Source organism: Parus major, chromosome 1 (assembly GCF_001522545.3).
Source record: "Parus major isolate Abel chromosome 1, Parus_major1.1, whole genome shotgun sequence".
NCBI classification, from domain to species: Eukaryota; Metazoa; Chordata; class Aves; order Passeriformes; family Paridae; genus Parus; species Parus major.
The window spans coordinates 93,583,974-93,655,099 of NC_031768.1; the positions used below are offsets into that span (position 1 = coordinate 93,583,974).

General features: G+C 42.4%; 4 protein-coding genes across 6 annotated transcripts in view; 1 reads left to right on the forward strand and 3 right to left on the reverse strand.

Moving 5' to 3' along the window:
- Positions 1 to 25,032: 25,032 nt before the first annotated feature.
- Positions 25,033 to 39,304, reverse strand: TBX19 (T-box transcription factor 19). The gene is made up of 8 exons (XM_015618020.2): positions 39,082 to 39,304; positions 33,235 to 33,499; positions 31,240 to 31,374; positions 30,419 to 30,480; positions 29,374 to 29,435; positions 28,537 to 28,653; positions 27,365 to 27,497; positions 25,033 to 26,518 (listed from the first exon to the last, which is right to left on the reverse strand). The coding sequence occupies exons 1-8, from the start codon at positions 39,276 to 39,278 to the stop codon at positions 26,284 to 26,286; spliced, it is 1,206 nt and encodes a 401-aa protein (XP_015473506.1). The 5' UTR covers positions 39,279 to 39,304; the 3' UTR covers positions 25,033 to 26,283.
- Positions 39,305 to 47,548: 8,244 nt separating this feature from the next.
- On the reverse strand, positions 47,549 to 57,236 carry SFT2D2 (SFT2 domain containing 2). Of its 2 annotated transcripts, XM_015639419.3 has the most exons (8): positions 57,102 to 57,236; positions 56,708 to 56,794; positions 56,305 to 56,390; positions 55,141 to 55,222; positions 53,013 to 53,048; positions 52,736 to 52,794; positions 51,968 to 51,997; positions 47,549 to 51,806 (listed from the first exon to the last, which is right to left on the reverse strand). In XM_015639419.3, the coding sequence occupies exons 1-8, from the start codon at positions 57,162 to 57,164 to the stop codon at positions 51,767 to 51,769; spliced, it is 483 nt and encodes a 160-aa protein (XP_015494905.1). In that variant the 5' UTR covers positions 57,165 to 57,236; the 3' UTR covers positions 47,549 to 51,766. The 2 variants fall into 2 exon arrangements, with proteins under 2 accessions (XP_015494905.1, XP_015494913.1); XM_015639427.3 differs by lacking the exon at positions 52,736 to 52,794.
- A 358-nt stretch (positions 57,237 to 57,594) lies between these two features.
- On the reverse strand, positions 57,595 to 67,514 carry TIPRL (TOR signaling pathway regulator). Its single transcript, XM_015639406.3, has 7 exons — positions 67,278 to 67,514; positions 64,661 to 64,840; positions 63,736 to 63,835; positions 62,502 to 62,633; positions 62,000 to 62,095; positions 61,210 to 61,272; positions 57,595 to 60,519 (listed from the first exon to the last, which is right to left on the reverse strand). Exons 1-7 carry the CDS (start codon positions 67,376 to 67,378, stop codon positions 60,370 to 60,372), a joined length of 822 nt encoding a protein of 273 aa, XP_015494892.1. The 5' UTR covers positions 67,379 to 67,514; the 3' UTR covers positions 57,595 to 60,369.
- Positions 67,515 to 69,532: 2,018 nt separating this feature from the next.
- Positions 69,533 to 71,126, forward strand: part of GPR161 (G protein-coupled receptor 161) — a 10,329-nt gene continuing 8,735 nt past the window's right edge. The window contains exons 1-2 of one of the 2 annotated variants that reach the window (XM_015647443.3): positions 69,533 to 69,633; positions 70,231 to 70,320. In XM_015647443.3, the coding sequence (XP_015502929.1) occupies positions 70,287 to 70,320 (34 nt within the window). In that variant the 5' untranslated portion in view covers positions 69,533 to 69,633; positions 70,231 to 70,286. The other variant, XM_015647433.2, reaches the window with a different exon arrangement.

Below are 71,126 nucleotides of genomic sequence, written 5' to 3' on the forward strand. Positions count from 1 at the left end.
TCACAATCATCCACAGGCCTGAGCAAGAATTAACCCTCTCACTACATAGATGAGACCTGCAGACCTTGATCCTCTCTCAAGGGAGAGAAAAGGACAGTGACAACACGCAGAAAGAAAACATGAAGACTTCATGGTCAATAAAGAACGAGTCAAGCCCCAGATGGAAGGAGAATGAGGCGATGCCTTAGTATTGAGGCTGAAAGTTCTTTTGGTAAGGCCATGGAGATGGACAATGATACACTGCAACATCCCCTTTAATTCATGAGAAAGTATGGGGGGATGGGGTACTCAAACTAGATGTGAGCAGAGGCATCCATTTATAAAGCGAAGCAGATGCAGCCAGTAGCTGTGATCCCATGAGAAGCTTGAACAGAGAGAGCAAGATGAGAGTGATGAAGACCCTTTGCCCCCTGGGAGAGAAGAAGAAAAGCCCTGTTCCCAGAGATTAAGATGATCACAGAGAAAGATGAAAAGAACCTTTGCCTTTGAACAGATCATCCTTAAAATAATACCCCATAAGTTGACATGGCCCATGAAGGCAGCTGTGGAAGGCTGTGAAAATGGGAGGAATTTCACGAGATGAAGAACTTTTCCCAGGCAGCTGCTATTCGTGGAAATGAAAAGCCACAAGAGAACTGTTTCTTGTGGTGAAGTCTCCACGGCATGGCAAGAGAAAACTCTCTCTACAAGAACTGATGGAAGACTACTGTAGAGTTGGTAACAGATTTAAAATCCCAGGTTTTCTCTCTATATTGTCAGTTGGGAAAGGAAAGAAGTCAGGCAGGGGGAGGAAAAGTGTTCTGAAAGTTTTATTCTGATGATTCTTGTTCTTTTAGTTCTGCTAGTAAAGTCTTCTTCAAACCTTTTAAGGCTTGAGCCTGTTTTGCCTTCCTCCTAATCCATATCTCACAGCAAGAAATGAGTAAGTGCACTGGTGATTTCAGCCAGCACTAAAATCCACCACATTATTTGGTGCTTTGGCCAGGAAACTCAAATTGGCAAATCTAAACCACTACACGAAATTGGTGTTTCTGCCCAGTTTCAAAGTGAAACTGCCACACCCTCCCTGTACATCACATGAAAAGCTGTAGCCTCAAAGTAAGATAGCCATGGGGAAAAACTGTTTTTCTTGCCCCATCAAAACCCTTGTAGCAGTCTTGGGTACAATCCTCTCAAGGATTCCTCAAGTTTTCTCAAGGAGGAAACTGTATGGACTTTTCTCCACTGCTGAGTACAGGTATGGAGCATTCTGCATCCAAGTACTATTCTTTAAGGCACTGACTTACACTTTACTCAACTACCCTGCAAAGGGCTCATTGAGCTCACCCATGCCCATGTCCTCAGTATGGTCACACCATTTTATTTTAGCAAGTGGAGAAATATTGCATAGTAAACTTTGTACATGATCTGCTATAATTACCACACATGTAGGAATAAAAAGATTATTCTCTAAACATAAACATAATTTTGCCATCCCTCAGCATGCAGAATAAGATTTAAATCCCATAGGTCATTCTCTGTGCTCAAGGAAGAAACCATCAAGTTTCCACTTTTGTGGTAACAGCATTGGTTAAATCCTGGCCAGCTCTGTTAAATGCATGTAAAGCTTGTATGCAAGAGCAGAAAGCTCTGGAAGCTGTGCAATGCTGGTTCTTCAAATAAGAGTGATTTCACCTTATTGTTTACTGACTTTTTTTATTATACTTAACAGACAACATGTCAGATAAAGGCATAAATTCTTATTGAAAAGAACTGCCACTCCAAAGTCATAACAGCAAAAGCCAAACAAACCCAGACCAAGAGTTACAAGTGCCATAGATAACAATCTCAAGAACATTTAGTAAAGCTGATGAACTGTATTGGTAAAGGATAAAGCAAGCTCATGCTTCATTATAGCAGTGCCTGTGTAGTGCTCTTACACTTCCAACAAGCTGAAGGACAGTGGCCTTCAGATAGCAAAATTATTATGTGCATAGGGAAGTTTCATCCCCAGTTACTCAGCAAGAGAGAAGCTCCTTTGTGGTCTGGCACTGCCCTCCCCACTCTGCCAAGGGCTGCAGAACTTGGAAAAAACCCAAGGTAAATAGGAATGCAGCCTCAGGCTGTGCTCCTCTAAACTGAAAACACTTCAAGGGCTGCTTTAATACCCTCTCTTCAGGACAACAAAGGCTCTCTAGCCTTCAGTTGACTTCCAAGTAAAATGGAAGCATTGAAGGATCTTGTAGGAGGACCATGTGGTATACTTCTACAACATAATTAGTTTCTACAGTAGTATCCTTTAAAATATTCATCCTTTTCATTAGGTGAGAGCTCCAAAATGTAAACATCTTTTGAAAGCTTATTTCTACTTTTTTTTTGCTCTCTTATAAAATAAAAGGGTTTAGATCTACTGTCTTCAAATGGCACATCATAGGGAAAAAAAGAAAAAAAAAAAAAGGAAAAAATAAGCAAAACCAGAAAATTGAATGCTGTAGGGGAAAATATTCTTTGTCTCTAGTGATGGCTCCCAGGAATTTCAAGGCAGTGGTTGTCAGTCCAGGAAATGTAAGTGCTGCTTAAAATAAAGAAGGTGTTATGGAGAACCTAATGCTAGCAAAAGGTACCAAATACTCTTGGCAGCAAAAGCTTCAGACAAATGAGTGACAGGGTATTGTTACACAATGTACAAGTGAGGAGACTGTATACACAGGTGACCTGTTAAAAAGGTTAGAAGAAAGGGCTGCTATTAAAATAACAGTGGTCTTCATGTAAGCTTTTTGCACTGACAGGTCATTCAGGTCACTTTGTGCTGTACTGGAGATGCACAGGAGAGCAAACTTAAGCGAACTTACCTGCAAAGCCAAAGGAGGCACTGACACAAATGCCACAGTAATGAAGACATGGGGGAAAAAAAGAAAATAAAAGCAGGGGTGGGGAAGAATCAGGAGACCCCCCAGTCTCTTCCTTGACTTGAAGCCTGTGCCTAGCAAACCACACAGTCACACTGGTGCTAGTTAAGCTTCAGAGGCAGCACACAGCTGCTGAGCAGAGCAAATTCTGCAGTACTCATGGGTGAAAACATATGAGGAGCCGGCACAGCAAGAAAGCTAAAGATAATTTTGCTCACTGTTAAAGACAACTGCATTCACCACTGATAGTTCTTATCTAGGTATAGCAGACTTGGCACAAACTTCAGAGACAGATTTGCAGAGAAATCTCACCACACCTTAGGGAAGGACACAAAAGATAGGAGATGGCACTCAATTCTGACTCAGTGCCCAGGAGTGGCATGTATATTTGGGACACACGGAGGAGAGATAAATAGAATTGACTATGAACACAGTATTTAAAAAAATAAATAAATAAGAGATATAATAAGCCAGAGCTCTGCTTAACTGAACTGCAACTGTTTCATGAAGCAAAGACAGGAGATTTCTACCCCATGAAAAGTACAGATAGCTCAGGGTCACTTCCCCCCCACAAAATTGAGACTAAATTTGAGTGCAATAACAGATTATGTAAAGCATTAGATTCTTCTTCCTTAATTACTTCAGAAACAGAATTTTGACTATAAACAGCTTCTTTTATGTCTCTTATACAGGAGATTCACTAGTAGACAGCTCCCATGCATCCCTAAACAAAGGAAATTCAGGTATGCATCTTTAAAGAAGCCCAAAGGATAAAAATCAATCCTATGAACCACAAGGAGCCCAGGAATGCTATAGGACTTTAATTTTCTCTGCCTTTGTCCAGTAATGCTGGACCCACCTTCTCACTCATCATCCTGGTACTAGAAGACATTGTGTGAATAGGGCATAGCTTCACAGCACTGTGAGGAGTCCTGGTGCTATTGAGAGGTGATGCAGCAGCCATATCCACTAGGATTTGCCATGCCAGACACTGTACACCACCTACTTGAGGCGATCTAGCACCTCTCCCAAAAATTCAGTAGCTGTGGCTTTTAAGGTTTAAGGTTTCAGAAAGTAGCATTTCTATTGCTTCCCCTGCAAACTTATCAAAGTAATACATCTTACTATCAGGAAATAATATGCAGGAAAATGAAGGCAAACAAATTGATAAATCTCATTAGTGGGATGACTGTGCTCTCTCTTGAGCAGCCTAGAATATTGCTTTCAAAAGACAATCATCCAAATGCCAAAAATGAATTAGCTATAAATGGCTTCTGATTGGGAATTTCCATACAGAGATGCCAAGCACCGACCAAGAGGAGAACCATGCTTTTCTCTCCCTTGTTGGTATATAAGGCATCATGAGGTATGATAAACCTGGCTTTTAAGTTTTCCCAGAGCCTCATATCCTAAAGACATAAGGTTCCTATTTTCTGTAAGCACTAACTTGGATCAGAGGGTTTTTAAAGAACACATTATTAGAAAAAGCAGTTTCAAAATCCAAATGAAAATATAAGCTCAGTTGTTTAGAACCTGGAATTTGGTTCATGCTGTTCCCAATGCTTGAATATTTCTTTCCTGTAAAGTAACATAAAGCCACAAGTCTTTTAAGATAAGCAAAAATAAAACCCATTTGTACAACACTTCCAGGGAGATAACTGGGCCTGGAGCTTTGTGAAGTCAGAGGCAACTACTGATTTTGCTACTCATTTCCCACAGAGGTGTGATGGCACCCCGTTGTTTTTGCAGAGCTGACTGGCTCAGTGGGATACCAGCAGTGGGATACCAGCTCAGCTCACAGCAATGATGGATGGTGCTCCTGCTCCAGCACCTCCAGCCTGCCAGCTGGCTCAGAAATCACATATACACATGTGGAATTCTACCATTCTGTGTGCCTCTGCTGAACAGACCTTCTTCACACCTCTCTTATTCAGCAGAGACTTCAACCACCTTGTTTTGAAAAGCTTGTTTTGACATGCAGGTTGGATCCTTTGCTTGCATGCAAGGCTAGATGCCTTACCTCGTCCATAGCATGGGACAGAGAAAAGAGATCTCAGAGATATGAGGTATCTTTGTCAGCTTTAGCAGTGTTTTCCTGTGTTTGATTGTGGTACAGCCCTAGGTGACTTTGAAAGGGAGATGGGTGCTACTTCCCCATAAGGCTCCCATAGTACAGGATATCCAGTAGATTTGGAAGAGTGTACCTCCAGTACAAAAGGCCTTCAGAAAGAAAATATCAAGGAGAGGAAAGATTTGAAATATGCAATTTTACATATTTTGAGAAGAAGCAAGGCTAATAGTGTATGATTTGTGCATCAGCTCCAACCATCCCATGGATGCCCTGATTATTAAAGGTTTTATCCAGTCACAATTATTAGTAATTATGTCTTCCAAGAACAAAAAGTTATCTGGAAATACATCATTACATTGTAAAGAAGTAAGGCTTCTATCAATTATTAAATCATTTCACAGGCCTAAGAGTCCTTGGGGACCTTCAGGGGGTACAGTGGCTTTAGCCAGCTTCTATCCAGAATGTGCCTCTGCAAACAAACTACCCAAGAAACCAGCATACAACTAATTACAGATGCTGTTATCTACAGTCAGCATAAGCAGATGCCATTCCATGAGATTTCAGACAACCTGCTGAAGTCTAACTAATCACAAAAGGCATTAGCAAGTCAATATAGCCTTACTAGTAGTGAATATAACAGCATTAAACACGCTTTTCCAAAAAGACAGGGAACCCACAAAATATATATGAGCTGAATACAATTGATGATTTCACATAAGGATTTTGCTAGAACTGCAGAGCTTTAGGTGCTAACTTAAAATACACTAATAGTACACATTATAATAAAACTAGCACATCTAGGTAGACCTGCACTAATTGCTGCTGAAATTGCAGATCTGACTAACTTATTACATGTCATGCTGCCCAGGTAGCAAATGCTCCCCATCTTGAGGGGTGAGATGAATCAAAAATCTCATCTTTGGCTTTCCATTTTTTTTGTATTTCCAAAAGAGTCTACTCCTGGAAAGGACATCTTTCAATAAATTCACCAGTGCATAGTATGATTAATTCTCAAGAAAGGATGTCAAGTGAAAGAATTAGTGTCCTAGACCAGATATTCTAACCTCAACAAGGTTGCAGTATTAGGCACTGGTCATAGAACAGATCTCCCCTCGGATATCTAAGTTCTGGCCATAGTTGAGAACAGCTGTGCACCATGAAAGAACTCAAGATCTCACAAGAACAAGAGGAGCCTCCACTGGTAATCTTTCAAACTGGTTTCCCCTGAAGAGCAGCCACAGCACACTTACTAAATACTTACACATCCCACCTACTAACAAGAGACAAAGACTCAAGACAATACATATTCATGTCATATGGGTACTTATTAGCAGATGACAACCACAAGAAACAAAAAACAAGCATCACAGACAGCTTTCATGCCCCACACCCTTGGTGGCTTTACATGGCTCTAACTTCAGCCAGCACCACATTGCAGAGCCTGTCAGCAATGCAGCAGCTTGGCTCACCTGCACACCGTGACAAATCTTTAGCGAGGACTTGCAAGCAGGAGGCTGCATTGTGGAAGAAGGAGTTGATGGCCTCACTTGATTCACCCACAGAAAGCCATCTGCCTTCCAGGGATTGCATGAGACAGCAGCTGGCAGCATCAGTACTTTTTGTCCCCTACACGAAGCAGGCACAGAGTTCTATTGCTATTTTTCCCTGTTTTCCCCATAAGCCCTTCCTTCTCCACATGCTGTAGAGCAGCTTTGTTTTTCCCACAGCTAGATGAACTCACTTCAACATTTCACCACCACACTGTGCTAATTGCTCCTCTGGCTCTAGGGGGGAATGTCTACCTTCTACATAAATAAGCTGAAGCTACATTTAATGTAGTTACACTTGGATTCTTCAGCATCCTATGGCAATCACAAAGAACTGCACATCACCACCAGGGCAGGTAAATAAGTACTAAGACATTCATAAAAGTGCCCCACCTGAGGCAAGGCCAGCATTACAATGCAGTCATTGGAGGAAAACCCCAAGGCAGGTAGCCCAAGTGACACAGAAGGCATTGCTCATTTTACTGCCCTTTTCCTGGGTAAGTCTCTTAACCTGCTCTATTTCATTATATGCAGACTGAAATTTGTGCACAAAAATTAGTAGGTCATAGAAATGAGAAGCTAATTCATGGAAATGCATGTGCTGAAAGCAGTTCACTTTTCTCTTTTTAGCACATTCTGTATGCAGCATAGGGACAGCCTCATTACTGAAAAGAAACAAGATGAACTGATTTAATATTTCGTAGCTGTAGTTACAGTAAACGTGATTTTAGTTGGGAGAAGGGAATTGAGTGCAGCCAATGACACACTGGGGTATTTTTACAGGCGGGCAGTTTGCAGTTCTATTTTTACCACCTTTGGGGGCTACAGTTCAATCGGTGGAGTAGCTCATCTCCACGGCCCAGACACGTCTCTGTGACGCCACCCTGGGTGAGCACCACAAAGGACTACTCTGATCACGTACGGCTGCAGGCTGCGTGGGTCTCTGAGCAAAGAAAGGCAGAGGAGGATTTCTGCCTGTCAGCAAGAGAGAAAAAGCTCTGAGAGCTGGATTAAGCATCTGGAAAATTACTGCAGCCTCACAGCTTTTGCTGCCTGCTACCCAGGGTGAGTCATCACTGGTTGCCACGGCAACGGCTGCTTTCCTCCTCCGGCTGCTGATCAATTTTGTCTGTGTGAAGGTCCCCTGAAAGCAGGGGCTGCGCAGATAATGCAACAAAGGCACAGAAACTCCTATCAAAGAGTATTTACATTTCGAATGTGCTAGTCCTGGGATTTACAGAAGGAGAAATAAGAGTCGGGACAGAAGGGCAGAAACAGCAAACGCTTGGTTTGATTCAACTTCCATACCGCTGCCAGATAGGCGTGGTTAACAAATTACCCCATTACCGTTTTCCACAAACCAATACCTATAAATAAAACAATATCCTCTCCCAGACATTAACCTGTGATGTTCATCATTGCTGTCAGAAGCTCCATAATTTAAACTCACGCTCTGAAGCGAGGGTTGGCACAGCCCAGCGCACAGAGGCAAGAGCCGGCCAAAGTGTTTAATTCTTCTCCGCCCAACCTCTCCCCTCCAGCCTTGACAAAATGACCCCAGGCAAGGCAGCTCACCTCGGAAATACCCTATTCACCACTTCCTAAGTGCAAAGACAGGGTTGCAGATGGCTTGAAACTTCGTAGCTAAATACTCAAGTCTCTAACACCTATCACTTAACCCTTCTCAAGCAAAATTCTGGGTTAAATGAGGTGGATGTTAGGTTACCTCTGCTGAAATAACAAAATCTGAGTATTTGTCAACTCTGTGGGTGTCAGAGCTAGCTTCCAATGAAGTTCATCTGATACCCTTTGTTTTCAAACCTTCTTTTTTAATTAATTTATTCCCTGAGGCAGTTTAAAATGGCTACTGGTAAGAGTCTGGTGCTGTTGTGTCAGTGTGATGAATGGCTCTGCCATCCACTTGTCTGAGATTATCTACAGGAATGTGAAAGCCACTGATAAAGCAAACCTCCTCATGAGACAAGAAAGGGAAAATCAGCCAGGGCATTTCTGCTGCAAGCAGAGACAAGGCTCGTGTTTGTCATGCTGATTTATGAAGTTGACCCTTGACTTGTGCTCTCAGACAGTGGACACACTTGAACCTTAGAACATCCGAACCTTAGAGCCTCCCATCCAGCTCTCATTTCTGTTATCTGTATCAGCCTGAGACGCTACTCTTCAGAGCCATTCAAGGACTGGATGGAGAACACAGATCTTGCGGTCCCTGTCTCTAGAAACTCTTCTGACTCAATTCCCAAGATGGGAAGAAGAGAAGTCATATAGGTGCATCAAGGTCTGAATGACTTAAAAATCACTTGCCTGCCAGGTTTTCTTCCAAGCATATAATTTGAAGAGAGGACTTGCATCTAAGTGCAAATTCTCTAAGACAGAAGTTTCTGCACTGGCAGGACAGGCTAACTTGGGGCACAGCAGCAATCTGATGGCAACTTGATGTTAAGACATTAAAGACTTTCTCTCCCTCTCACCACCTTTTTTTTTCTTTTTTTAAGTTTTTGAAGCAATCCAGTAGGCATACATGCCTTCTCAGCAGGAGGCAGTTTGCCTTAGTTTAACTTCCAGATTGGCTTTAAAATTCAGGCATCAGCTTAGGTACAATGTTTAGGCACTTGTTTGTGAGAGGATAGATGGATCGTTTTCTCCTGGGGGGGGGCAGTCAGATATTTTAATTTCTATTCTTTATGTGTAGATATCATATCACTATGTAAAGAACAAGACCATGACTCATTAATTTAAAATTGCTTTTGAAACTATGGCTTCTCTACACAAAACCAGTCTTTGCTATCATCCTCCAAAAAAGTTTGTTTTGACCATGCAGACTGTGACTTTTTTGCTGGTGACCTCTTAAGTGCTGCAGCTCTCACAGGAAAACATTCTGTTTCTTTCCTTCTCCAGCATCATGCAGTAATCAAATTACGAAAACAAGTCACACAGAGCAGCAAGACAAGGAACAGCAACAAGAAGGATTAAAATTTCTGCAATCCCACCAGGGAAAAGCTTTCAGCAAAGCATTCCAGCCCATCTTATACTTCAGCTCCGTGATAGTTTCAAAACAAAAAAGCAACCCATCTGCACTGCAGGCTCCCACCAGCAGAGCTTAAGGAATACACTGTTGGAAGTCAAGGAAAGCAGCTACTTTTATAAAGAGCCATGGCCCTACAGACTGAGCAGAGAAGCCACAAAAGTGCAAAATGTCCCCAAAGGCTTCTGTCAGACAGCACCTGCAAGTCTGGGATGATGAACTTGAGAGAAGATGTGATATGGGAAAGGCTGAGTATCCTTGAGCTAGAACAGTTGCTGTAGAGTGGGAATGGCAGCAGACCCTTCAGCCACTCAGTAAGGGGGTCAGAGCAAAAAGAAAGCAGAAGTGACTGTGAAAGCTTTGCAAAAAATGAAACATAGTTTGGTCTTTCATATCCAGCACTTTGGCATAAACAGCTGAAGAGACAAGAGCTTCTAAGATTTTTGGATCTCATATGAAAGCACTGGACTATTTTGCTGACAATGCAAAGCATAAACTTAGTGTGACCTGTCAGATCAAGCTCCAAAGTATGACAGCCTCCTTTATCAGGCTCCCCTACAAAAGAGAATTCTCCAGCAGGACTACACTGGTATGGTTTTAATATCATTGTGCACATAAACTTCATCTTCAGTACAGACACCTTTTTCTGGTGCTGTTTACATTGCTTTGAGCATCCACACAGGGAACCACAGGAAGACCAGCACAAATTCAAGCCCACCAACTGGAGTGCTGCTGTCCTGTTCTTTTTGAGTGCTGAGAGGAAGGAGGAATATGGGACTTTCCACTCACACTAGAACTAATTCCAGCTGTCAACACTAGTTTCTTATTTATTATAAGATATCAGAGAAGGACAAAGTGAAGGCTGGCTCCCTTCCTGAATTCATCAAGCATTTTGCAATTCACCCAAATTTCATTTCATGGTTTAAATTCCCTTAACATGTTGACAGATAATTCCAGGCCTGAGGGCAGAACTGAAGGAAGACTGCAAAGCTGAAGTCTCAAAGACTGAGCCTTGCACAGGGACATGGTTTCAGCAGTGAGAAGCTTTCCTTATCTTCATTACCTTACTGATTTCTAGAATGAAGCTGCATCATTTTGTCTCATATGAGAAAAGTGGGGAGAAATACTTTAGCTCCCTGTAGCATAGGTGAAAAAATATTATTAGTTCTTTCCACTCAGCTGATGCTCTACCTTTGAAGCAGCCAAAAGCAAATTAACACAGCAGGTTTTCTGACCTGATCAAAGTTCAAAGAACTGCCTGCAGAACAGGCAGGCTGCATCACACACTTATAGGAAAGTTAATTCACATTTGTTCCACTCATTCCAGAAGAACATTTGCCTTAAATATAGAGTGAATCAATTTAAGAACCAGGTTGTGACCAGATGCACCTCCAGAATGTATGCATTTGTCCATAAGGGTCACAGAGGAGCTCCACAGGCTTACACTGCCCATGTTGGCAAAGAAGCACCACTATCAGTTCTCAGACACCAAATCCCTGTGAGGCTGTTGAGTTATTGCAGTTATTTCCCACCAATGGCAAACAAAAATTTCCTGAATCACCTAAACCAGAGCACTGCTTTACTAGGGAAAATAAGAGATTAGGTTAAGTTTGAGATATGTATCATAAGCAGATCCAGGGGGGATTTAAAATTCTTCAAGAAAAATCTGCTGGTACCAAAAGCTCACGGAAGATTAACAGTTCATAAAAACAGAATAAGATCCCATGTCATACAGCAATTGCCACATCTGGAACTTCTGAAAGCCCTGTATCAAATCATCAGGCAAAACATGGTCTTTTAAGGTGCATTAATGTCACCCTGCATGCACAGTAGTATTCAGAGTAAATTAAGAGTAAGTATCTTAAGACACCCTCAAGATGTCCAGAAGAAATCATTGTGTTTCATATTAACTAAACACATTTTGTGTGAAAAAAGATGAAGTAGCATGAGAAGATAGGTTATTAAAAGACTTCCTTTTAAATCCAGTCTTATAACCCCTGAAATCCAAAGCTACTGCCAGAAAAAAGATACTTCATATAAACCAAAGCATATACAATTCAATTAATTCTGAAAATAGGAGCTATTTCAGAAAGAAATAGACCTCTCAAGCTCCAGAGCTGCTATATGATTAGAAATAGAATAGAAACATCGTTTCATATAAAAAGGTGGAAAAAAAAGGTAAAACAAACAAGAACACATCCAGAAAAAAAAAAGGACAAAATAAACCTTGCTTCATCCCAGGAAGATTATTTAGGGAGTAATAGTAGATAGAGTTAATACATACACACCAGAAAATAAAAGAGAATGTAAATACAATTAAATTTATCTCACTCAATTTGATTTGATAATGAAGACCAAACCACAAACAAACAGGCCATTTGAATAATGCATGCTGTTCTTCCACTCCAGAGAGAATATTAATATGTGTAAGATTAAAAATGTTATTTGTAGTTGGCCTCTAAAAATAGAACAAGTTGTTTTCAAGAAGCGTAACTGGGAGAAGAAATGAAGATGTTTAGATTCCTAAGCAATGCTTAAATTTATTCTTTCACTATCACTGGTCTTGTGCTAAGGCCATCCAAAGGTTTTGACAATTTGGCCTCCAATGTGGACAACACCTCTGTAGATTGCCAGCAGCATTTGCTTAGTGGTCATTGGCAAGGAAAGGAAGAGTTTGAACACATTTGAAGTGCACCATTTTCTCCTATCAGCCCTTGGACTTTCTGCTAAGACTGTCAATATGAAGGTAAGGAAAGCCTGGGGACTTATCCACTATTGCACATTTTCTGTCTGGATCACTAAAGAGCCCAGACCCACCAAAAACTATGTTATCCCCTCACCAACCTTCAGAGCCATCTAGGCAAGGACTGAATGTTTTTGCTTAACACACCTCAAGTGGTTAATCCCATTTTGCTGCTCTCTGCCTCCACCACCACCATTCCCAGTCCAGGTTAATAATTTTAAATGTTAGCACCTACCAGTGAAAACCCAGTGCAGGGACAGTGCTGATGTGTTACCACAGCAACAGTTATTTATGAACTTGCACCCTCTTGGCTGCCAAGGGCCATTTTGAGAGCTTCTGCTCCCCTTTAGCCCACCCAGTATGGGGACACATTCAGCTGCCTCAGAAGCTGATAAGATAAATTGACATCAGCAGTGTATAAAAAAAAAAACCCAGCCACACCCTTCAGAGAATTATTGTCTGCAGATGTGAGGTTGAGTCGGTTTCTACCAAGAACAGCATCTATGGACATCCAGAAAGGATGAAAGCAGTTAAGAGAAATTTCAAAAGTAACCAAGAGCTAAGCAGACCTAAGGAACTTTAATGCCCCAAGCACATTACACACTCAGCCAGGTCATCCACATCAGATCTGCAATGCAGAACTACACCTGTATCACATACCAAGGCAGTACCAGCATCCACAACATTCTCCTTCTAGTCAGCAAGGCCTTTGAGATGCATTAACCAGAAGCCTTTCCTTACACAGTTTTTTTTTTTACTGTCTTTCAGCAATCCATTGGAGGAAAGCAAATCTCCAGTTCCTCCAATGGAGGAAAGCAAAAGTGAAAACTCAGGACATGAGGTAAGATTGCAGCCCTCCCTCCTTTAAAGGATTCTGAAAACTGGCCAGGAATAACACAGTATAGGTAGGAGGGCTTCCTGGAGAGTGTTTTCCTCTTTGGGGCAGATAGGGGGGTTTCCCTCTGCAGGCAGGAATGGACACATGATTTCCAGCTAGCAAAGGGTTGGTCACGCTTAAGGATGACTCAGCTTCCTAGATCAGATATTGATAAGGCTCTCTTCATGGACAGTAGGTTGTAAATTGCTTTAGGCTGCTCCAAGATTAAATACCATAGTATAAATTATTCTAATTACTGGTTGTAGATTTATGCACTGCAGAACAGAAAACAGCCCCATCTGTCAGAGGAATAATTTATTAAAAAAAATTTAAAAAATCTTAGCAGAACCCAGCAGTCCTACAGTCTATTAAAAGACAAGTCATGCTACTCTACCTTCCTTCCATTTCTTGTGCCTCTACCCAGGACATTTGTATACCCCAGTGTGTGCTATTTTTAGTGACTGCTTGGGAACAAGTCTAACAAGTAGACTACATTATGCCACCGTTAAAAGCTGTCGCTTTATAAAAACAAATTTCCTGGGATTGTTTAAATTATTCCTTTGACTGGCATGTCAAGACTTTTGTGCTGATGATTTTGTGTCAGCCTGTTAACTGTTTGATATTAAGGTGAAGCTTTCCAGCATCCTTGGCCCAGCCCTAGGGCTCAGGCTGAAGGCTGCTTAAAAAGCAGCAGCAGATGCAGGCTGAGTTCTATAAGCAGCTGAGTCACAGGTTGCAGGAGATGCCTCTAGGCCTGCAGTAACAGACCTGTAGAGCCTCACCTCTAAAATCCATTATTTAAATATGCATCATCATCTCATGGGAAAGGAGGTTTGCAACCCCATTTCCAGTGGCCACTCAGTGTAACCACTGAACAGACCTACAATGACCCTCCAGGGATTGCCAGCAAACACTATGCTTGGCAGAAGACTAGAAAAGGAGCTTGCAGGCTGACCCCTCATCTTATATTGCCAGAACCTGCATTCATGCAGTCATGCTTCACAGCCAACAATGGATCTTTCTGAATCCTTTCTAGATACATTTATTTCTCCTAATTCCACAAAGACGAAAGAAAAATCAAGTGAAAACAGGCTCCACAATTTTCCTTATGCACTATAGGAACCAGTAGACTTAAACCCCAAATAAATGAAAAAAACCACATGAAGTTTCAGAGTGTTTTCTCCAATTACATGAATAAAGAGCAATAATCTTTCCCTGTTCATCTTTAGCATATCCCCATATTCCTTATTTATAACATTGCCCCATATCCTACCCCAGTCCCTTTGCTTCCGGGGTGAAGGGTCAAACTAGTTATGTGGTCTTTCACATTTTTTCTTGTTCTTCTAAAAACTTTTAAAGATAGTTGTTAGAACTGGCTGCAGTATTCAGGAGGTGGGTTACACCAATGACTTATGCAGCCAAAGAACAGATGTTTGATTACCTTTCTCTACAATTCTTAATTCTAACTGCTGTGTGCTCACCAGACAGTCTATGAAATATCCACAATACCTCCAAGATCTTTCCTAAATGGTAGCAAATTACAGCCCATCTGTACCTATAGCTATTCAGGCTGATTTTTTTTTTTCCCCTACCCAGAGGTACACAAATTTCTGACATCAGTTTCCTCGTGTAATATCACCAGTAACAGATCCAGGTCAGTGCAGAGAGACACTTGCTCTCTAGGAGTTTGATCAAGGCCCAGTGCATTCATCACCCCAGCTAACAGAAAGCAGTCAGAAACTGATGCTGTGTTTTAACCTGGCTGGATGGTGGACAACCTGCTGAGTTCACATCTTATTCATTCCACCTCACTTAACCCCTTTGTATGGGCTGTGGGATTTAGGAAATACTTCTGTCAAAGGAATGCACTGCAGAGAGCTTGTACCACTTCACTTTTCCATTTAAGGTGCATTCAAGGAAAGATCCAATTAAAAAAATAAATACCAAAATAATTTATACACCTCCCAACCCCAAGGTGCTCAATAAGGGCCATTAGCTATATTTATTTTGCTCCATTGCACTCAAGCAGACCTAAGTCTTTAGAAGGAAAATATGATAGATGTCATGGAAACCTCGATTTAAATCAAGTACTACAGCTCTGAAGCTCCCCACCCCCTAGTAGTAGTAAGCTGAAAGCATACACACAGATGCTTAAAACAGGAGCCTATCACAGCTTTCAGTTTCACTGAACATCCCTACAAAACTGTTCCTTGTTGCATCCCCCCAGCTCTATCACCAGGATCTTTCCATCCCATGCGAGTCATTAAATAGCCATCTAACACCATCTGCTGGATTTGGAAGAAAAAAATGATACCAGCAACTCACTGCCAGGCAGAAAAGGAAAAAAATACCACCCCAAACATTGAGGTGTCTGTGGCTCTGCTTTGAATGTCCTTCCCCCTCACCCACACCTTATTTTTGCTTGCTTTCTTCCTTCTGAAAGGCAAACCTGGGCTGCTGACACTAACAGGCAATCACAGACAAGAAGTCCCCTGCTCTGGAGGGGCAAATTTTACAGGGGGCTGTGCCATGCAATGACACTTCTGGATCACTGACCTGTGCATCAGCTTTACCCCTTCCTGATTAAAGGAAATAACATCAGGAAAAAGCCAACAGAAAACATACAGCTATCCTGTAAACAAGGCTACTGCAAAGTCAGGATAGAATTCTGCAGGAGTGTAAAAATGAGCTGGCTTTCTGCTGAAAATCTGGGACCTCAGTATGAGTCAGAAGCTGGGGATGCGGAGCCTATGCAGTGAGAGGAAGCAGCCATTACACATTCAGACATTATCTCAGACATCAGCCCTTGGTTTTTAGCATCCTGTACAAAGGCCAAAGTACCAGTTCTCACTGCCATGCAAACATGTACTCTTCAAAGACTGGCAGGCATATTTTTAACATCCAATTTGGCAGCTGCCACTGCTGTTGGATGCAAGATGATAGCTTTTAATTAGTTATTTAGGGCAGGAGAGTGCACCCCCTTTCTTGTTTATTCAGGTCAAATTGATTTCACACATCACCTGGCTCCTTACAACATGGGGTGCTTGGTTAAGCTTTTTGTTTCACCAAGGTGAATACTGGCTGAAATTTCATAGGGTATGAAGCATTCTGTGGAGGTTGAGTTTCCTACTTCCCACTGCTTTTCTTCCCCCTCTGTTTTCCTACTTCCATACTGAAATTAGGGATGAATCACATGTTCAACAGTCAGACATCAGATTTTATGTAAGGTCCCAATTAAGTCAGTCAGACACTGAGGGAAAGGACAAGCTCTCTATTGACTCCTATTGCACATCTATTAAGTCAGTGCAAGTGCTGCCAGGATTTCACCCTTTATCGGTAAAATGCATCTGCTTCCTTATTCAAGGTTTCCTTCTGCTCCAGCTTTTTTGGTAGCACCAATAATTTAGCAAAACCTCACAGCAATAAGCAGGCTGGTTCAGATAATACTGTAAAAGCTACAAGGAGTCCCGAATCATAGGTTCCTCTCAGCAGCAAGGGGAAATAAAGGTCATTCCTCATGCATCAGTGCTGCCCAAAATGGAAGCTTACCTTCTGTGAGAGAGGCAAATATGACCATAGGGTGACTCTGAAGTATTTCCAGAAGAAAAAGGGTAGTTTTTGTGGCACTGTACAAAACACTAATAAGAATGACTCTGAAATACTGCAGACAGCTCTGCTCACCAAGTTCAGGATGGATGAATTTCAACTGAGTCAGCACAGAAAAGAACACCAGGATGAACACAGAACAGAAAAACAAAATACTTCAGGAAGGGAGTGAAATAAAACTAAGCCTGTTCTTGTTTGGGCAGCAAAATTAATACTGGGATTGCAGTTATAAAACATTTCTAATCTGATCTGACAGCGGCTGGCCAGCAGAAAGGAACCCCACTTGCCCCAGTCCCACAACACCCAGGAATCAAGCAAGGAAGGTCACAAGTCCACACAGCTCACCCTGAGCCTGCAGCATGGAGTGGATGGACAAAGGGAGCAGCAGGAAGGTGCAGCTGAGGAAAAAACAAGCATCTCCTCCTTCAGCAGAAGGAAGACCAAATGAGATGTAAAACTGTATTCAGAAGGCAATTTGTGAAGTGCTGCCAAGCACAGCAGTTAAAAAAATAAAAAAGCAACCAAAAAACCTCAAACTACATTAAAAAAATGAAAGAGAAAATTAATAATTTCAGGAAAAGCACAGCACCAGTCCAAAGAACTAATGTTTTTGGATTAGCCATAAACAGGTTTAAGATAGAAATAAACTTTCTAAATGTCATCATTTTCTCCATGGCTTACTGGCTCCTAAGTCTCCAAGAAATTCCAAGAAATCTTGATAAGTTTATAAAATGAATTATGTTTTCCTTCCAATGGCAGGGGAATAAAGCATACTCCTAGAGCTCCCTGACCTTTCTACATTCCTATGTTGATTATCTATATCAACCTTCCTAACAGAGAAATTATTGAACACATCTGAAGGCTCCATAAACTAGATTTCTTGCAATAAGCAATATAAAACAAAACAAAGACAAACAAAAAAACTGCTCAAGGTGACTCAAACGAAAGATTTGACCAAATCTTGACGAAACATTTTATTGCAAGCTGACAGAATAGATAAAAAAAAGCAACACGTCCCTTTTGGACAGCAGACTTTTCAGGGCTGAATTAGAGCAATTGACCACCATATGTTACACAAATGGATTCTTTTGCCTGGGTATTTACTTGGGTAGAGAGAAGCTTCTATAGGAGGAGACAGCAAGGACCTGAGGACATTGAAACACATCAGCTAGAGATCATGTCCTGTTGCCTGTCTGCCAGCTACTGTTAGGGGAAGGGTTACACATACAGATTTTCCATAGGCACACATGCACACAGCTTGCCCTAGGGCTAAAATAGACTGGTCTGGAGACTAGAGTTTCAAAGGAAAATGCTCAGCTGGTGAAATCCTTTCTACTGCAGAGTGGAATTTCATAGTAACTGAAAGCCTGCCTCAGAACATCAGCTGGGTTGCCTGATCCTCACACCCAGTCAGCTCGGCCCTTCTGCCAAGTGACACAGTCACCCCAAACAGAGCTTCACACTCACACCTACCCTTGGGTAAACTGCCACACTTCTGCTCTGACAACACCTTAGTTCTCTGGGCAAGGGGCAGAGTCTGCACCTTCTGCATTTCATACTGCCCTTGGGAACAACTAATGAACAGAAGAGAGCATAAGACGTTCAGAGATGCAACATCTAAAGAGAAAAGTCATAACTGTCTCCAATGGCATATATAAACAAAAGAAAGGCAGGTTTTTTTCAAAAGTTTTTTGATTTGGATTTTTTTTGGCCTTGGTTTATTCTTTTTATGGTGGTTGGTCTTGATTTGTTGGGTTTTGGGGTTTTTCTGAACCAAAAGATTAGCCGTACAGAAAAAAAAAATTAATAATTTTTAAACTGTTTTCACTGACCTTGCTGGAAGAAAGAGGAAACTTCATGTATAAATACTTGCAGATATGTATATACACTTCAGTCTTTATTTCAAGTTAGCCCACCTATAGTTTCTAAGAGAGTTCTTCCAAAAACTCTTAAAATGCATGGATTTTTATCCTTCCTAATTAGAGTGTTCAGTTACTTGAAAAAATAACCAACTCTTCAGAAATACAATCCCACTTTATTCTTACCAGGTCATACAGTTCTGGCAAAACTAACATTTGATTCTGTCTTTCCTGCCCCAAAAGAATGACCTGGAAGACTCCATATACCAAATTGACAAAAAGACAAATCTAGGAAGAAATTTTGTCAAAGATCTCCATTTTAGGAGTTCAGTACACTCAAAATAAGTTTCTCTTGCTTAATTTTTTAAGCCCTAACAATTCTGAATTCTGAAGTGAAAGTCAGCTTAAACTGCAATAGTACAATTCAGCCTCCCTTCCAAACATTTTAAGCAATTTCAGCCTCTCCGAAACAATTACATTATATCCATGAAAATAGACCTTTTCCAAAAAGAAAGTTTTTATTTTGACAAAACCAGCACTTCACAGTAATAGCAACAACACTTACTGGCCACGAAAAATCTTCACCTCTTTGCATACACACCCAATTTGCCACATTATCGATAAATGCAATTTAAGACACTCCAGTTATTTATCGTTACATTTGTGGCTAAAAGTCCTACTGTTTCTCCCAAAAACCTCAAGATAATAAAGAAAAATACAAGGAGAGACTGTTCATTTTCAGAAGGGTTCAGAGCCTGAACAGGCAGCTCAAGCAAGCAGAGGCAACACAGAGATGTTAAACAGGTTTATACCTCTTTCCTCTGCTCCCCTAGAGATCTGGCTCTGAGAGCACTAACACTCCACAGGTGACACCTGTATAAGCAAGGAACAACTTCTTTACCAAGGAAATACAGATTTGAACAGTAAAACAGCACTTTCCTGCTGATGGCCCTCCCTTGGCATTTTAGCAGCATCTACAACAGAAGGCAACACCCCATGACCAGGGACACTTTAAGTATTTCACCCTCCTGCAGGTTCAAGTGCCATACCCATTATAGACACAAAGCCACACGCATTTGAAGTTGGTGAGGACACACTCAAGACTGCCCTGCTGAACTCCTCATTCACCAGCAGGGACTTCATAAAAGTGAGAGAGAAATTAAACACAAACCTGCTAGGGGCAGCAGAGCAGAGCGTGGGAAGCCAAGGGATGCTTCAATGCGGGCAGGGCTATCAGCAGCAGGGCACAAACCTACCACAGCTGAGCCCAGCAGGCAGCACAGGACTGGGATAGAAAACACATCCTACCAACAGCCCAGCAAGCATCACATCCAGGAAAGTCAAACACCAACTTGGGTCAGAGCACATACTGCTGAAAATAGCCCAAGTAGGCACAAGGCTGAGCTTAAATAAGGCTCCAGGAGGCTCCAGGTGAGGCTGGTCAGGGCAACTAAGGCTCATTAGTGAACCCAGGGATGTGACAAAAGTAAAGGTTACAGTGTATTTTTGTGTTATAAATTGGACACTTTGTAAATATCACCAGGAGTTATGATTTTTTATTTTACCACACCTTCTCTGAAAAGCAATCCAGTAGTAAAACCCAGTAAGTACAGCCTACAGCAGCCAGCAAGCACACTGTGTCCATGGAATTTGACTCTTCACTCCTTTTCTAGGAGCAATGTGCCAGTTACAGGCACAGAGATCACAGTGGCATGGGGACATGAACTCCAGACCTGACCATCCTCACAGTGTTTGGTACTCCTGGTGGTGACACCCTGTGCAGCCCACAAAGCCCAGTCTGTCCTGGTCCAGGGCTGCACCTGACCTCCAGATCAGGTTTGTCACTGAAGTAAAGGTGAGGTGAATTACATGGAAGCTTCCCTGGTTTTTCCCAGAGCAACCTAAAACAACAGAAGACAGCTTTACCTCGATTTCAGTGCAAATGTACAGCCTGGCAAACAGACTTCGAAAACATTTTTGGGGGCATCATTCCCCACAGCGGATTACTTGGAGACATTGCCTCCTTCTTGGAGTCAAGCTGTGTTTTGGGAACAGCAATGATGTCTTGTTTAGAGCACAATTCACAGGTGTTAGAGTATTAAGATCACAGTGCTACTGATTCTGCCTCTGCTGGTGATACACATACAAACACTCAAGGATATGGAATTTTTATATGTAAGACTACTCCGAAAGGCCCCAGCAAGACAAGACTTCATTTTGTCAGTTCCATATGTATGGGCAGTAAGGGGAACTCCTGTCCCAGAGATCTTCCACTACAGAGGCTGAGAGGAAGGCAAAATGCCCAGTTTTCAGCTAAGAACCTGAGTTGTTGCATGGTCAGGTTCAGGTAAGAACCAGATGATGCAATGCTGCCCCTGAGACAGTAAAAAGATGCTCATGTACCTGACCCATGAGGCTTAAGTCATTTATACAAAGTCCCACAGAAAGTCTATGAAAACTGTAGGTGTTCAGGCCATGAAATTCACGTCTTCCTCTAGTTCCATTAATTCTTCATTTAAAATATGAGCTATCCTTGAGCTCACCATAAAAATCACTCATCATTTATGTTTGACAGCTTTTCAAAATGACACTTTCAAACCACATAGCAAGCATTAGCATTTCTGTGGTAAGGACTATTATTTATTGTTTCTGCAGACCTACCAGTCTGTGACACGCAACAGCTGCCACCATTAGGTAGAAACAGTGTATTTGTACCAGTGTGTTAAATTTAGAAGGTTTATTTTTAACCTTCAAACTTGTATAACCCTTATATATGGCTAAAATATAAAAATGGTTAAGTATTAGCAGTTGTTACCAGGCTCATTTTAAGAACAAACAGAAACACAGAAACCAAATGAGCTGTGCAGAGGATCTGCCCAAGGGTGAGAGCCAGCTTCAGGACAAAAGTACACCTGAGCCCTGAACCAAGCACCCAGTGTGGGCAAACAGCAGCAGCCAAGTGGAAACCAACAGGGCCATGGGTGTCTGTGTTGATGGGCACCCAGGGCTGGCTCTGGGAGCATCTGGGCTCATACTGGAGAATTCAATAGAATTCAACAACAGAATTCAATAGAATCACTGGGTTGGAAGAGACCTCCGAGATCATGGAGTCCAGCCCAGGCCTAACACCTCAACTAAACCATGGCACCAAGTGCCACATCCAGTCTTTTTGTGAACACCTCCAGGAATGGTGACTCCACCACCTCCCCAGGCAAACCATTCCAGTGGTTTATTACCCTTTCAGTAAAAAACTTTTTCCTAACATCCAACCTAAATTTCCCTTGCTGCAGATTGAGACTGTGTCCTTTCCTTCTGTCAGTTGTTGCCTGGAGAAAGAGACTGACCCCACCTGACCACAGCCACCTCTCAGGGAGTTATAGAGTGATAAGGTCACCTCTGAGTCTCCTTTTCTCCAGGCCAAACAACCCCAGCTCCCTCAGCTGTTCCTCACAGGGTTTGTGTTCCAAGCCCCTCACCAGCCTTGTTGCCTCCTCTGGACACGTTCAAGAGTTTCAATGTCCTTCCCAAACTGAGGGGCCAGAACTGGACACACCACTCCAGGTGTGCCCTCACCAGTGCTGAGCACAGGAAGGTGGTGTTTATCTGCTCTCGGGTTTTCTGCCTAACAGGGAGCACAGGGATGTTCCCTTAAAACTCCACAGTAATGGAAGAGAACACCTGGAGCCGCATGTTAAGCCCTTCTCTTCCACACAGTGAAGGACAGGAGAGAGAAGGGACTTTTTGGGATGAGGTCACGTTGCTGCTGAGCGCACCCACCACAGCAGCCAGAGACGGGTGGGCATCAGCCTTCCATTCGGGCTCACAGAGGGAGCTGTGGGCTCTGAGGGAAAAGCTGCTCCACATGTCCTTGGGCATAGCCAGGGACGCTCTTCTGCCTTACTGGAACACCTGTGACCCAGAGCCAGGAAAATAAATGGCGAGGGAAAAGCCTGAAACAAAAGGTATCTGCCTCAGGCCGGCAGGAGAGGTGGGAAGGCTGAGGAGAAGCCCCAATCCAGGGAAGGATTTAAGGGCAGGCTCCCTGGGACAGGGACACCGAAGCCCAGTGACAGCTGCAGACCACAGGACAGGATCTGTGGCATCAGAGACAACCAGGTTGTTCTGACATCTCAGGTTTTTTACCTTGTAGCTATTCTGCTTTCAGTAACCACTTCCCTCCACTCCTTTTTTAATACACTTAAATGAGTTGTCACACAAACCACCCTGCAACCTCACATTCAGTAGGTGAGTACAGTGCTAAAGCCCTGCAGAAACTGAAAATAAATGATTCTCTCCTCTAATAACATGGAAATTTGCTTGGAGCTGAGTTCCCAAGCCCTGGCCCCTTGTCTGTCCCAATGAAAGGATTGAGGGCTACAAGCCACGTACCCAGCATTGGTTCTGGTAGGACAAAAACCTACCCTGTAGGCTTTGTCACCAAATCAGGTTAAAAATTACAAACTATCATTAATAGCAGGTAGCAACCCTAGAGATCTCAAAAGAGCCAGTCTTTTAGTATAATTAAATATTTAAATATTTAAATATTTTAGTATTTTTTTATATGTTTAGTATATTTTTTCCACAAAGTCAGGAACTGATTTGATCAAAACATTTATAAAAACTTCGGAGAGGGCTCTTTGCTCTTTTTTCATGCTGCCATTTCAGCTATTGCTTACAACAACCAGGGAAATATTCATTCAGATATTATCCTTGTATGGGTTTTAATACTAAGCAGAAATCTACTGAGAAACAAATGCACTGTTGGTGCAAAACCAAATCCACAGTAATGGTTTATTAGGAGAGGAACAGTTTTATACAGAGTTTAAGGGAATCTGCCTCCCACAGGAGAACACTGCAGCCAGCATCCCAACCTGTTACTGCACTGTAGGGAAGTCCATTGTGCTGGGAAAGGAGAGCTGTGAAGATAGAACAGCAGTTTTTCTTCTGAACAGATAGCAAAAGCTTTCTCCAGTGCTTCTTCTGCTTAGAAGTAATCTGTCCATACCAGATAGCAGCTCCCAAATCATTTACCAGAGTTGCAAAACCACAGATCAGAATCACAATCTCAAGTTGGAAGGAACCCATAAGGATTGAGTCCCACTCCCTGCAGGACTCCCCAACACAAAACTCAAGATCAGCATACTCCCTGCTATCCTCAAGCCCAAGGCTCTGGGCTACAAATACCAGCTTGTACCAAGTTGGGGCCATGAGTAGTGAGCAAAACAAGAGTATTTTATCTTTCTGTGTCATTTCTCAAGGTCTCACTAAAGCAGATTGTCTGCAATGACAAAGACTTAACTCAGTTCTGAGATCTCAGAACTTTTTGCCTCCTGTGACATGAGTCATGTCTGCTTTTACAGTGAAAAGGAAGAAAAATTACTTTGCCTGTTCATTTTGATATTTTTTAAATTCTTTCAATCCTATGTGACTATCAGAAAAGCTAATTAGATGTTCCCCTACATTGTTTGTGAAATAAAATTGCAGTTTGTGGAACTCCCTATAATCACTCATGTATTACTGTAATGCAGTATCTGCAATAAGAAGTTATCCAACTCATTAACCATGAAGGAAGCATTGCAAGTCCTGGAACACAGAGAAGTCATCATTTGCCTGCTTTTCAGCATCTTTATGTAGACTCTGTGTGCGGTGTGCCTGTGGGGAGATGAACAGCCAGAAGAGGGTAGCATAAGTTAGTTAATAAACCTCATTTGTAAAGCAGAGTTATTTTTGAGAGAAACACCTACTTGCATTTCTTGCCACAAGGTAGAGAAACATAACACTGAAAAACTCATCACCAAGCTTTTGTCAGAAGGTGGGAAGGCAGATTTGCAGTCAGAACTGATGAGGATTAGACTGACAGCAGGATGCAGAGCTCTTGCACTCTGTTAACCCTTGTTTGACCAATGCCTCTGTTAATAAAAATGCACACCCAAAGCAACTTCATTACGTTGATCTTAGGGGATTGCAGCACAAGTCAGCAAAACTAACTCAGTGTTACTGAGTACATTCTGGCACATGATCATGTCTGCAGCATGAAAAGCCAGATGGGGAAGGCATGGAAATGCGCTGAGAGCAACTTAAGGGGGTGATTCCAGGCTAGGTAATAAAATATCAAACAGAAGCTTGCTGAGTTCACCAGGCAGATGCATATTTGACAACCTGAATCAAAAGGATCCTCTTGCTTCTGCCTCTAATGCCCACCCAAGATAGAATGCTGCTCCCAGAGTCTGCATGCAGTAAATGAGTATTCACAAAGGGAATGTTGCTGTATCTAGCAGAAGCAGAGACATCAGCTCACAGGAGCTTTAGGGAATCCTCTTCTATGCTGGGGATTGTCCCCTATCAATGCACATGACTCTAAACAGACCAGAATTGCTGCTGGGCATTTCATTATACAGGGAGCATATCTACATAGGTTAGCTTGCAGTTTTTTCTTTATAGAGACCAAACAGCAGAACTCTTCTCTGAGAATTTCATAGGGCTTGACTGAGGAGGTACATGAAAGGACAAGGAGGACTGGGGGATGGCTGTTCTTGTTTGCATCACAGTCATGGTTAGAAATCCCAGAAAGGATCAGGACTCCACTATGCTGTGTTGCACACTCATGCAGGATAGAAAAAGCAGCAGCCTGAAAAAGGAAGCTGAATCAGACTAAGTGAGAAGGGAAATAGGTGTGAAGACATGAAATACCACGCCCAGGAGCTTGCACCCAGTAACTGGACAAGGAACAGAAAATTCCTGTTCTGTCAACTTGCTTCTGGCAGAGCTGCTTTAAATAGCTCAGAGGTTGTTAGGTGAGAAAGACTGTGTGTGTGTTTACACCTTGGAAAGGCACTGAGGAGATAATACACCATGTATTCATAGTTTATTTGTACTCTGTAGCTAAAGCAAAGTGGAAATGCAAGCTGAATATTTTTTCTGTAATTCTTTTCCCTCCACCCTTTCAAAAATAGCACATATTGGAAATACTGGAACTTTCAATTTCAAAGAGTGTAGGATCAGACTCCAAATGCTAAACTAGCTGCCCTTCACCCTGCTGCTACAATGCAGCCACTTTTGCAGCTTGAGTGTGCCCACTGTCCCCATGGCACACACAGCAAAGAGCAGCTGGAGAAGGGAAGGGGACGGTGAATGCTGTATGCAGCTGGCATTAGGATGTCAGACTAATCTCATACCCTGAGGGGTTTAGTTTCAGGTATTGTGAAAACCCCTGTGTAAGAGATTCAGAAAGCCTTTAAAGCAGTGCTGTCCCTTCAAATGACCAGTTGCAAACTTGCTCACAGTTTTCCCTGGACTTGGCTGTTAGTTACAGAAGGAAATTCTAAAATGAGATGCGAGTATCCAGCTGCCACGTTTGCTTCACTCAGTCCCAAGTCTCTGATCATTTTAATGTGATATAGAAGCAAAGCTAACTAAAAAGATTATTTCTGGACATCATCCTGAATGATGCATAAAAGATGCAGTAACAAGCTGGTTCCTGTAATATCTCCTGCCTTTGCATTTTGGCTTAGCTGGCACACAAAAGGTACATTATGAGAAGTGATGAAGTCCTTTTCCTGCATACATTCTGCTTTGCACTGCAGTCCTTGGGGATCATTTACCATTTGTGTCAGTCTTGGCTGGCCAAGCTTCCCTCGGGAGCTGCCTGTCCATTAAAAGGAGTGTGAGGATGTCCACGTGGAGTCGGACAGTCTGGTGAGAGCGCCTTCCCCTTGTGCTTCCATGCTGCCAGACACCATTCCCTGCAGGGGGATTTGCACTGATGATGCAGCAGGTAAGGGGACATTACCCCTTAAAAACACACTTGGAGGGCTGCTGTTCACCTCACTTCCCGTGTTGGCAGCATTTACAGCACTGTTGCTCACTGTCCACAGGCAAGGGTAGTGGCTGGAAAAAAAGCAGCAGAGATTGAATGACTAATTTCAAAGCATTTAGCCCGCATAAGGCTTGTCACAGTAAAGTCAATTTCATTATCTGTTCAAAGGCAGCTAGTCAAACCAAGTTACCAAACTAGATCAGCCCTGAAGATCTTAAGTGAAAAATCAAGGTCAGCTGGTGACCTTGGAGGGAGGCATGGAGAGAAATGTGCGAGTATATGTGAGGTTTCAAAAATTAAAAGATCTTTTTATGTGCCTCTGTGACTTCTCCCCATCTCAGGAGCTGAGTCAGAAAAGTTTCTAGAGAGGGAGGTCACAAAGTCTCAGGATACTTCCTAGCTACTGTGGTATAAACACTGAGAAGAAAACATACTCAATCAGGTAACAGTGCATTTGAAATTGCAGCTGATTTTCCTGACACCTAAGATAGAGAAGAAATTATTGCATTCATTTGGGGAAAAGAAGGGAAAATATTTGATAATTAATTGATTCTCTAGGTCTAAATTCCATCTGTTCCTAGAATAAGAGCCTCATTTCATGAAAGATAATAGTGAGAAATACATGAAAAAAAATAATTTGGTTTTAAAATGCTCACAGATTATAGAGAACAGAATTCTTTCTGGGTGTTCCAAGATACTGGTTTTCAGCAGTGCTGGGGAAAAATAAAGCTTCCATAGATTTAAGAGCAGAAGATAATTAGCTTGTCAGCAAGATCTGCCCAGGAATCTTGAATTGGGCACTTAGGACACATTTCAAATCCCAGACACTGATTAAAGTTTGGAACAAAGGGAAATTCACCAGGGCAGTCCTACAAGCCTCAGTGCTCCTCATACCAGCAGTTTTCCCGTAAACTTACCTGGGTCCAGGGCTGGCACCTCCCTTTGTGTGTGGCACTGAGAGCAAGTTAGTATGTGGAGATGGTGGCAAAGTCCAGCTGTCATGTCCCGAGAATACCTGAAGATTATTGCTGGAGCTCTCCAACAAGTTAACTTTGGGAGAGGAAAAAAAAGCAACAAACAAATTCTCCGTCACTATTGCAGACATTGTCTTAAGACAGCAAAACACAGACAGGCTTAAGGCAGCAATCTGATCATGAGGTCCCCAACCACAGGTAATAGAACAAAAGTCCCAGCCACAGGTAAAAAGGCAAAATTCCTGTGTTCATTTAGAGAATGGCAAGGTGCCATTGAAATCCCAGTTGTGATACATGAGAAGGTACAGCATAGGTACAGACATAGGATTTGCATTTTTGCAAGTCTGAGTAGTTTTTCATAATTGACATATATCAGGCAATGTTTTGCTAGAGATTTCCTTATAATCTGAGCTAAAATACTTAATAAACTCTTATAAATATTGCCCCATTCTTGGAAATTTTCAAGGCCAGGTTGAATGGGGGTTTGGACAACCTGGTCTAGTGGAAGGTTTCTCTACCCATGGCAGGAGGGTTGGAACAAGATGATCTTCAAGGCCTCTCTCAAGCCAAACTGTTCTATGATAAATACTTATATTAAACAGGAATTCTTGTTGAATTATAATTAGCAAGCAGATTACTTGATCCCCACTCTTCTTTCTGACCCACTTCTTCTGATCAAAGTAGAATCAATTTCTGGAACTCTGCACCCAGATCTAGAAAGCAAAAGGTACTCAAAAGATGTTCTGGCAATACCAAAATCCCTTTGCCTCACATCAGCTCCTACCTGAGAGCTGCTTTGGCTTGAGACCTCAACTGCATCTTGGCAGGACATCGAAAGAAGACCTGAAATGCTTTTTGTATAACTGGAAGCCGTAGTGAAAACACAATCATACACTCTGGTTTATCATTAGGAGTGCACCCAGTACACTCCTAATGATGCACCCAGTCTTGGTACCTCTTGTTTCGCTGCCTCAATCACCCTGGGTGCACAGAGGGTTCTGTGCAGGTCGTCCCAAAGACTCACCGTGCCCTCTCCTGGGCTCACTCCAGTGCTTGTGCTAACCTAAGGCAAGGGGCAGGCAGGCAGAGGCAGCAAAGCAGTGCTCCAGGAGTACCTGTAGGGGAGTGATTCCTCTGCATGTAGGAGGGTGGGTATGGAGCAGGGCGATGGCCTCGCAGGGCTGGGTATCTCTCGCAGCTGTGGGGAGCCTGCGGAGCGGGCAGAGGCAAAGCTCCGCTGTACTGGTAATTAGAGCTTCCCGAGGCACTCATTGGATCCGGGTTGGAAATCAACCAGCCACCCACTTGGAGGGAAAAGAGAGAGAACAAAACTATTGCTGTTGCTGCATTAAAGTGCTACCATAGAACTAAGAAATAACCAGCCTTCTGGAACAATCAGCTGTGCCTCAGAAATGCCAAGCAGATTCCAAGAAACTAGTTTGTGAAACAATTGACAAAAAAATAACAACCCTCCACCCCCTTCCCAACCCACCAACTCTGAAAACAAGACCTGAAAGCAACCAGAAAATGTCACAAACATTAAAGAACAAATGAAAGAAAAGCTATCAGTAAAGCAAATGCAACTTCTGCTCCCTCTCATTTTTTTTCCTGTTTACCTATGAAAGATAATTTTATAGGTGACTAAAACATTCACTAATACAAAAACAAAGGGGTAAGAAAGTCTTAAAAATCTTATATATCATCTTAACTCCAGATTCCTTTTAATTTTGAAAAACTGGTTTGTATGGAAAATGATCCTTCTGCACAACCTCTCACATTATTTGCTAATGTGAGGTCTCTTAAATCTTCTTATTTTTTTAAAAGGGTCCCTCTCGATGAACACAAATTCAGGACTCGGTAAGTGACCAGTATGAACCAGTTAAGCAAGGCCCAGGTTCCCAGCACCCATCATAAATCACAAAAGCTGTAGCTGACACGAATAAAAACCTTACAGTGAGAATATGTCATATGTTGACCTTCAGAGACTGTCTCTGGAGCATCCTTAGAATGGTTTCTGAAAAACAAAATACTTAGTGGTAAGTGTTCTCATTGAAAAACTACAAAAGTTATAACCAGAACTATTCATTAAAAATTCCTCCTCTATACTCCTTGCTAGGCAGCAGTAAATCTTCCTATGTTCTGTCCTAAAAGAAGCAGGAGCTTTTGTCTGATGAGATAAACAAAAATGTTCCTAAGATTGTGCCATATCTGGGAGCTGAACATGGAATTCTAAATCTACCTGTGGGCACCATTCCTGCTTGCAGACAAGCTGAAGGCAGAACTCCCCCTTCCCCAGCTGGAAACCCTCACACTGACACACAGCAGCTTCTTAAGCAGTGAGAGGAATGAAAGGAAATACAGATTCTCCTGCAGGCACATGGGGCACTTCACATGTCAGAAGATAAAGCAGGTCCAAACAAAATAATTAGAAATTATGGTCTGGAATGCGTCATTTGGATGCCACTGTGCATTAGCGTGGGTGATGCAAGGAAAATTTTGCAAGACAAACTACAATTAATTCCTGATGGAAGCATCTCTGACATCTTACCTTTAATAAACCCATCATAAATTATCACACAGACTTAATAACAGCAGTGTAGTTACATTACATTTACACTGTAATTTCACTTCAACTAGGCTTTTTGACACCTGGAGTTAACATTTTTCTCCCTGGCCTACCAAATTACGGGATTCACTGGAGTGCAAGTATGCTGTAGTGAATGTATGTGGGGTATAACACCACTGGGGAAGCTCACACCATCTCATTTCAGGCTCTCTGTGTAGACAGAGGTAAGTGCCAGGATCCCCAAGAGCATGTTCACCCACTTCAGCATCTCTTGTAATAACTATATAGTCTCCCCAATAATATCATTGGATTTAAGACAGCAGAAACAAGATTCAATTATGTAATTTATCTTTCAATCGGTGATGTCACAGTTTTAACCATATCAGCAGCAAAAAGCTACTGGATCAAAAAAACCCAAAAGATGAACTCACCTTTCCTTTGCATCCAGGAAGGCTTTGGCAAAGGGATTATACTTGATTTTGAGAGCTGTTATCTTGAGTTTACAGAAAACAAGGCATGTCAGTGAAGGCAATTTGAAATAGAAATGTGACAAAATATCCTCCAGAGTAATTTGAGTGGAACTGCCTGGGTTAGCCTGAAATATATTCCCACACTTGATGTTTTCCAGGGCTGGGTAGGAGACAGCTTTGCTGTCTGCTGATCAGTGCCACAGGCAAAACACCAGTTGGGGCAGCCTGGCATGAGCTGGTCTGGTAAATCCAGTGGAATGGTGCACCCTTTCAAGAGACTTTAAACACTGAATTCCTATCAAGTACGAATAAAATCTGCAGCAACATTAGCTAAGGGATGTGGCACAGGAGTTGGCAATTCTTACAATCCAAAGCAAAAATTTCCAAAGGGCAGAAATTTTGCCATGAACTATTGTATTATAGGGAACATGGAGGGGTAGGGTTGTCATTATAACTATCAGTTATTGCTGGAGAAAGATATTGGGCTTGACTGTAGGGCTATTTGGTGCTTTTTTTTCCAGTAAAGGATCGGGATGCCGAAACAGATGGACCAGCCTGGAACAGCTGTGGCAGGATATTAAGCTAAACCTGGCTTAGTACTGGAGCCAGACACCAGATTAGTCAATGTTCTACTGCAGAGAAAATACAGAGTATTAGACTGGACAGAATATTACACTGCATGGGACTGGTGGGGAAACAAGAAGGCACACTGGTCTTGTAGTTAATCAGCTTCTACCAGACCTCATCAGTGGTGACCAGAGCACAGCGTGGCACCCGCCTACCTCCTCATTCTGGTAGGCAGTCACCGCTATGAACTGGGTCTCAGGGAAGGAGCAGTTCATCACCATCCGGTGGGGGCCTCCTACGCGAACTATGTGCACCTGGGGCTCGTATTTGTGCAGCGAGTTCAGCATTATCTGCAGGAAGCAAAACAGAGAGACAGCCCCCAGTACCACTCTGGTAGCTCACAGCCACCCTCTGGCTGTGTGACAGAGCAGCTGTCACTGCTGAACCTCCCCAGCTGAAGCAGCAGGGCAGGTGCCTTCCTCCCCTGCAGTAACCACAGGGCTGAACAGAATGAGACTTCACTGGGCTGTATTTAAGGCTTTGGATGCAGCAGCATCTGTGAGTATTTGTGTTAGCAGCTATGGCACTCAAACCACTCGGCTTTCACTGCACTAGAGGCTGCTGAAACAGCTCAGGAGCAGTCCCTGTCTGGCTTCTGCTGTCTGGAAGACTCAGAATCACCATCACAGAAAAGGTGCCAGGAAGAAGCTACAGCAGTGATCCAGCCTCCTCTCTGGGCAAGATGAAGTGTATCTAAACAAGCCTTGGCAGATCGTCTAACCTGGCACTAAAAGCTGTGAATAGCATTGATTCCAGGAGGTCTTTTAGGTCCTTTAATTTGCTCTAGTGCAAGAAAAATATTGTTTTTTTAAATTTGTACTTTGCAAATTGATGTATACATACATACATACATACATACATACATACATATATATATATATATAAAAGAAATAACACAGCTATTAGCATAAAGCACTGATAGTCATCAATTACCTTCTAATACCATCACAGAAGGGGCAGCTGAAGCACAGAGTGGGGACACAGTTTACTTTAACACTGTGGTCTTGATTTCAAAAGAAAGCAAAGGAAGCTTCAGTTGTTTGTTATTTACTAACTTTTGTTTGGGTTCTGTTTCTCATACAGTTTTTCCTCTCCTGCTTTCTACTGCTTCCCTCTCCTTCATATATAAATGCAGGATTCCTCTTTATTTTTCCCCAGAGACTCTTTGACCCTACAAGTTTCCTGTAGCTTTTCTCCCCCCATGCATATTTTTCTGAGGCTTTTGACTTTTCTGAGATCCTGGACACAAGACAAGCATTTGCAAATTCAGATCCTGTTCTATGCTCTACAATAATTCTTGTGTGCTGGTTCCACATAAGACGAAGGAAAAGTCAGATCATCTTCCTGTTCTCCAATCTGTAAAACCTGAGATAATTTCCTACCTCATTAGAGTACTGAGCTTACAGAGGTACCTCGCAAACCTAATGGAAATAACAGACTGAGAACACATAACATTTACATGAAAGAAATTGATTCTGGGCTGACAAGTATCATCCACCGTAGGAGTTTTGTACAAAACAAACAAGCAAACAAAAGGTCTTGTGCAACATTTTGCCTTTAGATGCATCATCAAAAATAAAATATGAAACAAAACTAATTTTCCTGTTTGCATTTTTAAGGGGTTCAAAGAGAAAGTCACTTATTTCTGGTACATGTGGTTTCTTTCCAAAGGCCAAAGCTGATTCAATAGAATATTGATAATTATCATGATGCAGAAGCAGACATAGTAATTATTTCATTTAGGAGCAGCCTTTTATTCTGCCATCTGACTCTTGCCAACATTCCACTTACACCAAACAACATTGGGGAACACAACAAAAACCTAATACCCATGGCCATTTTTCCCCCTTTCTCTGAAGTCCTATGTAAAAATCCCCAGCACACAAGATCAACTCTGAAAAGACCCCTGACGATTAAGTAAACCACAGCACTCTGTCTCTCTTAACATCAAGAAGTCCATTAAAATCTGAAAGTGCCAATTAAGGCCTGTTTATCCCTGTTTACATTTGGCCTCCAGAGAATAATTGGCATCTGTGGGTGAAGAGGCCTGTAAGGGCTTCTATAATTACATAAATGCACCCTTGATATTTCTTGATTGGTAGGTGCTTGCAATTGAAGCCAAGAGGTGGTGTGGAAACATCAGGCCATACCTGCCCACTCCCATTGAGCTTGTTGGTAAGTTTGACTTTGCTGAAGGAAATGGCAGCTTTCATCCAGTGGGCCCCAAAGTTGGGAGAGTCTGGGTGGATGTAGACACAGCTGTGGTTCGGTGGCTCTGGTTTCCCTGCTGGCACCCATTCTCCATTGACGTACTTCCAGCGGTGGCCATCAGTCGGAGCGAAGTCCAGCAGGAAGGAGTACATGGCATTTGGATCCAAGCCCGACACGCTGATCTTCAAAACAGGGAACATCCGCCTGGCCGGGGAAACAAAACAGGGGGACACCACTGGAAGCTGGTCTTGAAAGAGTCTCCTCAGTATGTTTGTTTCCAGATGCTCACTGACCAGTTCAGTATAAAAGAACATCCTCCCTTCCTTCAACCCACCCTAGCCATCAGACCTCGTGCTTGGCAGTTTTCTCCAGTTATTTGGTCCCATACTTCCATATTCCCTGACCTCACCAGCTTGACCATGTCCTTTTGCTTTTAGTTCCATCTTAAACACAAGCTCTAAACTTCTACCCAGCCTTCCACTATCTTGTGTGCTTAAAACTAAAATCCTGTCTCTGTTCAGTTTTGGGAAAATGGTCCTTCTGTGCCTAAAGGTCCAACACCACCTTTTCTCAGGCCCCTTTTATTATTATCATTTTCTTCTGTAAAGGTGATTTGCAGGAGCCCACAGCTTGACTTTTAGTGGTTTTCTGTCTGTCCCAGCGCTTACAATCGATGCCACACAGCTCTGAATTGACACCTCAGTGCCTGAAAGTCTTCAGCAATACAGCTAATAGGGCTCCAACACTTCCAGGAACTGGGAATAATGTGTGGACATCAGAACAGAGGTGTCTCCCAGGAAAGGTATCCTATTCTTTAAGCTTCTTAGCTTGTCAAGGAATACATGTAATTGCTGTTACATATCACCTCCTACATTCCTTTTCCGTGAGTAACCGGCCTCCCTGCCCCAGACACCTCCATACTGACCTCTCCTGGCAACTGCCATTTCTCCATGCCACCTTTTTATGGACCATAAATGCCAGTGAAGGTTGATGAATCTTTGAGCTCCTTTTCTCTGTGGCTACAGAGAGAGTACACCAAGCAACCAGAGGAATGGCCTGAGGTCCATAACCATGGGGCTAAGGTAAGGTAGCTGTCAGGGCTTAGGTACCATACAAGACATCCAAAGTACATAAGAAGGGAGCTGAAACTCCAGGCCATCCTAAAGGACTGGAACTCTCTGCCCCTGCAGTCATACTCTCCAGTGACACCCAAATACAAATTGCTAACAATCAGTCTCACATGACATCCCACTCACCTTTCTGGATATCTTTTTATAGTTTTTGCTGCATACATTCAGCACCTTCTGCTGACAGGAAAAGACAGAATTTGAGAAATTTGAGATTTTTCATCTAATATTAATACTTGCTGATACATGGTCAGTGCAGTATTGAATAAGATATCATAGAATGGTTTGGGTTGGAAGGGACCTTAAAGATCATCTTGTCCCAGTCCCTGGATTGGTGTCTCCAACACCTTCCGCTAGACCAAGTTGATCCAAGCTTCATTCAGTCTGGCCTTGAACACCTTCAGGGATGAGGCATGCACAACCTCTCAGGGCAGCCTTTTCCAGTGCCTCACCACCCCTTGTAAGAACATTCCATGTCCTTATAAAAAGTCCCTCTCCAGCTCTCTTGTAGCCCCCTTTAGGTACTGGGAGGCTGCTGTAAGCTCTCTCTCTCAACTACCTCAACTACCTCAGCTTTTCCTCAGAGGAGAGGTTCTCTCCTCCTGACTTGCTCCAACAGGTTGATGTCCTTCCTTTACTGGAGACCCCAGAGCTGGATGCAGCACTCCAGGTGGGGTCTCAGGAGAGTGGAGCAGAGGGTGAGAATCCCCCCGCTTGCCCCACTGGCCATGCTGCTTTTGATGCAGCCCAGGATGTGTTTGGCTTTCTGGGCTGTCAGTGCACACTGGTGAATTGTGTTGTGCTTCTTGTCCACCAACACTCCTGAGTCCTGGTCCTCAGGGCTGCTCTGCTGTTCTCCACCCAGCCACCCAGTATTTTAATGCAGAACTAATAAGTTCTCTTTATGAGGTTTGCACAGGCCCTGTTCTCAAGCCAGTCCAGATCTCTCTGGATGACATCCCTTCCCTCCCCACATCAACCAGAGCACACAGCTGGGGGGTGCTGGCAAACTTGCTGAGGGTGTGCCCCTGTCACACCCTCAAAGCTCTGGTCTCAGTACTGACCCCTGAGGAACAGCACTCCTCACTGGTCTCTAAGGTACAGAGAACCATGACCTTTCTAATTAAATAGAAGCTTAGTCAAGGATTTATACACTGCACGTGTATTTCTGATCAGGGTGCATCAGCTACAAAACTGGGATGTGATAAAAAGTGTGGATGTATTGCTCCTTCCAATGCTTAGATCTCCCCCAGTCAATGTTCAAAGTACCACATTTAGATACATAGCTGAAATTGAATTAGAGGGTAAAATTAATCCACATGAAAATTTAATTTCACTAGATTGCGCAGAGCTATTTGTGTTACACACAGATTGCAAATTCCTCTGCCCACAGTGCAGGCAGGCTGCTCTGCCTTTTTATTTGAGAGGCTCAAATTTATCCCCAAAGACCAATATAGACCAATCCAGAAGAGAATACAGTCACCATCAATTCTAACCTCCTGTGGAACTAAGATTAGAGCACTTCCTTGTGTTAACCAGCGTCACACCCAGTAATTCCCCACCTCACTTGGACCAGCATGTCTTCACCATACAGATGGGAACATTTGTAACGATGGGAAACTTACCACCTAACATGTTCTGCTGATTAAGTGACTTTACTGTTAAAATCTGTCTTTTAGCATGGAAAATTGTGACTTCTCCAAATTTGTTTCAGGGTGTTTGTTTCAATGACCAGGTAGGTGCACACGTGACCTCCATTGCTGCAATAGCTGAGCACTTCAGCCTCTTCAATTTATTTAGAGCAAATCTGCTGCAATTACTCCACAGTTCAGACCTTGAGTGGGAAGATGTTTGGTATCAAACTTGAATGTGCAGTAACCAGTAAAGTTGCTTTAGCATTCAAGCCTGGAAGGGGCTTCTTTTGCCCCACTTGTGGCTGCCTGCACTGATGCCCTACAGATTCTCCCCATACACAGAGGGGAACAGTGGCACCTTCCTCTCTCCAGGCAATAGCAGAGATTGCAAAGGCTCAGGATACTGCCTAGCTAATGTGGTATAAACACTGAGAGAGAGGAAACCCACTCAGTCAGGTAACAGCACATTTGATATTGAAATGTCAATTGAATACAATAGGTCTGAGTAAAATAGGAGATGGTTTCCCACTGTATCAGCTGCACCCATTGGGTTGTATTTTGTGAGATAGCATGTGGTCTAATTTTAATGATGTCTATCCTGTTCAGAATATATCTATCTCCCCATGGCATATTTCTGGGGCAGGTGATTATTATAATGAAGTATGATAGAGTCACAGAGACATATCTGTATATTAACACTGAAGTTGGTTCATCTAACTGTGACATTTTGGGACCCTCAGTACCAATTAGAGATGACTCAAAGCAGATAGAATTGTGCATGCCAGAATTTGACACTTGAGGATCACTAATCAATTAGACTTTCATTCTCTGGGATACTCCCGTATCGGGTTTCTGTTTAATTTCTGAGCTTTGCTAACAATGTGTCTGTCCACACCAACTGTTTTAGTTTTCACACACAAAAGTCCAGGCTGGCTCTTCTCTTTCATTGTAGAAAACAGTTTTCAAAATCATTCATCTACCCTTCAGCAAGAATGTTTTAGTTGTACTCATTTAGCAGCAGCAGAATGAGATCAATGTTTTTTCTACAGAGAATCTCTCTGGAGACAATCACTGAAGAATCCTGAACCTGAGAAAAACTCAGCACTCGTAGGAAATTGTCTCGAGTTTGTCTCCTTTTGAATAGCATGGTTCACAGTTCTTTGCTGCAGGCCACAGCCTGTAGTTTCTTTGTTTTAGTGTGCTGCTGTGTTTTCAGATGAAAGATACTTTCAGAAATGCAGAGATCCTTTCTCATAGTCTCTGATGCTACAGTAACTATGTTAGAAGGAATCATGCAAACGGCAGTGTGACATACTTTCATAATTCTTTATTTTGAGATTGCTGTAGTTTGATCATAAAGAACCTATTCCTGCTCTCACTGACATTTTTAGAGATGTGACTGGCTATAGGAAAAGTAGAATCAGGCTGATAAGGAGTGTATAAGTTAAAATAAAAAAAATAGGCAGCTTACACAATGAAATAAAAAGTACCCAGGCATATTCAGATAATGAAAGATTCCCTTATCAACATTATAAAAAGATTTTATCTATGCACTCACCCTGACATTTCAGAAAGAGCTACTATCACTGTGAAGTCATGATTTTCATTAGCCGAGAGGAAAGAAACTGAAAAAACCCTGTTGATAAAGTGTGATTCTTTGTACCAGTTTAATTAATCATCTTACCTCATTTTTAGTCACTTTCACTGCTAATTAGCCAGTTTAAGCTACTGTGCACCACGTAAAAGTCCACTTTGAAGTTTGCTGTAGCCTAATAGCAGTTTTCAAAGCAATTTAAATGAAGCAAAAGCAGCTTCATGATATAAAGAGAACCTCAGCAGCAGATTTCTATCAGTATAGGTTATTAGGAGGAATCAGAATGGCAACAGGTACTCTTACACCAGGAGCTGGTACTTTGGGAAGGTAACTGCTGCAGGATCACCTTGCTGAGCCAACAGACTAGATTTTTCATTTTTACTGCTTCCACCTATCTCCCTCATCAAACTACAGTCCACACTAATTTCATCCACAAATTCTGCTAAATCAAAGTCTGAAAAATTAATGAAACTCACACCACATGAGTAAATCTTTCTCTCCATCTCTTAATTCCTCTCTTTTATGGGGCTCTCCTGAGAGGTCTTGCAAAACATCTGCATGTTGAGGGAGCAGCTGGGGTGAGGGGCAGCAGAGGGCTGGAGACAATAAATAAAGTAAAAACCTTAGTACCACTGTGCAAATCTTACTGTGGTAGCTGCTTGTCTGTTCTGGGCTGGACTCTGCTGTCAGCCCGGTTCAGAGCAGAACCTCTGTGGAGAGCCTTCTTCGAGCCAGTGCCTGATTCAGAATTAACATCCTTCTCACCAGATTTTTCACTTTTTTCCTGTGCCTGTGTTCCCCAAACAGTAAGACATGATCCATTTATACCACAATGTTTTGTCCTTCTAAAACTGTATATGTTAAGCAGTATTCCACTCTTGTTTCTAAGGGCACCAGCAACAGCTGTGGGACCATGCAATTCAGACTGCACATACACAGAGAGCACGTAGGGCAGTTTTATTGCACCCATTCTGGTACAGGCTGCTTGTACAAGCTGTTAATACCCAAGGCCAGAGGGATGGGAACTGCAGCTGGGGATGACAGCACCAATCTGCTTCTGTGCAGTAATATGAAGCCTACAGGTAAGGACTTGTTAATATAGAATGGTGATTATTAGCATAAGAAGTCATTCCAAAAGGTTTGAGAGGTATTCCCTTGCAGAAGTTTCCTTTTTGTGCAATCATAAGTTAGTCAATATATTTTTCCAGCATGCTTCATAGGAGGAATGGTTTGGCAGTGACCAGAAAGAAGCAGGGTCACCCCATCTTGTTCATACACTGGTTTTAGCAGACTGCAAGGCTGCAGTCCCCTAAAAACTCTGGTGTGCTCATTGCAGTTCTCTCGAGTCTGCACACACCGTTTATTATTGTAGAGCTTGACCCCCCTGGCTGTCACCTCCACTGAGCCCGCAGTGCTGAGCAGATCACTCACCTGCCATTCTTGGTCACGATCATCTCATTAGTGACTTCCCTGAATCTCTGCCAGAGCGTCGCATCCTCCAAGACAACCTGGAGCTGCTTCTCCGTGGGGTCGCCTTTGTCTCTCCCAGCCCGGAGTTCACTCTCCACTACGCTGAGGAGCCTGGAGACGGTGCAGTCGCTGGGTTTTTTGCAGCCCAGGTCTGCCATGACGGCTTTACTGCCAGAAACTTCAGGTAGCTGCTGAAAAGACAAAAATAATAAGCTAAATAAAAAAAAGAAGTCAGTTCGTTGGGCACCGTCTGACAAACGTGCTCTCCTCACTCTTCTGCCACTGCCTGGCTCTTTCCCCTGGAAGTCCCAATGGGCAGTGACACCAGTGTGTGGAGGTTTACGCACACGCTCCACACAAAAAGAGGACTATCTCCTAATTACCTGTTAGACAGTCAGGTGGGTGGCTGGCTGATGACTCAATTGGCTGCCTTGAAAGAAGAGTCCTCCATCCAAATTAGCATGCTTTTATCTTTTTTCAACCTGAAGTGGGTCTAATTGTTCTGCTTGAGAACCAGGTTTCCATTAATGAAAATTGTTTCATTTCCAGACTGAAACAATGCATGGAAATTGCATTCACGCTGGTGCGGACTCTAACTGAAGGAGCTGGGAAGAGTCAAGATAGTTACACAGAGAAGGTTGTCTTAAAATATTTTCACCATGAATGTCGCATAAATGCATTAACCTCATTCTTCTACATTCCTAAATCAAAATATAGCAGTAAGAGACCTTTCTGCACCGAGGTTTCAATGCACAAGGAGAAGGCAGTATCCCTGCATTCCATTGTGGATGGACATTGTGTCCATCCCTTGGTCCCTTTGTCATTCACAAAACCCCTGCTGCACCTTGCAGGTGGCTGAACACCGCTCTGGCTGCCTTTCCAGGGACAGACTGCACACTTCTGGGCTGGGATGAGCTTAACTGCCTGAGGCCTGGCACTGCTGACCAAATCAAAGTCCATCTCATGCAAAAGCATTCCAAAAAGTCATTCCCTCCCACCTCATGCTGAGACCTTCTCTGATCCAACAACACATGCCCTCCACAAAAAAACCCACCATTTTACTGAGGACTCCAACAATCTCCGCATTCAGCCAAGGAGAGGAGAGCTGTGAGTTTGGTCCCCTGCTGGAGGGTTAAGTGGAAGCCACACAAATAACTGTGACCTGCCTGAAAACACTGGACTTTGGTATATAACAAATGCTGGAATACCTAACTTCTCCTGATACATCTCTGATAATGTCTTTTAAATTTCTGCTCTGTTGAACTTGACATAGGGACTTGAGTATGAAAACATAGTCCTAGAGAACATTTTTAGAGAAATACATTTTCTGTCTGTTTATTGAGAACTTTGCATTCTTTCAATTCAATAGTCCCTGTTGAATTTTTGTGCTTCTGCCTCTTCTAGAAAGACAAAATGACTTTGAGGATCACTGTTGGGATTTTTTACAGACAAGAAAGAGCATGGCACACTTTATAAAACAGAATTTAAGTTAAATCCATCATCCATAAGGCTCAACAGATCTTGCCTTTAAAAAAACTGAGAGGTACCATCCACCTAAACAACAATGGCCAGACCTTGATGGCACCTTATTTAGCACCCTTCCAACCCAAATCATTCTATGATTCTATGCTGCTTTCAAACTTCACACTCTGACACCTCTTCCCCTCTTCTTTTTTTAATTATCAACTCAAAACAAAAATACCTAAACTATTTTATAACTAAACTTAAAACAGGTGAGTTACATTTGCAGGTGTCAGCAATTTCTGGTTGATAAACAGCCCATTTTCACTGCTGAACAACTAAAGAATGTACTTCAAAATCTATAGGATATTTAGGTACCTGGAAGGGTACCACTTTGAATTTGGAAAAATAATTGCATCTCAGGTAGGCTGGTGTAAATGGAACATGTTTATGTTTGGCTTCCCCTTTCCAAATACTCAAAGAGGATAAAGAAGCTGCTACTGAATTTTTTCCCTACATGTGATCAAATGGCATAGGAAATGCATACGAGACTATATGAGACAGTTTTAAATTTTATTATACTACAGATGCAAATAGCTGGAGCTGGTAGAAGTGCCATGAATTTCAATTCAACATCTTCAGGTTTTCAGTAAGTTCTAAAACAGGTACATGTTACTTTGGGATTTTTTTTAGCTGAAGCCCTATTTCCATACAGCCTTTTTAGATATAATTGCTCAGAAATCAGAAGAGTCAAAGTTAAGGCAGGTAAAGTGACAACAGCTCATAAAAGTAATAATATTCCAGTAGTTACACACAGTTTTTTCGACAGACAAATAAAAAGAGGAGCAGCCTGGCTTTCAGAAGTACTCACTGCCCATCTCTCCTGCAGGGCTTTAAGTGGAGTGATACTGGATTAAAGCCTCCAAAAATCAGATCCCATCTACCTTCCTCAAGATGCTTAGAACTTAAAGGAAACCAAAAGTATGCAAAAAAGCAACAACAGTTCACGTTGTTGGAAGGGTTTCCAAATGAGGCAGTGAAACTCTCTCACCAGCAGACACTGGTGCATCACTAGAGGTAAAGAATATGCTCAGCAAAGATGGGTTGGAAATGGAGGCTGCCACAAAGCAAAAGGGAGGTCCTGCTTGGAGTGCAGTGCTTGCCCAAGCACTCCTGGGACTGAGCTGTAGAGAAGGAGGGGTAATGGATAATGGACCTGTTTCAGTAGTGGGCTGGGAAGAGAGTTTTTCATCAATAAGACTGGATTGTTTTTCACAGCTAGCATCCCCAAGCACGAATGTTTTTACTTCGGAGTATCATACTAAAATTTGTATCCTGCCCAGTAAAAAAATGCACTTTCAGATCTCAGAAGTGGGTAACACTTGTGTGCGTATGGTTATCACTCATACAAGGTGTCTGATTCTTGAAAGTCTAGTGTCCAGAGGAAAAAATAAACCACAAATCTAACAACTTAAAATACCTGACTTTCACAGTTTGAATTTTAGTAACTGTTACCATAGCTCAGGACACCTGAAACCACAGCATTTTCCAAAATGAGAGTAGTTACCTGTGGCTGGTTAGTGGGAATGGCCCAATTGCTATTTTCAGCATGGAGAAGGTTGTTTCAGCTCCTGTTCAGCCTAAGAGCAATTTCTGTTGCGTGTAGCAGAAGGCAGAGTTTGCCACTGACACATCTTTCCAATCTAAAAGAATTAGCCAAAGAAATAATAAGTTTACAAGTATGCAAGCACATGTTCAGCTGCATGTACTTGGGCCTGAGATTTTACTTTAAGACACTTCCAGATTCTGTGAATGAAGCTTCTTTGTGCACTGTTTCACTCAGCTGCCATGGGAGAGGGCTGCAGAACAGAAAGCAGATAGACTCAGAGTCACAGTTGTTTGTTTATTGTTGGCTTTTCATTTAACAAAAATATTACATGTGGAAATTTACTTTGAATATTCAGCCTGTTTTAGGAGAAGTGAGAGACACCCTCTAATCTTCTGTCTCTCCATCCACCTAAGCAGCAACTTGGAATGCTTTCCAAGCAACCATTCTTTCTCCTACTTTCTTGCAAGATTAGTATTTCCAAGTCTACAGGTGCTGAAACAGAGGCCCAAACAGATTAATGTCACTGGCTGTAGGTATTGCCAGGGCATGGAGAACAATCCATTCTCAGATGTGGCTTATTTCTTCGACTGGAAGTTAAATTTCCCTGAACCTGACATTTGAAGAAAAAGTAGCTGTACTTAGAGAGAAGCACAGTAAATGTTCCTGGTGACTGACAGCCAGTGCCAGGGCCAAAGGACAGAAGACTGTTTATTGCCCCTCTAGCACTTGTCACCCATTTAATTAGACAAGCAAATCAGTGGGCACAGCAGAAGGAGCAGAAAATGCCCTTACAAAACCTGCAAATTTGTAAGCTTTCCCTGAAACACAGCTGGGAGAGCTGAGCACTTCCAAGCAGGGATCAGACTCCTTGTGGCACACAGACAGAACTAGCTCAAAACACAAGCACAACATTTACAATCATCTCCAATTTATTAAAAATAATTTAACAACTCATATTTTAAATGAAGCAACGAGGACTGGGGAGAGCAGTGAAAGAACAATCAGAACAATCCTTCAATACTTATTTAACTTCACTTACCAAGTTACAGCAGAAAAAAGCAAGGGGTTATTTTTGACTTTCTAATTACGCTTGTTCTTAAATGCCCCTGGCTGCCAGCTGGTGAGGTACACAGAAAGAAGGGGGGAAAAAAGCAAACAAGAAAAAAGGTAATTAAAGAGGGCTTTCTTGCCTTGACATTGGATAGCTGTTTTTTGGCCTTTAGCTGTATGTTTCCAAAGAAAAGGCAGCCTTTCATCATCAGATGAAATTGCAGAAAATAAGACTCACTCTTTCCATCTCCAAAGCTCCCAGAGCACCATTCAACCAACCCCCCTCTGAACACTGAGTCCCAACAGCACCGGGAAATGTAACCTCCATCACCATGACACTCCCAGGAAATCAACACCTATCAACTACCACGGAATAATTAAGAATGGATAAAAAGACAGCTGCTTTCCTTCTGTTTTTTAATCATGTATCCAGCCCCTTAAGAGATTGCTAGGCTAGAGGAGACTTAAAGAAGATTAGCCTTTTCATTAATGTGGGGGTGGGGGGACAGTTTCAATAACTTCCCCAGGGTATGTTTTTAGCAGCTAGGCAAGCAGCGTGTTCAAGTGGTACCTCCCTGTCTGGTGTTGTAACTGAGATTACACTGAGATTAATTTTGAACCCAAGGACCAGGGAAGGCTTTCCACAACAATCTTTCTGCTTTTTAAAATGAGAAGGAAGAAAGCAAACAAACAAACCCAAAGAAAAAAAACTAAATGTAGTGTGATGGGTTGACCCTGTATAGGTGCCAGGTACCTGCCAAAGGGTGGGTGCTGCTCTGTCTCTCCCATCCTCTGCCCTCTTCAGCAGGGACAGAGAAAATATTTCAAATGGCTCATGGGTTGAAATAAGGACAGGGAGAGATCACTCACCAGGTACCATCATGGGCAAAACAGGCTTGACTTGGGGAGATTAGTTTAATTTATTACCAATGAAAACTGAGTAAGCTAGTAAGAAATAAAGCCTAAATGTTAAAATCCCTTCCCTGCACCCCTCATTTCTTCCCAGGCCTGACTTCCCTCCTGATTTTCTCTTCCTCCTCCCTTCCACCTTCTCAGGGGAAGGACTCCTCACACTCTTCCCCTGCTCCAGCACAGGATTCCTCCTATGGAAAACAACCCTCCATGAACTTCTCCGCCAGCCCTTCCCACAGTTTTTTACATGGTGCTCTAGCACGGGTCACTTCCATGAGGTGCAATCCTTCAGGAACAGGCTGCTGCAGCGTGGGTCCTCTGTGGGGTCACAAGTCCTGCCAGCAAACCTGCTCCAGTGTGGGTTCCTCTGTCCAGGAGTCTGCTCCAGCTTGGGCTTCCCACAAATCCCAGCCTCCTATGGGCATCCATCTGCTCTGGCAGGTGGGTCTCTGCAGCATCCCCACGGACCTCCACGAGCTGCAGGGCACAGCTGCCTCACCACACTCAGCACCATGGGCTGCAGGGGAATCTCTGCTCAGGTACCTGGAGCACCTCCTGCCGCTCCTTCTCCACTGACCTTGGTGTCTGCAGGTCTGCTTCTCTCACACATTCTCTCCCATCTCTTTGGATGTGTTAGTGCAAGGGGTTTTTCTCCTCAAATACGTTATCCCAGAGGCACTCTTGCTGTTGGGCTCAGCCTTGGCCAGCAGCAGACTCATCTTGGAACCAGCTGGCCTTGGCTCTATCAACCTATAGGAAGCTTCTGGCAGCTCCTCAGGGAAGCCACCCCTGTAGCCCCCTCACCAAAACATTGATAGCAAACCAAGTATATGCAGTCAGGCTGGTGATTAATGTAAGTTAGTTTATTTTAAACAATAACTATACTTTTCCCTAATTTGTTTCTTTCTACTTGAAGACCTTCAGTGACGTCTTCAGACATGAATTATCACCTGGAGGAAGAAACTATTACTGGTCCCGTCTTTAAGATCAGAAAATAATTTAAAAAGTAAGAGATTCTAAGGAGAGCTTAAAGTCCTGCTTACATCTCAGAACAAAAGTAATACATTCAGTGTTTACTGAGCAAACCAAACATGCACTTTTGACCTGGATGCGTAGGTTAAAGCTTTCTGCTAACAATGAGGGTTAACAAGTTGCAAATATAACTCCATTTAAGCAGTTGATTCTCTCAAAAGTGATGAGCCTGACACATCCTGTTACACAAACAGAAACCACAGGAGCATATGCCCATGATAAAATACTTTCTTTTCACACCACATATTGCATCATAGAATGGTTTGGGTTGGAAGAGACCTTCAAGATCATCTTTCTCCAGCCCCCCTGCCATGGGCAGCTACACCTTCTGCTAGACCAGGTTGCTCAGAGCCCCATCCAGCCTGGCCTTGAACATTTCCAGGGATGGGGCATCCACAGCTTCTCTGGGAAATCGGTTCCTGTGTCTCACAATAAAGGATTTCTTACAAATCCTTAATCTAAACCTCCCTTCTTCCAGTATGAAGCTGTTCACCCTTGTCCTGTCACTATGTGCCCTTGTACAAAGCCCCTCTCCAGCTTTCAGTATTTCCCCAGGTTTTAGGGCATGACAGCCCCTCAGAGCTGCAATGAAATCTCACTGACCAGGTGACACTCTCATTGTACCGTTTTTCCACTACACCCATGTTACTCCACACTTATCCCCACGGAGGTTTTGAAGCACGAATTCTCGGGAATAACTTCTCTTAGAGATGCCACAAGGGAACGCAAGAGAAACTTAAAAGGGTTTCAACCAGGCTAACTTAAAATAGCAATCCCAAAGATTGGCAGCTTAGATAGACTATTCCATCTCTAATTCACCAGCAGCTTTCATCTGGAAAGTGAGAAAAACAGAATTTTTTCCCCTTTAGGACTCTCCAGCACTTCATGGCTGGGCAGCTACAATCCTGTACCCCCACACATATTGAGCTCAACAGCAAAGGTGCAAGCAAGGGATGGAAATAACTATCAACCCCCCACCTTTGAATGGCTCACATCCATGAAATACCTTCTCTTGCAAATCAGACCTTGGGGAAGGAGAAGGGAAAGGGGCAGACATTACAGCAGCTTTCCAAGAGTCTTGTCACTGTATTTGAATGCTGGTGACTTTGCAAGATAATAGGATTCAGGTCTAGATGCTGTAGCACAACTGGGAAACCCTTTCAGAGAATTTCTAAGGAGCAAGTTCATTAATCACCAGAATGCGCTTTAGGGCAGCTGATTGCTGTTTAGGGATTTCAGATGAAGATTTCACATTTATTTAATCATTCAAGTATTAAGACCTCAGCATGAGTCTGAAGTGGCAAAGTTCAACAGCTTTGTGGTTATGCAGGAGGCCGAGTTAGGCAAGCAAAACACCTCTAAGCTATTAGACAGGGAAAGGATTTATTGCCCTTTGAGGAATCACAGTTGTCTTGATATGACACAGACGTATCCAGCTTTCCTGACATTCCTGGGACACTAACCTTTTCAAAAAGATAAAATGCAAACCCCTAGGTTTCTACACTACAGAAGGCTGCTGCTTGTATTCCAAACACAACTTTGGAGTTTCCTGTAGGACAGAAATTTCAGTTGTGTCAGCTGCAAGAGAGCTTGCTTAGAAGAACAATCAAAAAACCATGAAAAAAAGATAATTGAAAACTTAACACAGTCTCCCACAGCACACAAGTCTCACCACCACCCCTGCAGACAGGAAAAAAAAACGCCTGCCTGTCAATTAGGAGAAAGTGTAACATAGCCTGAACAGCCTGATGCACACCAAGCCTTGACACTCTGCCATAGAATATTAAACCTTTGGATGCATAGCAGGCACACACTTAAACAGACCAGCTTTTTGAAAGTTAAAATAAATAAAATAATTGCCTCTAATTACTTTTAACACACCTTCATAGATTACTGATATTTTACTTCATTTACATTTTATTGAGTGTACATCAGCAGTAAGGACATATTTATTTCAGAGGTAGGTTGTTTCCTGTTGTCTTTGCTGACAGAATAGCACCAGGCATTATTTTCTCTGTAGTATGGACTAAGGACAGCTTGTTGGCTTACCTAAGTTGACTCTAGAGGTCAGTAAATAAGAAGCAATAAAAATATCATCCTCACCTTAACAACTCCACTCTTGACAACCAGCTGTCTAGGTGCCTGCAACTGCTAGGTGAAGCTGCTGCAAAACATTGGTGACTCAAAAACTCCCCCCAGCTGTACAAGTTGTGTGCACAGCAAAGGAAGTGAGGACAGGACAATAATTTAAAAAAAAAACCAAACACAAAAACAAAAGGAAACAAACTACTCACAGCAATTTCAGCATCATCTGGAGAATCAGCATCATTTAAAAAAACATAGGAACATTAACCGTAAGAACAATTCATTTAATGCAATGATAACTTTATTGAAGGAAATAAACAGCACTTGCAAGGGTTTCACTTCATTACAGAGAAAGTTTTAAGTCAGAAAAAGAGATCAAAGTAGAAATCAAACAGTGGAAAAACATAGAAAAAGCGCATCAGCAAACAGAATCAATAACGGTATAAAACATTGCAGAGAATTTCTGAGTTTGGTTTTTATTTTACAAAACAATTCCACAGCTGGTAAAAAAATTTAGTGGTAACATTATAGCGAGGCACATGGTTTTAAGACAATAAACCATTTGTGTGCTTTCCCTCCAAAATGGTCAGTAATTGCTATGGTTGTAAACATCAGTATTTAAGACAAATGTGTTTAAACATCCTCCTCAGTCTACAACAGCACAGTGATCTCAATTTCTTGAACATGTTTAAGTGCCAAAATGAAGCAAGAGCTGTTCTCAGGAAGTCAGAGGCACACACAGAGCCCAACACACTTTCCTTTCAAAAACACGGCTTCTGAAAAGAATTTCAACTTGTGGCAGAAAATTCTTCCTTGGTTTTTGTAACAACCCATGAACAATGTTATTACTATAAATACTAAATGAGAAGAAGTTGCTCACATCATCAGTGTAGAGCCATTTCATATAGTACCAGTATTAATAACAGACCTCATCATAAAACTGAGCAAAACCTTGAAGTAGTGAAAAAAAATCCCGTATTTCAATGTATAGAGTCTCATTATTTCTCTCCATTTCTCTTTCTAATATAGCTGGAAAGTCAGCTGATCCAGGATATACAAATTTCATGCTAGAACTGTATGCTAAGGCTGCTTGGTTGAGGTTACATTATCTGTACAGCAAAAAGTGAAAAAAAGTGGACAAATCAGTCAAGAGGCTGAGCAAAAAGCACTTTCTGTTGGAACACCAAATCCTACTGAGATGAGCATCCAACATCAAAGAAGTTTCCTTAGGGAAGTCAGCCTTGAGTTAAGTCCAGTAGGCAACTGAGCAAGGACTTTGGGAAGGAAGGAGCTTTGCAATTCAAACCACAAACTCTATTTGCAGTAGAGCACACACAACCAACATTCCTGCCCTCAAAGACAGTGAGATGGAAAGCTTCAGGAATACCCACCGTGCTTCCTGCCAAGCAGATAACCAAAGCTGATGACAGCAAAAAGTAACACAAAGTAGGTTTAATGACCAAAAAAAATTGTATAATGTTATCATCTAATTCAGATTGAAAACTACTCAAAGGGAATATTCATACAGTTTATTCCCCAGTTATGTAAAAATCATATAAAATAAAGTACTTCAGTGACAAAGTAATTTCTTCTGCTGTTATACTTGTCAACAGCCTCACTACTACTACTTAAAAGTGAGTAAGAATCTAAAGAGTTTTGTTCTGAGAGTTATTTTAAATCAAAACTGCTGTAGATGAAGCGACAAACCCTGAGTAGGTTTCACTTATTGGCAAGAATATGGCAAGTCTCTCCTCCTGTCTGATGTCCCCAGGAACACAAGAAGAATACAACACCAAAGGGCAACACAAACCCCAGTGGCACTCTTGTGATCCTTGAGTCCTTGCCATCTCCCCTTGGCTTCCCTTCCTCTAAGGGCACAATTGCTTAGCCTCACGTGCTGTGCAGTCAAATGAAGATTTGTTCTTTTCTCTTCCTGAATAAAAGGCTGTGAAGCTGGAATTACAGTTTTAAACTGAGAGGAAAGGGGGAAAGAACAAAAATCCATTTATGTGCTATCTACTGGTATTTTCATAGATTTCCTACTTCTAATTGGCTATGTTTACAAGAGCCAACAAAAAGGTTCTGGTTAGCTACTCTGCACATTGGAAAACTAGCATTCACCATACCCAACTGTACTGTTCTTCCAGAAGAACTGCCAGGGAGTCAGGCTACCAGAACCCTGCCCAAGCTAGCCAAGGAATAAGCAAAAGGCTTTTACTCCTTACTCCTGATCTGAAGTAATCAAAAAAAGAATCCCAAAAGTCAAATTCTGCTCCTGTTGCTGCACAACCTGGAATGATGATCGGAGTTAACATAACTGAGCTAGAGAGGGGAAGGAAAAACAATGGATACTGTGCTTGTAGCTTTTTCCAGGGAAATTCAGAGATGCTGAAATTAAAGGAATATTGGAATGTAAAAGGCATTAGGGTTACATTTCTATTTCCCTTATACAAAGGAATTCTGTAAACATTATGAAAGGCCTACGAAAAGACTGGCATAGATCCTTTGACAGATGTAAATTAGGTTTTGAACTTGCTCCCGGATAAAAAAAGACACACATCAGTTTAGACACTTGTCTTAGATCAGCCAGGGAAAACAAGGATCAGTCTTCTTTAATTACCAGTCTCTCTTGAGCATTTAAGCAAATCTTTTCAAGAAGAGTAATAGTCAACACATTTATTTCAACACTAACATCTAAATCCTGGGAGATAAAAAATGCGCCAGGACATAGCACTTGAATCTGCGTAACTGATTCATCCCAACATCAGTGCCATCAGTGCCAAGGTGGCATTTTTCATTTAAATGCCTTTGCAACAGTAATTCTGGCAAGTAATGCTTGTCAAAAATCTCCCTTTGATACCATCTGCAAAAGGGGATCTTTAATATTTTTTTTTTAGAGGATCCTTACAGGTAGGTGGTACTGAGCTTTATAAATTATCAGAAGGACATCTGAATTTAAGATTTTGGATTAATTAATTTCTTAGTAGCTTTCTGGAAGCCATAGAGCTATTTGCCTTCACTGTGAGCTTAGACTGTACAGCCAAGTAGATCTAGGTTTTTACTACATCAAAATCTTTGTGGTTCAAGTCAGGGATACACTTGCCATGCAAACACAATGCTCTTAAACAACTAAACTCTTGGTAGATTGAGGAAAAGATGCTTCAGTTCCCACTAGAGTACACTGGGAAGCCATCACCTTAAACAATGGCTCCAGCAAGAGAGTTTGGTAAAAAGAAAGGGGAAAACAGTTAAACACCATCTCACACAGCAGAGAATCTGCTCAGATATTAAACTGACCACTGCAATGCTGTGGGAGTGAATGATTATCTGTAGCACAGAAGATAAAGAGTGCAGAGTAGCCCAGGAATTTGGAAACAGACTGCTCAGCACTTGTTTGGAGCTAGCAGCAGGATTGTTTCACACTTTCCTTGCTACCACAGGCAATAAAACATTGTGCTTTCTCCTCTATGCAGAGAAGTTCACTGGTGTGTGCTAGAGTTTTAGCAGAAAGAAAACTGATTCCACTTACAAAGAAACAAACAGAAATGTTGGAATTTAACTTAGTTCAGAGGAAAGCATCTTCTCCCTGACCCAGGCTGCTTAAAAACAACAGCCCACTTCTACCTTATGACAGTTTGTCTTTTGAGAAAGGACATACATAAATTCTTTTTTTGTTTGCCTACCATGCCCTTTGCATTGCTCTTATGCTACAGCTGGAGGACAAGAGAAACATCTCACTTTCTGTGAAAAATATCAGCTTCCTACCTTGCAGTCATGACAAAGGAAAAGTTCTCAGGTTCCTGGTAGCTGAAAACATCAATGGACCTTATTTTACAAGTGCTTTTCCAACAGAAACAAGTTTTTTCAGATGAAAATGTCCCTTTCATGTAATTTAAGGGAAGACTATCAGTATAGACTGAGAATTAAATACTTCATTGAAGATGCAAACATTTCATGATTAGTCCACAGCTATGTTTGCTTTTAGAATTACATCTTTCAGATGTCTCATAAATCTAAAATTTTGCAAGAGAGACAGGAAAAGAAAGAATACCAATAATTCCATTACCCAAGGCAAACAGTGCAATGATTAAGTGACACAAAGCTATTCAAAAATCTCCCAAGTGGCTGGTAAGAAATCAGTTTTCAACTCTAGAACTGGCACCCTAAGCTCTTTACTTTACAGACTTCACACATTACTTTGGAACTTCTGCAAAACCAAATGCATGAATTTATGCAAGAATCACCATAACAAATTGTGGACCTCTGCCCAGTTCTTCTGTCAGGCTGAATTTCATTTGATCACAAGCCCCCTGTCCCACAGACACCACTGCTTACAAACCCAAGCAACTGCAGACGCTGGGTGTAACACAAGGAGCTCCTAACAAGCAGCTGAAAGGCACGTGTTCAAAACAGAAGTAGGAAACTACACAACACAGTGATCTCAACACAGTTCCATCTAGAACTTCCTAGAACTTTGTGAGGCATCCAGTATTCCTGTTAGGACAGGCAGACTGAAACACATTTCTTCACAGCATCCCTACAGGCAGGAGAAAGAAAAAAACACAAGAGAATCAGAGTCCCCTCAGTTGCATTATTTAATAAGAGTCATTCTGTGCTCCTATCCCACTGACACTGAGAACAATTTTCTGTGTGATTAAACCTCAAAATGACAAAGAGTAAGAGTGTTGGGAAGCTTACCTTGCATATGGTATGAAGGAAATGCTGTACCTAAGAAGAAAGATTTTGAAAGTTACTTTTCACATCAGATTTTATTAGTCACAAACAAGAACAACCCCTCTGATATTCTAAACTGCAAGTTACATAGCCAAAAGGAAGCTGTGAGTTTGTGAGTAACAGGAAAGAGTATCATTGAAAGCCATCCTAGCCCAACCAGAGTATGAAACACTATGGCAAAATAGAGGGGGATGTTGTGGAAGCATTTTAAACACAGCTCTCCTGCATCCAGTATCCTTCATGGTCCAACACCTACAGGTAGGCAAGATTAGTGTTGAGGGCTGGCTACATGTCCATATCAGTTTGTGCACTCCTTTGGTGACCTTGCACAGGCCATGTGTTAACATGAAGAACACTGACAACTTGATTGGCATAAACAGAGCTCTGAATGAAACAAATTCAGGACAGGGTAAAAGAGGAATAGCAGACAGCAGGCAACAAATAGATTTAAAAGGGAAAGAAAAAAAACAAGCTCAGTTCAAGCCCAGAGAAATCAAATGAACTTTCACTAGAAATGGAGCCCTGAGCTCTATCTCCAAAGCCTCTGTAGTGGTGTGAGAAACCAAGAAGTAGGAAAAGGTCAGCTCCTCACTGATGCATTTTCTAGAATCTAAGGGACTGAAAAGGTGAAAATTTTCCTTCCACCCAACTCGACATCAAAATCCACTCACAATTCAGCTACTGATGTCAGGTTCAACAGAAAGTGGAGTGTGTAGGGAGGAAATCACTCACCATGCCATTGCAAAAAACTGTAAGATACAGAAAAGCAGTGCAAGTCCCGCCTTGCGCCACTGGAGGGAGAGGAGAGGGGACGGGGGAAGAAACACAGCACAGACAACAGTGTAAGAATTTAACTTTTAAAATACTATATTCTTATAAATATATATAATATATTATTATATGATATATTTTTATATTATATATTTTATCTTATATATTATATATTACATATTATATATACAGCTATATTAACTACAGTTATATATACATACAGGACTCCAGTACTCACCCAGAAAGCAGAACACAGTGTTAGTATGAGGCACAACTAGAAGAAAACAAATTATTTTAATTAAAAATAGAATTAATTCCAGTTTCTATAAATATTGCAACAATGTAATGGGGTCCTTCACAGAGAAAGAAATTAATAACATCATTTCACAGTTTTATTTAATTCTGCACTATAGGAGTTCCTTGTATTTAAAAGTTCCTTGTATTTAAAATGTTCTTGCTATTATATTTCTGAAGTGAATTAAAGCAATCAGGAAACATCATCTTGGTATCTCCAGAAAGTGATTTTATGGCTGCAAAGGAGCAAGAGGAACAGGTTCCTGCAGCTCTTTTGCAGGTCTCTACGCCATCCCACACACTTACACTTCTTGGGAACACATACCACATTTCACCATTTTGTAAGACCTTTCAAATACTTTTCAGTTACCTCTCTTAGTCCTTCTGCTTCTGCACAGTTCCTGATGATTACATGGTTACCACAGCATTGAAGTTATGTCATTATTTAAAAGCTCACCAATTAAAACTATGCTACACTTTCAAGAACTTTGGGCTGTTGCTTAGTAGCTCTCCTGTGTATATATTTAAGTAAGGCCTAGTCATTCAAACAAACCCTTTTTCTGTTTTCACTATGTGCACTGTGTCTCTCTTTCTTTACTACAGGTAAAATCTTGGAGGGTAGTAGGATTATTTTCTGCTTTAATCCTCAGTTTTAACAGAAGCCTCCTATTAGTTTTCAATTTAAGATATGACAGCTCATTTGTATATGATAAGATGCTGATAATTCATCTTCTTCATCAGCACCTAACAGCCTTTACATGTACACATGTACATGGTACACATGTACCACTGTGCTACTAGAGATTATAATGTACATCCTTCTACTAGAATAGAAAAAAAACAACTATATAGTACTGCATATTTAAACACTAAGACATGCATTGCCAAAGAAGTCATACACTTGAGTTCAACCAGTACTGACAATAAATGCAGCTCTCCCATTACTTTTAAGGTGGTGATTTGTATAGTGGTCTAAATACTGCATCATGCATCTAATGGCAGGCTTTATCCCAGTGAAAACACATTCCAGGAATTCTCCTGGCTCCAGGCATCCTGAATGCATACAAACACAAACACAAACACACAAACACACACACACACACACACACACACACTAGCTTCTTGCTTGGATCTGCAAGCATACACAGACAATTTCTCAAGCTCTGCAGTATCTCTGCATGTGCAAAGAGAAATTGAAAAGTGCTGATGCCAAACAAACACTGATGACATTCAGATTAAAAATGGGAGGTTCATGCAAGTTAAAGCACCTTTCAACTTTCTGACTTGCCAGGAGAAGACAGGAAAGTTGCAGAGACAAAAAAAAACCCCGTGTACTTTAAAGAAAAGTCAATCTGAAACTTAGCAGTAACTTTCAGACACAGAAGCTCACACAACACAAGGCTTGCTGTAACTTCTATCTTCTGAAAATAAAATAATTCTAAGGATGACTCCACTGAATGTTGAATTTGCAATTTCAGTCAGTCATACAAGTTTCAAAACCTGAAGCTATCAGCCAGCTGGGATGATCCGTAATGCAAGGTGACCAAGACAGTTTCCTCAGCTGCTTTGTCATGAAGACATGATCTTATCAAGGTAGAAATACCTACACAGCTCTTTCAAGGCAGTCAGACAGAATATAAATGGACAAAATTATGCAAAGTAAAATATCCAGCAAAATCCAAAGGACAACTTAAAAAAAACTAGTTTCCCATCATTCACTTCTTAGGCAACACGTAAATATGATGCTGTGACCTCAAGTACCCTAAAAGAGCACATGCATGGTTCACACACACCAGTCACAGACCCTTAATGCTCATTTAGCAAAACAAGCTGGCTTCAGCTCAGTCTTGCCTAACAGAGAGGTGCTTTCTCCTTTTTTTTTTCCCTACACTTACCTTTCCACTACAGCAGATGTGCAGTGTTTGACATTTTAAGAAAATACAAAAAAAACCACTCACCAAAAAACCACTCCCAGACACATCCTGAGCCATAGCTGGATCAATGGGTATGGAAGGACTTCACAAGGAAAATTGTTGCCAGGTTTGTGTGAGTTAAAATCCTTGGATACTCACCAGCATAACAATAGTAGCGATCAAACGAGTAGGCTCAAACATCCGCTTCAGTTGTTTCATTGGTCCCATAAGAAACATAGTGCTGTGAAAAACAAGTCCAGATGAACACAGAAAAGAGAAAAGCAAAAGCAAAACTCTGTAAGATTAAGCAGTCTGCTGCCGTAGGGGCATCAATACCCTGTGTTGTTATGGTAATCAGTGCAGCATAACAAAAGAAATGGGATTATGCAATGAGACAAAATCCATTCCCTCTTTTCTTTGTGCAAGGTATTTACAATTTTATTCACATTTGTTCTATTCAAATTAACAGAAGCAGAATTATCAAGTTAGAAGCATAGTCCAAGGCCAGCTCCAATCAGATCATCCTTGACAGATGCTTTTCTAACCTGCTTTTCAAAAATGCTTTTTAAATCTGTTTCTCAAGAATACCATCCACAGAGGCTCTGCATGGATTGCCAGGTAATCCAGCTCAATTCCTCTACATAAAAGACTGTTTTCAGGCCTGGATCCGTTCTCTGATCCCTTACCAGATCTGCAGCCTCATTTAGAGCCCTGGTGATGGATACTGGATGAATTACACAAGGTGGAAGTTTTATCTAAAGTGATATTTCCGCCTCATATACTATATTATTTTTCCTTATTAGCATATTACTTCCAATTACATTATTTATGCTTTCTTGCGTCATGCTAAGTTTCCACAATCAGAAAGCTGTGCCTGTCACTGAATATGTAGGGCTTTGCTTCAAGAACCTCAATGGCCATGAAGTCTTACTACATATGCTTGCCCTGACAGACTGCCCAAACATATTCACCAAAACACACAGAACACTTCCAAATGCAAAATGGCAAAGAATTATTTTTATCTGGGGTAAGAGCATCCAACAAAATCAAAAAACCTCAACGCTCACAGCACGAGTGTTGTTCTTGTTTACTGATGAGCAACTTTTTTGAATGCATTACTAAGAACAATAAACAAATTAAACAATATTAAAATTTTCTTTACCATTTCAGATTGCTACAGAAACGATGTTCTGTAGAATTCAACAAGAAAATTATCTACAAAAGCAAATCTCTCACAAATGCAACAGTTTCTACCACTCGTGCACTATCATTCTGCTTTTGTTTCTCATCTGTATTAGGGAAATGATATATAAAGATGGTTACCTCCCAATAGATGCAATATTCCCCAGGGTATAAAACACTGCAAAGAGCACCAGCCCTTTCTTTGGTATCCATAGCAGACAACTACCCTAGAAAGGAACATTTAGAGAAAAGTGGGGGGGGAGAAATTAACAGGTTTAAAATTGAAACAAATATATATATCCAAGAAGTGTCAAGTCACAAAAGAAATCTTAGGAAGACTTCAAGCCAAACTGCAGAATTATGCATACGAAAGTAAATCGCATTTATTGTCATTCTTGTTAAGAGTCGGCATATTCCATCTAACTGGAACCGAGTCAAACGGCTCGGCAGACTCGGAAAAATCAAGCAACAGCACAGAGAGAGGCTGTAATTATCTGGGCTCCTGAAACTCAAATACTGGGGGGATCTGGCAAAACGTCCTTACCAAGATCGAGCACAGGCATCCGATGGCAAAACACGCAATGAAACCTTTCACTCGGGTGCCCCAACCTAACGAAGTCGCGTCGATAACCTGGAAACGAGGGGAAAAAACAAAAGCGAAACTTGTTTACTTGTAGCTCTTGCCTCCTACCGAGCGCGAAAACTTCCTCTCAGACTCGGCTCCGTGTCCTGCCCAGGCACCCTCCCGAGTGTCCCGCGGCAAGCGGGGGATGCCGAGCCCCGGGACGCGCGGGGCGGCGCTGGGGGAGCCCCCGCGGGACCGCCCGCCCGCCCACGCCACCGGCGTCTTCCCCGGGGCGCAGCTCCGCCACCGCCGAGCGCCCCGGGGAGGGGAGCTCGGGTCCCCCCGCCCGGGTCCCCCCGCCCGGGAGCGCTACCTCGGCCAGGCCGCTCGGCTCCTCCGCGTCGCGGCCGCTCAGCACCCGCTTCAGCTTGTCCATGGCTTCACAGCCCGCCCGGCCGGCCGGCCGGAACGCCCTGCCCTGCCCTGCCCTTCCCTTCCCTGCCCTTCCCTCCCCAGGGACTACCAGCCCCGGCAGGCACCGCGCCCACCTGCGCGCCGCAGGTAGGGGCAGGCCGGCGGGGCGGCGCGCAGGCTGCCGGGGGATGTAGTCCGGATGTGGATGGATCCTCTCTCCCGCCAGCACTTCCCAATCCATCACTTGGCAGTAGCCAAACTCATTTTATAGTCACAGTGAGGTTTCATTTTAATCCCACGACTATGGCTCTTCTCCCGCTCACTTTATTTTCGTAATGAGCCGAACAGTCTCCTGCCAGACAAAGGTATGTGGATACAATGTCTTACTAGCAGCCAAAATTCAGCAGCACAGGTAGTTATTTCAATCTATTTTGCTCAGTTAAAAACAGAACTGTAAATGTTTAGTACGTTTTATTTAGCAACATACAAGGAACAATATAAACTGCCACATAAAACTTGACACAAAACAGCTGGAGAATCACCCCACTCCCTCCCCCCGAAGTTATTTCTTCAAAGTGGTACTTTTCTGTGGAAATTTTGTGCCAGAGAGCTTGCTGAACGCCAGTTTATACTGCTGCTTCTTGGTAATCTGTGTGGTGTAAGAAAGTCACAAAGTGCTCCAATTCTGAACTTGTTGTAACTTTAACTTCCTAAAGGTGTTCTTGTGATTTCCCCAACACCTGTGTTCCACTGAAATGCACAATACCCTTTAGAACAGATGGAGAGCACGTACCTATAGTCAGGATACAAGTCCATTCCATAAAACTTTACCAATGGGTCACAAATTAGGATGTATGATGGACAAGAGAAAATACACAGTATAAGCTAAACATGCAGAGTGCCCTTTCCACTGCTCCCTCCCTCACTCAGTGGTTTTTCCACCCACACTCTATTTCAGCCCAAAGGAGTTTAATGTTAGCATCACTGACCAAGCCCAAATTAGAGTTTGAATTAAAAGATGCAGTTATAGTTTCCTTCATGCCAGCACTACATGACCTCTGCTCCCAGTCACACCAGCTATAAAGTGTGTTTCTATAAGCCCTAAGGCATGTATACTAATATATGCTTAGAGTAAAAGAAGTGCCATGATTTACTTCTACCAGAAAAATCTCTTCACCCCCATTTGTTGTTCCCTTCCTTTTCACTCTTTCCTCATTTCCCTCTATCACTGGATTGGACCAAAATAATCTTCTATTACCAAATGGATTTTAATCTCTTCCATGCTGTACTCAATGGCAATCCCCTTCTTCATCCTGACACTAAAATGTTTAGGAAATAAGAGCACGAAGATAAAAAAAAGCCAACAGAATTTAGGACTGTAATGGGGAACACTTCTATTTTGAAGTGGTGAAAAATTCATTCACCCAGATCATGTCTGATAATTCTTACAGCTGACAACTTCTCTCAGAAACTGTTTCATTTCAGTTTTCTTCACTCATCCTATGGATCATTCTTTTGCAGTAATCCTTTGCAAAGGATTCCAAAGATAAGGCTGAAGGTGTACTCAGAAAAAAAATACTCTAATCAATAACTTTGTACAAACTAATCCTCACAGTCCCTCTGTGAGGTAGGCATATATTAACTCTCATTTTTACATACAGGGAATGGAGGCATAGAGAAAGGTCTTCCACAGTTAATCAGTGACACAAGAAAAACTGCAGGCAGTTCCTGCCTTTCCATCTGCTATAGAATTAACTAGACCAGGCTTCCTCAAATAGAAGTGTAATTTATGTGTTATTTGTTTTTACTAAGGAAACAGTCACTCAGATGACAGTAGATTTTTTTTCTCCCCTAAAAACCTCAGAGTCTTCTCTACATGAAAAAGAGTTCACAAAAGATATGGTTTTGTGGTGGGTTGCTTCTAGTAAGCCATGCAGTGTATAATACAAAGATTTTTAAACAAAAACACCAAGATATCAGGATGTGTTATCTGCAAGCACCTTGCACCACAAGGCCTGCTTTTCACTGCAGTTACTTGCTTCCTGCACTGAGTGTCAGCAGCAAACCCAGACAAGCCTGCTCAGCTGCCCCATTCTTAGGCCAAACCAGTAACACATTGCAGGATTTCCAAAAGCAATAGAAGTATTTCAGTTTCATCTACAGAGTGTTGAAACCATGACAATACAAGTGATCACAACATTAGAAGAATATTAAAATAAACCAAATTATGTATCTGGAATATATATTAGCATCCTTCTAATGCCATACAGGATCTTTTTCGAACTCAAAATGCCAGCATCCTTTAGGGATCAGACTTCCTCAGCCTTAAGCCCTACTGCAGTTTTGCAATTTGGCAGTCAGGGCAGTAGAACCATCACATGTGGGCACATCCAAGAGAAGGCCAGTGCAGGACAATGCCTTTCCAGCATCATACATGACTGGAGCAGCACAGGGACCCCAAGTCAGAGTCCCAGAACTGCACAGAGAATCCCCAAACTTCCCAGAGAACTCCAGCTGACATCAGATTAAATTAGCATTGGTGAAGAGACTTACTAGGGTCTCTCTGTTAACCTCCAGCTCTCCTCCTGCTCTGGAGTTAATGCCTCACAAATGATTTTACCTTTATATGGTGTCAAACAAATGTATTTTTCTTCCTTACACCTACACCTATCCTCAAATTAATATTTTTAGGTGAGACTCTGGATCAGAAACTACAAGAAGTAACTTTGTTGGTTATCAGTAGGGGCAGCCAAGCAAAATGGGTAGTTTAAGACTGACAGATCAAAATAAATGCAGAGGATTTTTTTTTTTTTACTGTGGATTATTTCTCAATAAAAATAAAATGCCAGTTTTACAACTCTGGTAGTTTCTTAGTATCTGAAGCAGCACTAACAAAATCTTCATAGAAGTATTAGCAGATGGGGGCCCAGACAATACTCCTGCCTGCTTGGTGAACTAAACAGAACCCAGACTCCCAACAGTCATTTCTCCAATGCTGTTGAAAACTGTAACTCGCCACCAGTCTATCATCAACTCCAGACACAGGTTAAAAAAACAAAATCCAAACAAAAAACACCATTAGCAAAACCTGCTTGAAATGTTTTCTCCCAAAGGCTACAGAAAAATTAGCCAAATTCTTCATTCCACTAGTAGTGAAATGTCCCCCCCATGACAACAGTTGTGATCACATTATCTCCAGTCTACTTCAAGTCCTTATGAAGTCACATTTATTTAGACTTAGCACATGTGGTTTCCAGTGATGTTTCTGGTTTGGGCTCCAGCTTCTCTGGGAATTCTAGTTTCTCACAGATTGTCTCCTTTATGGGTAGATACTGAGAGATCTCGTTAGGTTCCGTGAACAGGGAAGGTGGAACATTCTAAAAAGTAAAAAATTTACATGAAACAAGTGAAAGAAAAAAGGGGATAAGAAAATGTATTCAAACTCCAAACTTTTATAGGCAATTAATTTATAATTTACTGCATTTAAACACCACTAGAGACAAACTTTTTAGAGGCAAAGGAATAATAAGGGAGAAGGAAAGGTACAAGAAATGGAAGGTCAGGCATTTGTCACGAATAAAAATCAACAGCTGCAACTCCAAATGTGCCACAAATTATTCTGAGCCATTACCAGAGTTTTAAGGTGACCTATTAACCTCAAACATTTGAGAAAAACTGAAAGAGTCTATTACCAAACAGACCTTAACCCCTAATACTGTTTGCAAGCACACAAAATCAGCCATGGAATTTAACATCATGGGATGTGGAGTACCTGATTTTGCAGCTGAACAGTTCTATGAAAAAAATAAAATAATAAAAACATTTTTTTAACTCAACAGCCAAAAAATTGACCTAATCCCATACCTTATCTTGTGATCTCGGCATTTACAAAATGCAAATCTGCTCTAAAATCATCAAAACAAAAGCTGCATAAGCAGACAGAATTTTCCTGTGTGTTAATTCCAAATGGTACAAAGAAGGACTTAGAGACACAGTATTTTCTATGCTGACCATAAAACTAAAAAGCAGACAGAAGGAAAAGAAACAAAGTTTTAAAAATGCAATACCTTTAAACTTGATATTTTGCTTTCCCTGGATGTGTATTCTCGCAACATGTAGGTCTTGTCAGCCTAACAGAAAAAAGCAATCATCTGGTATCAGTAGAAACTAAGCACTTTAAATATACTGAATTTAGTAAACACTGGAATTTGGTTGACCACAACCAAATTGACTAGGTTCACCTAGAAGAAATGTACCTTCCAATTCACAAAGACAGATGATAACAATGTTCAAAAAAAATCCTATAACTGAATATGCTTGTTAATTTTTACTCAGCTAGAACTCCTACACACCTACACAGAATTACCAAACTATAAATCTTAACATACTGTATTATTTATGAAATACCAGAACTCAATGTACTGTGGACATTCATTTACAAGTTACACTTGCAGTCTAATTCTATTAGGTAAGGCAAAAATAACGTACTTGGAGACCATAGTTGGAGATGAGAACTGAACTCTTTACTGTTGCCTATTTTTCCTCTTGTACTTCCTTCTCTAATTTGTGTTGTCAAATTATTATATATTATATTATTATAATATATATATTATAATAATTATTATATATTATTATTATGTACTTAAATGATTACATCACATGGGGGGTAGCCTACTGTGCTCACACACCATGGCATCCAGCACTCAGTTGCTAGCTCAGCACCACCCCAATAATAAAATACACTCAAGAAGTTTTTATGCCCCCAAACATGAGTATTAAACTAGAGGAATATCACCATGTCACGGAGTAAAATGGCAAGAGAACCTCTGTAAAAAAAGATGGAAAGTAAGGGTTTACCTCATGATGAAGCCTTGTATCATTCATCCTGATGAGTACCCCATCCACTCGCAAAAAGAACCTCAGCAGCACAAAAAAGCTGGAAGGCATAACTCTCTGCAAAAATAAATGGCCCATTCAGCACCTTCCAAAGGCTTCCTTTCAGCACCTACTTGTCTACATCAGATATTCACAATGGAAGACAATATGAGAAGTTTACAAGATTGAAGTCAAAATTTGGGCTGTTGACTTGCTACAGCTATGGCTGGCCAGTGGGACAGACAGGGTCTCAGAGGACTACTAGGCAAGATGCAGGAGGGAAAAGATTTTCCCCTGGAACAAATGACAAATGTTTCAAGACAACACCATTTCCAGTAAGGTTCTATTTCTAAGAGCAAGGATGAAGAACTTTGTGCTTTAAAGTTTAAATCCCAGAAGGAACAATGTGCAAAAAGCAGCTGTGTTTTGCATTAATCAGCCAACTGAGTCCCCAGGTATTTTTTATACACCTCCCAATACTCACTACTTTCACACTCAAACTTGATACTCCATGATCATGAAGTTCATCTTCAAACAGGAGTACCTCTTCAAAAAACATAATTTGTTCCCTGGCTTTCAATTTCTCTGTATTTATGTGTTCTGTTGTAGGAACAACCTAGAGAAAAAGGTTAACAACAGTCAGCATATTAATTTGTTGCCAAACTACACAAAGTTTGTCCTGATATTTTGAACTCCACATATTTAAAAAGGAAAAGACTTCTAACGCACTAAGCTTAAGACACCCCAAATTTCTAAGAGAAAAAGTAAAAATCAAAGTTTCCAAGAGTTTCTTCTTGGAAACAACATCAAGCAAAAGCAAAATCTAAGAGTGGAAAATTCTGAATAAACTTCTCTCTGGATACAGGCTCAGTAGGGTTTCAGCTGCAAACAATTCTGCTCACTTTCTTTCAAAACATTTGAAGATGTCTTGTGTTTAACATATGTATGAGAAGTTGAGGTTTATAAACAGATTTCCATGCATTTAGCACCCCTAGCCCACTACACACCTTGAAAAGGATTCTAGTAAAGCCTTTCCATGGAAATCAAGTACCTATATGTTTTCCTTCTCATGGTCTCCACAGACACTTCTGGTGTCTAAAGACTATGGACCAACATTGTTTATTTCTAAGTTCCACTTTTAATTCCAGCACAACTCAAATGATCTCTAACTAAAGCGATGCTAGTGAACTAATACAGATTATCTGCTTAGTAGCAAGCAACCTGTATGCAGCAAACAGAAGCTGGGAACTTCACTCTTATTTTCACAAAAATAAAGACATGGGAGTGCCTGTGAGTTTAAATAGGAGGAGTTATTGAGTTACTGTTGCAGAAAAACTCCAGGCCATTGAAAGCAGCCAGAAATCAGACAAACATGCAAGCAGCAGAGCATGAAGGCACTACAGAATGACACAGCTGATAGTTCTGCTATATCTCTGGGGCTCCAGAGCAGCCCCCAGCAAGAGCTGAAGCCTTCCATGTGCTTTAATCCTAAAATGCTTAAAGACACCACACACCTCCGTTATTAAAATAAGCCATTATTTGGTTAGGATAAAATCATGACCTGAGAGAGATGAGAAGCCCAAATTACACTTTGAAATCAGAAATTACAAAGCACAAAAGATTTTGCAGAAGCCTACTGAAAGGTAAATGACAGCTTTAAAAAAAGAGTTTGACTGAAGCAAGATGCAGTCAGCAATTATCAAGAAGAAAATTATTACCTTTAATGTTACAGTATCTCCCAGCAAAGTTCCTTTGTAATCTGTTGTGTAAGTCCAGTCATATGGCTTGACAACTTCCTTACTGTGCTCAGTCTCACTCCTCAACAGTGAAAGAGAAAACAGCTTTGTAGTAATTGCTTTGTAGTAATTCTCAAAGAATTATAACCTCACATAAGACTGCATTAGAATTCCCACACTGCTCCTGAAGAAAAACAGCAGCATTGTCTGAGCTGCAATCACAATGTCAAGACTTAATAATGGTTTCACATCTGTTTCATAAAAACTTTGAAAACAATTGAGAATTCTCAATCTATTTCAGTTCTATGACTTGAAATAAAGATTTTCATGCAATATTGCTGAAAAATTCTTATTTCAAGATCAATTTTTCTTTAAGTATGCAGAAAAGTGATCTCTTGACAACACACAGCAATCAATAACACTGCAATTTAGCTTAATTTTCCTGACAACTTTGCTTTCTTTCTGTGCTTTATTTCCAGGTGCCCTACAACTAATCCAATTTGGAAAGTACTAAGCATCATAATTAGTTCTCATGCATGGTAATTGTTCTGCTTTATTCCCAAGGCTAAGATTTTGAACATGTACACTTTGCAACACCAGACAATACAGTCTTGTAATGCTCGAGGCCCTGTGAGTTTGAATAAACAGAAACAGCATTAAGTCATGTTAAACTTGAAGTTTACTTTAAGAAAGCCATGACTCAGCTGAAAAATAAAGCTGATCCAATTTAACAGAAAAGATGATAACAGCAAAGAAAAGCCAAGTGAATTCTGTGATCACATGCTTTATGTAGGCTAGAACCAAATGCAACATGGTCCTCAAGAGTTCAGTTTTTTCCTTTAAACACTGTATGACACTTTCACGTACAATACACCAGTACTTGCCCACTGGTGATAAAATACTGTACCTGCTCTCTTGCCATTCTTCTGCACAAGCGACTTTGATCATACCTTGACAATTATTGACACATTTTAAAGCATCTGTAGCATTGAACTCAATTCCAAAACCATGGTCATGCTGTATTCTTAGGACATTGTCTCCAAACATCATCTCTGGCAGGGAAGGCATGTGCAATTCTTCAGCCAACCTGCAGAGAAAAACAAGAGGCATCAGTCAGCTACAGCTCAGTGAAAGCAGTCCTTGTTTTGGAATAAGGATTCTCTAGACCATGATAACTTAGAAAAGACATCATCAGTATGTTCTGCAAGACTTTGTTGTTTTCCCAGGTTAATAATTTCACCTAAAAAGCAGAGACATTGATCTAAAGTGGCTTTTCCACCAAAAAGTATTCCTAAAACATTCCTCCACCATCAGGTTCAGACAAAATTCTCACACATGAGGAATCAAGAGTATCTGAGAAGCATGTATAAGCAATTTTCTGCCTATGCTAGGAAATCCCTGGATGGCCAATGGACCAACTTAAGTAGGTGCTCAAAGAAACTTTTAGGAATAAGGACTCATCATGAGCAAGCTGGAATTCACTGCACAATGGTCCAAAACTCCAAATTTAGAAGCCTACAAAAAAGATGCTTAAGACACCCCTGGCAGAGTATGTAAAAAGTGCAGAAGATACTAATGTGCTCTACTACATTTTCAAGCTGGTGGAAGACATGTACTGGTACACTGCCTAAACTTTTCTTTATCTCCCTACCTGCCTGACTTACCAAGATCAGAAAGGAATACATGACATTTAGAGAGAAGAAAGCTTTAGAAAATACACTCATTTGAGTGAGGGGAGGTAGAAGAGTGTCCTAATCATAATGCTCACATTGGTAACAAGGCATTCCTGAACAAAAGTGGTTATTTCTGTAACCCTGAATACAAAAGAACAGCGTTAACCTAACTAAAATAAAAATAGCAAATTCACAGACCTGGAGAACAAGATCCTATGTTTTTCCCACAGAAGGTAGAATAACATTATGAACTTTTCCATTTCATCTAGTGTAGGGACCCCTGACCTGAAAAAACCAACCCCTGCATAGAAAAGACTTCTTGGCTATAACACATTTAATCCTTCACCTTTCCACACAGGTTGCTGAGGAATTTTTGCAATATATATTTGCCAGAAATAAAATTCCTGTAGATACTAATAATGTTCCCCAAGCAATAAAAAAGACAAAATGGGTTGCTGTGACCTTGCTGCATCTCCTACAACTGGCCTCAGCCCATCGATCCAGCCTGTCCAGATCCCCTTGCTGAGCCTTCCCACCCTCCAGCAAATCAACACTTCCACCTCACTTGGGGTCATCATCTGTGCACTTACTGAGGGTGCACTCAATCACCTTGTCCAGATCATCAATAAAGATATTGAACAGGACTGGCCCCAATACCGAGCCCCGGAGAACACCACTGTTGATGGGCCACCCACAGGATGTCATTCCATTCACCATCACTCTTTCAGCTCAGCCATCCAGACAGCTTTACCCAGCAAATACTGCAGCCATGAGCAGCCAGTTCCTCCCAGAGAATGCCCCATTAGCCTCAGAAAAGGTAAAGGCAAGATAAATGAAAGTACATTTAACAAGACTAATGAGATTCCCATGTATATTGAAATTTATTCCAGAAAATGAAACTGAGAAATATCTGCCAAATCCATCTGCCACTAAGGTCAGTTATGGCACAGCCAAACTCTTCAGTTCCACATTAGCAAATCTGACCTAAGTACTTGACGCTGATACATGAACATTTCCTCTAATGATCTCACTGGATTGGAAATTCCTACAAGAAGAGAGCAAATGATAAATTTTTAATGAAAACCACTATCTTAAAATAGCTATTACCAAGACATGGTATGAGACATTAAAAATATCCTTTTTCAAAAGTAATTAAGAAAATCAGGCTTCTAATTAGCGAGTTTCAGTTCACCGAGATCCAAAACCATTATAATTGTACAATCACAGAATGGTTTGATTTGGAAGAAACCTTAAAGGTCAAGTCCCAACCCCTCTGTCATAGGCAAGTACACCTCTGCTAGACCAGGTTGCCCAAAGCTCCATCCAACCTGGCCTTGAACATCTGCAGAGATGGGGAATTTGCAACTTCTCTGGGCAAGCCGTTTCAGACTCACCACCCTCACAGTCATGAATTTCTCTCCTAGGGTCCAATCTAAATCTCCTCTTTCAGTTCGAATCCATTCCCCCTTGTCCTCGTACTACATGCCCTTGCAAAAAGCCCCTCCTCGTCTTTCTTATAGGCTGCCTTCTGCAATCATTGAAAGAAAATTTTGGAAATTACCTGTAACTCAAATCGTCCCTGTTTCTCCAGCCGGAGAATAAAGCTTGAAGAGAAGGAACAACCCCGGTCTCCCGCCTAACCGGGCCGAACAGCGTCTCCCCCGCCCTGAGAACGCTCTGTGTTTCTTTCGCAAGGCCACCCCACACCCCCAGCCTCTCGCTGTGAGGGCCGAGGCCGCAGCCCGGCGGTGGCTCCCTGAGCAGCAGGGACACCGTGCTGTGCTGTGCTGTGCTGAGCCGTGTCGTGCCGTGCCGTGCCCCCCTGCGCCCCCGGTCCGGAGCCCGCCCCACCTCTCGGCCTGCGCCGACTTCATGATGTGCGTCCGGGCGGCGCTCAGCTTCCACGGCCCGAAGGTGAAGTCGCGCCGGCTGCTCTGGAACACGGGGTGCATGGCGGGCTCCTCTCCGCCGAGCAGAAGGCAGGAGGCGGCGGAAGGGGCGGCGGCGGAGGCGGCGGAGGCGGCGGAGCCCCTCTCCTCCCCTCTCCTCCCGCACAGCCCTCACAGCAGCGGCGGCTCCGGAACCACCGCCCCGTGGCGCTTCCGCTTCCCGGGGCGCGCGCGGCGCGGAGCCCGGCGGCGGAATCCTGGGATGCATCAGGAAGAACAGGGCGAGGGAAGGGATCCAGCGGCTCTAGTGAGCCCACATCTGCAGTGTTCTGTCCAGGACAGGAGAGACACGGAGCTTCTGGGGCGGGTCCAGCGGAGAGCAGGGAAAATGATTGAGTGACTGGGGCATCTCCGTGAGGTGGAAGGGCTGAGAGAGCTGGGCATATTCAGCCTCGGGAAGAGGTGGCTTCATCAATGTGAACACGTATCTAAAGAGGGAATTCCAAGAATATAGGTCCAGGCTCTTCTCCGTGGTGCCAAGCCGTGGGACAAGAGACAATGGGGCAGAAACTGATGCACAGGAGTTCCACCTGAACATGAGGAAGAAACTCTTTACTATCCAGGTGACTGAGCACTGGGATAGGTTGTCCAGAAAGGTTGTGATCTCTCCACCACTGGAGATATTCCAGATCTGTCTAGACACAAGCCTGTGCCATGTGCTATGGGATGACCCTGCTTGAGCAGGGAGGTTGGACCAGATGACCCATCGTGTCCCCTTCCAGCCTACCCAGTCTGTGAATCTGTGAGGTGATATGGGGGGGCAGGTGGGTGAGGGGTGGGGAGCCACACTTCCCTGTGCTGCTGGAGCCACCGTGGGGAGAGTGGGCTCTCTAATCTCCTCTGCCCGGGATCAAGAGCCAGCAAGCTCACCCAAGGCCCTGTTCCAGCAAAGCTGAGCAGCAGAAGGCAGCGGAGAATGTCTGTGCGCCCCACAAGTGCTTGTGCCTCCAGCCACTTCCCCATGGGTACCTCACCGAGAGCAGTGGGACAGCTGGGTAGGAGCACTTTTGGGGAGCTCTGAAGCCTCTGGTGGCTCTGGACCATCTCCATGGTTGCAGCAGGCATTAGGTGGTTCCATCACACAAGTGCTCTGTGCTTATATGGTACACACACATCTGTGCACTCGGAATCACATCTGGGCTAGGTTAGAAGGGGTCACAATGGATCATCTGGTCCAGCTTCACTGTTAAAGCAGGGTCAACCCAGAGCACACGGCACAGGATTGTGTCTAGACAGGTCTGGAATATCTCCAGTGAGGGAAACTCCATAATCTCTCTGGTTGTGAATAGTCACAGTCTATAGCACAGGAAATAAATTCTTCCTCAAATTCAGATGGAACTTCTGTGCATCAGTTTTTGCTCATTATGGAATCTCTTGTGCTGGTTCGATGTTTTTGAATACTGTCCAAAGATGGTCTTTCTAAAATGTCAAAGTGCAATGGCATGGTAAGCTTTAAGAAGTCCTGTGAAAACCTATCAGTAGAACTGGTTGAAAATGATACATCAGCTTAGTATTCCAGCACTGATGGGTGGGTGCTTGTCTTGCTTTTCTGCGTCATCATCGAAAGGGCAGACTAACTCTCTACGGACTTCCCCTGGCACAGGAGCAAGACACAGTCCCGCTCCTGCTGTTGGAGCATTGGAGTGAACTGAGACAGCAGCCATAGGAAACTGATGTCCACAGCATTAAAAACTCCACAGAGCCATCAAAACATAGCACAGCTCACATCAGGGCTGTCACCCTCTGCCTTCAAGGGCGTTGCCAGGGAAAAGCAGGAACTAGGGATGCACAAGCACGGCATTTAATTATTGTTCACCCTTTATACTGTGCCCTTTATACCGACACCTATATCCTATGTCTTGCTTCAAATGTGTGTGCGGAAAAAAACTCTGCCCCAAATCTTCTTTGTGTTACTTTTAATAGTGTTTCGGGGTCTAGGAAGTCCAGCACTTAGGCTCTACGACTGCCCAGCACTACTAGCTGGGACAAATGGCTTTACCTCATCAGTGTAAAGTACTTCTCCCCGCCTTTTAACTGAGCTCCCGAAAAGTGCGCGGACCGCCCCGGGGCGGCGGCGGAGAACATGGCGGGCGGGCGGGGAGGGGGCGCGGCGGGCTGAGGCGGCGGGGCGGGACGGCAGGAGGGGCAGGCCCGGGGCCGGGGCCGTGCCCATGCCCATGGCGGGGGAGGCTCGGGCCGCGGCGGCTGAGGGGCGTCCCGGGCGCCCCAGACAGGAAAGTCTCCGGCGGCGGCGGGCGGTGAGTGCGGAGCCGGGGAGGGGGCAGAGGCGGCGGGATTCGCTCGCCGCCGGCGGGTGCGGGGGAGGTGATGGATGCCCGGGGCAGAGGACCCTGTTCCAGCCCTTTGTTCGCTGCCGGAGGGAGCGCGGGGGCAAAATGGCGAAACCCCCCTTCCCCATAGTATTTCTAACTCGATCCCACCCGCTGTGTGTGTCCGGGAAGCACTGCCCGCGGCTGGGATGGGATGGGATGGGATGGGATGGGATGGGATGGGATGGGATGCTGTCCCCGCCCCGGGCAGCCCTGCCCCGGGAGGGCCACCTCTGGCAGAGGCCGCTTTCCCCGCAGGGTGCAGCAGGGCCGTGAGGGGACCGGGAGCGCCAGGTGCCCCGGGCATCGCTATGGCGGGGAGCGGCCGCGGGGGAAGCCGCCTTCGCAAAACCCGCTCCGGCCAAAAAGTGTTGGAAAGACAGACAGAGGTGGTGCAGGCGTGCTGAGAGAGAAAGAAACTCGAGGGGAAGTGTTTTTGCGCACATCCTCAGTCAGAGGCTAGGGAAGAGCTAAGTTATGTTTTTACAAAGCATGGCCCAGTAATGTCTTTAATTATGTTCTTAGGAAAGTACAGATAAAAATGGAAAAAAGGCATCTTTCCAGACTGACAATGCTGCCTAATGCCACAGCAGCCATGCAGATGGAAGCATTTCTGTGAGTACTCCCAGCTGTCTGAGACCTATGACCCATCCTGGCACAGTTGCAGAATTAGCTGAGATAACTTTCCTGAGTCCCTTACTTCCCAGAAAAGCTAAAATCAACTTTATATTCGTTGGTGGACTCTTCAACTTTTTCTAGTCTGCATATTTGCATTTGTTTGTTTGTTTGTTTGTTCATTATGCTGTCCTGCAGATGGCTGGAGGACTGAATGAAGTAGGTAGTGAATGTCATTTGGAGGCAGCAGGTGAAAGAGGAATTGTTTAGGAATTGGAAGAAAAAAGAAGGTTTCATGGAATGAGGCTGTGAATCAGTGAGATGGATGCTAACACTAAGAAGTCAAGGATTAAAGGTTCTCAAGCATTTCTGTAGCTTGGACCTCATCTTAATGCAAGGAACTGTCTTTCAAATCTGTACAGAAACCAAATTCTCTAGTTCTTTGGTCTAGAAAAATACAATCAGTGCTGTAGCTAAGGTGATTATGAACATGGAGGAATCATGTTGGGAGAGTATGTGCAGTGGTCCCTGAGTCTTTGAATGTTACTTAGCAACTGCTAAGGAAGAGTCAGCAGGGTATGACAAGCCAGGCATCCAGAGACCACCAGTAAATGCTGTATAGGCAGAATATAAGGTAACTATCAGTATAGGCATTTTTTTTTTTTTAATTACTTTCTTTAAAGTAAGACAAACAAAGACTGATAGTGACATTCTTGCTTCTTCACAACCTAGATAAAGGGCCTGGTAAGTAGGACTTAGAAACAAATAAGATCTGTAAAAATTTTAAAGTAAAATATGCCTATTTT

Excerpts from the sequence above, each read along its gene's own strand:
- TBX19 (XM_015618020.2), bottom strand. The coding sequence starts at position 39,278 with ATGGCAGACCTGGGCTGCAAAAAACCCAGCGACTGCACCGTCTCCAGG. Across the intron at positions 30,481-31,239 it reads CTGCCTACCAGAATGAGGAG|ATAACAGCTCTCAAAATCAA; the intron begins GTAGGCGGGTGC and ends TGTAAACTCAAG. Across the intron at positions 29,436-30,418 it reads TTCCTGGATGCAAAGGAAAG|AAACCATTCTAAGGATGCTC; the intron begins GTGAGTTCATCT and ends TTTGTTTTTCAG.
- SFT2D2 (XM_015639419.3), bottom strand. The coding sequence starts at position 57,164 with ATGGACAAGCTGAAGCGGGTGCTGAGCGGCCGCGACGCGGAGGAGCCG. Across the intron at positions 56,795-57,101 it reads AGCCGAGCGGCCTGGCCGAG|GTTATCGACGCGACTTCGTT; the intron begins GTAGCGCTCCCG and ends CCTCGTTTCCAG. Across the intron at positions 51,998-52,735 it reads CAGTTTTTTGCAATGGCATG|GTACAGCATTTCCTTCATAC; the intron begins GTGAGTGATTTC and ends CTTTCTTCTTAG.
- TIPRL (XM_015639406.3), bottom strand. The coding sequence starts at position 67,378 with ATGCACCCCGTGTTCCAGAGCAGCCGGCGCGACTTCACCTTCGGGCCG. Across the intron at positions 61,273-61,999 it reads ATACAAGGCTTCATCATGAG|GCTGACAAGACCTACATGTT; the intron begins GTAAACCCTTAC and ends TTTTTCTGTTAG. Across the intron at positions 60,520-61,209 it reads GCAAAATATCAAGTTTAAAG|AATGTTCCACCTTCCCTGTT; the intron begins GTATTGCATTTT and ends TTTACTTTTTAG.